At 43.4% G+C, this 72,089-nt stretch overlaps 2 protein-coding genes across 2 annotated transcripts; one reads left to right on the top strand and one right to left on the bottom strand.

Moving 5' to 3' along the window:
- Positions 1-20,556: 20,556 nt before the first annotated feature.
- Positions 20,557-25,768, top strand: LOC139233622 (cytochrome c oxidase subunit NDUFA4-like). The gene is made up of 4 exons (XM_070864029.1): positions 20,557-20,683; positions 24,065-24,153; positions 24,806-24,866; positions 25,511-25,768. Exons 1-4 carry the CDS (start codon positions 20,642-20,644, stop codon positions 25,565-25,567), a joined length of 249 nt encoding a protein of 82 aa, XP_070720130.1. The 5' UTR covers positions 20,557-20,641; the 3' UTR covers positions 25,568-25,768.
- A 16,834-nt stretch (positions 25,769-42,602) lies between these two features.
- Positions 42,603-62,794, bottom strand: slc35b1 (solute carrier family 35 member B1). Its single transcript, XM_070864470.1, has 9 exons — positions 62,602-62,794; positions 60,383-60,480; positions 56,985-57,115; positions 55,335-55,365; positions 53,689-53,849; positions 50,765-50,891; positions 46,323-46,429; positions 44,840-44,993; positions 42,603-44,173 (listed from the first exon to the last, which is right to left on the bottom strand). The coding sequence occupies exons 1-9, from the start codon at positions 62,778-62,780 to the stop codon at positions 44,127-44,129; spliced, it is 1,035 nt and encodes a 344-aa protein (XP_070720571.1). The 5' UTR covers positions 62,781-62,794; the 3' UTR covers positions 42,603-44,126.
- Positions 62,795-72,089: the final 9,295 nt, after the last annotated feature.

Genomic DNA, 72,089 nt, shown 5'->3' with positions numbered 1-72,089 from the left:
AAATAATTAACCATGGCTCTTACTCATAATTCTGACCTCTGCTGCAGAAGAATGCATGTAGCTGTCAGGTGAGGTCAGGATTAGGATTGACTCTGAGACCACTCCTCACCAAGCCAAAAATATCACCGAAATTCCAAAGGCAGGTGATTGGCCTTTTGACGTTATCTTCAAAAGGAATTTACAATTGTAAGGGATATGCTAGAAAGCTATCTTGCCTTGGCTTGTGGAAACCACAAGGGAGACTACCTATGCCGTACCTAGTAGTAGTGTGTCTACTACAGTACCTGGAACGAGGGTTCTTCAAAAATACCTTTGCCTATTTGTTGTGGCTTCAAGTCCCATTCCAGGCACTTGAGCACAAAAATCTAAGCTGACACTCCAGTGAGGTACCAAGGGAGTGCTGCACTGTTGGGGGTGCCGTCTTTTGGATGAGATGTTAAACTGAGACCCCATCTGCTCTCTCAGATGGACATAAAAGTACTATGGCATTATTTCGAAGAAGAGCAGGAGAGTTATCCCCTGTGCCCTAGCTAATATTTATCCCTCAATCAACATCACTAAAAACAACAGATTATCTAGTCATGATCACATTGCTGTTTGTGGGAGCTTGCTGTACGCAAATTGGCTCCCGCGTTTCCTACATTACAACAGTAACTACATTTCAAAAGTGAAGTACTTCATTGGCTGTAAAGTGCTTTGGGAAGTTCTGAGGTTGTGAAAGGTGCTATATAAATGCAAGTCTTTTATTTGAGGAAGCCAGTGGGAGGCTGACTCCCAGCTCTGTAAAAAGTGCCTGTTCTCTGGTTTTCTGGCTAGCAGACAACCCCATGTTCAAATGCCTGTTGGTGCTGAATTAACCCATCTCAGCTGGAGCAGCAGTGAGGACTGCTATTCCATTACTCCTGCTGGAAAGTGCATTTGTCTCACTTGGCTGTCATGCCAATGCCCTTCCCCACCAGTTAAATAACCTGTCTGAATTCATACATGAAGAGTGGATATTTGGGTAAGCCACCCGAGGGCTAGTGGTAGAATTGAACTATACGCCAGCAGCAGTCAACACCATCAAATATAGAAGGGAGAAGATTAACGCAAAAAAATTGATTCAATATTTGTGAGGGACTGGAGGGAAATTACTATCATTGCCATGGATCTGCAGGGTAACTCCACTTTTCCAAGGGGTCTATATTCCACCAAATGTCTTCTCCTCACTCCTGACACCACTGACTCCTTACTGGAGCTTAGTTCAACTGAGACAGGTTATTCCCCACCCCACCCTGACTCCATTACTTTTCCCAAGTGCCCATTATTCATATGTGAATAATGAATAATGTTGGCAGGCTATTCAACCATGCTGGGGAAGAGGGTGGGGGTGGGGGGCAGCAGGAAATGACAGCTAATCCAAACTAACTCAGCACAGGCTGGGGATTGAGGTAGGACCTCCACCTGTATAGCTGAGCGATTCGCTGGAGGGACTTGCTGAGAAAACAAGGGAGATCAGCGCGAGTCCGGGGTCGGAGGCCTATAAAAGGCCCAGCGGGAGAGTGAAGGGGCGGCAGTTGGAGCAGCGCGAGTCCGGGGTCGGAGGCCGATAAAAGGCGTGGCTTGTGCAGCTACAGGGAGAAGGCAAAAAAGAAATAAAAAGAAACAGAAAGGTGACATCATAGCCAAAGGGGTTAATTGATTGGCTGGTGATTGGTGAGTAGTTTTTCTTTCTTCTCTTTAACAGTGAGTAAACTTTAACATTATTGTTGCCTATCGAAAGGTTAAGTCATGGCAGAAGAGCTCGGTCGCGTGTTATGCTCCTCCTGTGGGAACTCAGGAACGACTCCAGTGTCCCTGACGACTACGTGTGCAGGAAGTGTATCCACCTCCAGCTCCTGACGGTCCGCGTTGCAGAGTTGGAGCTGAGGGTGGATTCACTCTGGAGCATCCACGATGCTGAGAATGACGTGAGTAGCACGTGTAACGAGTTGGTCATACCACAAGAGAAGGGTCCACAGCCAGATAGGGAACGGAAGACCAGCAGGAAGAGCAGTGCAAAGAAGGTAGTGCAAGGGTCCCCTGTGGTCATCCCCCTGCAAAACAGATACACTGCTTTGAGTACTGTTGAGGGAGATGACTCATCAGGGGAGGGCAGCAGCAGCCAAGTTCATGGCACCGTGGCTGGCTCTGTTGCACAGGAGTGGAGGAAAAAGAGTGGGAGAGCGATAGTGATGGGGGATTCAATTGTTAGGGGAATAGATAGGCGCTTCTGCGGCCGCAACCGAGACTCCAGGATAGTATGTTGCCTCCCTGGTGCAAGGTTCAAGGATGTCTCGGAGCGGGTGCAGCACATTCTAAAAAGGGAGGGAGAACAGCCAGTTGTCGTGGTGCACATTGGTACCAACGACATAGGTAAAAAAAGGGATAAGGTCCTACGAAACGAATTTAAGGAGCTAGGAGCTAAATTAAAAAGTAGGACCTCAAAAGTAGTAATCTCGGGATTGCTATCAGTACCACGTGCTAGTATAGATTGGGCTAACCAAACTGGAAGCAATACGGTGGAGAGGATTTCCTGGAGTGCATAAGGGATGGTTTTCTAGACCAATATGTCGAGGAACCAACCAGGGGAGAGGCCATCTTAGACTGGGTGTTGTGTAATGAGAGAGGATTAATTAGCAATCTCGTTGTGCGAGGCCCCTTGGGGAAGAGTGACCATAATATGGTGGAATTCTGCATTAGGATGGAGAATGAAACAGTTAATTCAGAGACCATGGTCCAGAGCTTAAAGAAGGGTAACTTTGAAGGTATGAGGCGTGAATTGGCTAGGATTGATTGGCGAATGATACTTGAGGGGTTGACTGTGGATGGGCAATGGCAGACATTTAGAGACCGCATGGATGAACTACAACAATTGTACATTCCTGTCTGGCATAAAAATTAAAAAGCGAAGGTGGCTCAACCGTGGCTATCAAGGGAAATCAGGGATAGTAGTAAAGCCAAAGAAGTATCATACAAATTGGCCAGAAATAGTAGCGAACCCGGAGACTGGGAGAAATTTAGAACTCAGCAGAAGAGGATAAAGGGTTTGATTAGGGCAGGGAAAATGGAGTACGAGAAGAAGCTTGCAGGGAACATTAAGACGGATTGCAAAAGTTTCTATAGATATGTAAAGAGAAAAAGGTTAGTAAAGACAAATGTAGGTCCCCTGCAGTCAGAATCAGGGGAAGTCATAACGGGGAACAAAGAAATGGCGGACCAATTGAACAAGTACTTTGGTTCGGTATTCACTAAGGAGGACATTAACAACATTCCGGATATAAGAAGGGTCAGAGGGTCTAGTAAGGAGGAGGAACTGAGGGAAATCCTTATTAGTCGGGAAATTGTGTTGGGGAAATTGATGGGATTGAAGGCCGATAATCCTCTGGGATGGGCTGCATCCCAGAGTACTTAAGGAGGTGGCCTTGGAAATAACGGATGCATTGACAGTCATTTTCCAACATTCCATTGACTCTGGATCAGTTCCTATCGAGTGGAGGGTAGCCAATGTAACCCCACTTTTTAAAAAAGGAGGGAGAGAAAACAGGGAAATATAGACCGGTCAGCCTGACATCGGTAGTGGGTAAGATGATGGAATCAATTATTAAGGATGTCATAGCAGCGCATTTAGAAAGAGGTGACATGATAGGTCCAAGTCAGCATGGATTTGTGAAAGGGAAATCATGCTTGACAAATCTTCTGGAATTTTTTGAGGATGTTTCCAGTAGAGTGGACAAGGGAGAACCAGTTGATGTGGTATATTTGGACTTTCAGAAGGCTTTCGACAAGGTTCCACACAAGAGATTAATGTGTAAAGTTAAAGCACATGGGATTGGGGGTAGTGTGCTGACATGGATTGAGAAATGGTTGTCAGACAGGAAGCAAAGAGTAGGAGTAAATGGGTACTTTTCAGAATGGCAGGCGGTGACTAGTGGGGTACCGCAAGGTTCTGTGCTGGGGCCCCAGCTGTTTACACTGTATATTAATGATTTAGACAAGGGGATTAAATGTAGTATCTCCAAATTTGCGGATGACACTAAGTTAGGTGGCAGTGTGAGCTGCGAGGAGGATGCTATGAGGCTGCAGAGCGACTTGGATAGGTTAGGTGAAAGGGCAAATGCATGGCAGATGAAGTATGATGTGGATAAATGTGAGGTTGTCCACTTTGGTGGTAAAAACAGAGAGACAGACTATTATCTGAATGGTGACAGATTAGGAAAAGGGGAGGTGCAACGAGACCTGGGTGTCATGGTACATCAGTCATTGAAGGTTGGCATGCAGGTACAGCAGGCAGTTAAGAAAGCAAATGGCATGTTGGCCTTCATAGCGAGGGGATTTGAGTACAGGGGCAGGGAGGTGTTGCTACAGTTGTACAGGGCCTTGGTGAGGCCACACCTGGAGTATTGTGTACAGTTTTGGTCTCCTAACTTGAGGAAGGACATTCTTGTTATTGAGGGAGTGCAGCGAAGGTTCACCAGACTGATTCCCGGGATGGCGGGACTGACCTATCAAGAAAGACTGAATCAACTGGGCTTGTATTCACTGGAGTTCAGAAGAATGAGAGGGGACCTTATAGAAACGTTTAAAATTCTGATGGGTTTAGACAGGTTAGATGCAGGAAGAATGTTCCCAATGTTGGGGAAGTCCAGAACCAGGGGTCACAGTCTGAGGATAAGGGGTAAGCCATTTAGGACCGAGATGAGGAGAAATTTCTTCACCCATAGAGTGGTGAACCTGTGGAATTCTCTACCACAGAAAGTTGTTGAGGCCAATTATCTAAATATATTCAAAAAGGAGTTAGATGTAGTCCTTACTACTAAGGGGATCAAGGGGTATGGCAAGAAAGCAGGAATGGGGTACTGAAGTTGCATGTTCAGCCATGAACTCATTGAATGGCGGTGCAGGCTAGAAGGGCCGAATGGCCTACTCCTGCACCTATTTTCTATGTTTCTATGTATCACTGCAAAGGGTCTTGAGAGAATCCATTGCCTGTAATATGGAATTCTCATTTTTCCTACCATGATGTGGAAGGAAGCTGCAACTTTGCCAGAGACCCCGAGGAGAGCTAGTAATGCTCTGATGGTCAAGAGAGCAGTTACCACCTCTGAGGCAGGCCTGGAGGTAAGCTTTGAATTGGGAAACTAAAAGCCTTGCTGTCTATACTGTGCGCAAAGTAACTGTGTAAAATTGTGATGTTGGCTTGTTTTTTAATTTTAATATAGTTGCTTTTAGTGCCTTATGCTTGTTTGATTTGAAGTTTCTTGGTGATAGGCAGAAATGGTTCCAGTTTATCAGATGTTGCCAATTTTGGTCCACTATTGTGTCAGTTGTTGTGTATCTGTAAAGCATGCACTCCCATGTTCCACTACCAGGGAGTGCATCCCCTGAAGTCCCAAGGAATCCTGGCCCCTAAGGCCTGTTCCTCACTCTGGAGTATCTTAATAAAGACTGAGGTCAGTGTTACTTTAACCTCCCTGTGTGCAGTCTCATCTGTGTTAGAAACACAATAACTGGCGACAAGTATACGAATCCAACGCAAACTGCGGGCAGCCTGGAGAAGTTCTCAGAGGGTGAGGACTGGGAAGCCTATGTTGGACGGCTAGACCAGTACTTTGTAGCCAACGAGCTGGACGGAGAAGGAAGCGCTGCAAAAATAGAGCGGTCCTCCTCACGGTCTGCGGGGTACCGACTACAGCCTCATGAAGAATCTTTTGGCTCCGGTGAAACCCACAGATAAGTCATATGAGGAGCTGTGTACACTGGTTCGGGAGCATCTTAACCCGAGGGAGAGCATGCTGATGGCGAGGTATCGGTTCTACACGTGCCAGCGATCTGAAGGTCAGGAAGTGGCGAGCTATGTCACCGAGCTAAGGCAACTTGCAGGACAATGTGAATTTTATGGCTACCTGGAAAAAATGCTCAGAGACTTTTGTGTACTGGGCATTGGCCACGAGACCATCCGACGAAAACTTTTGACTGTAGAAACACTGACCCTCAGTAAGGCCATTGCGATAGCACAGTCCACCAGTGATAACACCAAACAAATCTCTCAGCACACAAGTGCTAGCAATCTTCATAAATTAACTGGAACTGTGTTTGCGAGCAGAAATGTACAGGGCAGAAATCACGAGTCTGCAACTTCCAGCAGGCCTCAGGTGACCCAGATGACTCAGAGTCTGCAACAAAGGATGAATGCAAGGCAATTCATACCTTGTTGGCGTTGTGGAGGCTTCCATTCAGCCTATTCATGCCGCTTCAAAGGGTATGTTTGCATGAGCTGTGGAACAATGGGGCACCTCTAATGAGCTTGCAGATGAGCTACAAGCTCAGCAAAATATGCTAACCACCACGTGGCAGAGGAAGATCAGTCCATGGTGGATCAAAGCAATTTCGAGCCTCAGAGAGAGGAGGCAGATGCTGAAGTACACGGGGTGCACACATTTTCGACGAAATGTCCACCTATAATGCTAAATGTAAAATTGAATGGCTTACCCGTAGCCATGAAACTGGACACTGGCGCTAGCCAATCCATCTGAGTAAAAAGATTTTTGAGAGACTGTGGTGCAACAAGGCACTCAGACCAGCCCTGAGCCTCATCCACACGAAACTGAGAACGTACACCAAAGAGCTTATCACTGTCCTGGGCAGCGCCATGGTCAAGGTCACATACGAGGGCACGGTTCACGAATTGCCACTCTGGATTGTCCCGGGCGATGGCCCCACACTGCTTGGAAGGAACTGGCTGGGCAAAATCCGCGGGAACTGGAATGACATCCGAGTGCTATCACATGTCGATGAGGCCTCATGTACCCAGGTTCTTAACAAATTTCCTTCCCTTTTTGAGCCAGGCATTGGAAACTTTTCCGGGGCGAATGTGCAGATCCACTTGGTCCCAGAGGCACGACCCATTCACCACAAGGCACGAGCGGTACCTCACATGATGAGGGAGAGAGTGGAAATTGAGCTGGACAGGCTGCAATGCGAGGGCATCATCTCCCCAGTGGAATTCAGCAAGCGGGCCAGCCCGATTGTTCCAGTACTCAAAAGTGATGGCACGGTCAGGATTTGCGGCGATTATAAAGTAACTATTAATCGTTTCTCGCTACAGGACCAATACCGCTACGTAAGGCAGACGACCTATTTGCAACGCTGCCAGGAGGCAAAACGTTCACCAAGCTCGACCTGACTTCGGCCTACATGACGTAGGAACTGGAGGAGTCTTCAAAGGGCCTCACCTGCATCAACACACACAAGGGACTGTTCATCTACAACAGATGCCCGTTTGGAATTTGGTCGGCTGCAGCGATCTTCCAGAGAAGCACGGAGAGCCTACTCAGGTCGGTACCACGCACAGTGGTTTTTTAGGACGACATATTGGTCACGGGTCGGGACACCGTCGAGCACCTACAAAACCTGGAGGAGGTCCTCCAGCGACTGGATCACGTAGGGTTGCGGCTGAAGAGGTCGAAATGCCTCTTCATGGCAACAGAAGTGGAGTTTTTTGGGGAGAAAGATCGCGGCAGACGGCCTTCGGCCCACAGACGCCAAGACAGAGGCTATCAGGAACACGCCCAGGCCACATAACGTCACGGAGCTGCGGTCGTTCCTGGGACTCCTCAACTATTTTTGTAACTTCCTACTGGGGTTAAGCACCCTCTTAGACCCCCTACATGTGTTATTGTGTAAAGGTGAGAATTGGGTATGGGGAAAAAACCAAGTAATTGCTTTTGAGAAAGCCAGAAATATTTTATGCTCCAACAAGCTGCTTGTATTGTAACCCATGTAAAAGACTTGTGCTAGCATGTGATGCAACGTTGTACGGAGTCGGGTGTGTATTACAACAAGCTAACATTGCGGGGAAGTTGCAACCTGTCGCCTATGCCTCAAGGTGATGGTCTAAGGCCGAGAGGGCCTACAGCATGATTGAGAAAGAGGCATTAGCGGGTGTGTTAGGGGTAAAGAAAATGCAGCAGTACCTATTTGGCCTCAAATTTGAGCTGGAAACTGATCACAGGCCCCTCATATCCCTGTTCACTGAAAACAAGGGGATAAATACCAATGCCTCAGCTCGCATACAAAGGTGGGCACTCACGCTATCAGCGTATAACTATACCATCCCCCACAGGCCAAGCACCGAGAACTGTGCGGATGCTCTCAGTCGGCTACCATTGCCCACCACGAGGGTGGAAATGGCACAGCCTGCAGACTTGTTGATGGTCATGGAAGTGTTTGAAAATGATAAATCACCTGTCACGGCCCGCCAGATTAGGACTTGGACCAGCCAAGATCCTCTGCTGTCCCTAGTAAAAAACTGTGTGCTGCATGGAAGCTGGGCCAGCATCCCCGTTGAAATGCAAGAGCTAATCAAGCCATTCCAGCGGCGAAAGGACGAGCTGTCCATTCAGGCAGACTGCCTGTTGTGGGGTAACTGCTTAATGCTAACAAAAAAGGGCAGGGAGACGTTCATCTCGGATCTCCACAGCACACACCCGGGTATAGCCAGATCCCACGTGTGGTGGCCCGGTATCGACTCTGACTTAGAGTCCTGTGTTCGGCAATGCCGCGTGTGTGCTCAGTTGAGCAACGCGCCCAGAGAGGCACCACTAAGTTTGTGGTCCTGGCCCTCCAGACCATGGTCGAGGATCCATGTCGACTATGCAGGCCCGTTTCTCGGTAAAATGTTCTGGTGGTGGTGGATGATTTTTCAAAATGGATTCAATGTGAAATAATGTCGGGAAGCACCGCCACCGCCACCATTGAAAGCCTGAGGGCCATGTTTGCCACCCACGGCTGCTTGACATACTGGTCAGTGACAACGGGCCATATTTCACCAGTGCCGAATTTAAAGAATTCTTGACCCGCAATGGGATCAAACATGTCACCTCGGCCCCATTTAAACCAGCCTCCAATGGGCAGGCAGAGCGGGCAGTACAAACATTCAAACAGAGCCTTAAACGAGTCACAGAAGGCTCACTCCAAACCCACCTGTCCCGAGTACTGCTCAGCTACCGCATGAGACCCCACTCGCTCACAGGGGTGTCCCCGGCTGAGCTACTCATGAAAAGGACACTTAAAACCAGAGTCTCGCTGGTTCACCCCAACCTGTATGATCAGGTAGAGAGCAGGCGGCAGCAACAAAATGTAAACGATGGTCGCGCCACTGTGTCACAGGAAATTGATCTGAATGATCCTGTGTATGTGCTAAACTATGGACATGGTCCCAAGTGGATCGCGGGCACGGTGATAGCTAAAGAAGGGAGTAGGGTGTTTGTAGTCAAACTAGACAATGGACAAATTTACAAAAAGCACCTGGACCAAACGAGGCTGCGGTTCACAGACTGCCCTGAACAACCCACAGCAGACACCACATCTTTCGAGCCCACAACACACACCCAAAGGATCAAAGACACAACCCCGGACCAGGAAATCGAACCCATCACACCCAACAGCCCAGCAAGGCCAGGCTCACCCAGCAGCCCTGCAGGGCCAACAACACGCCAGCCCAACGAGGGCACAGCCAACACACCAGGACAGACATTTGTACCGAGGCGGTCCACCAGGGAAAGAAAGGCTCCCGACCACCTCACCTTGTAAATAGTTTTCACTTTTACTTTGGGGGGGGGGGGGGGGGGAGTGATGTTGTGTATCTGTAAAGCATGCACTCCCATGTTCCACCACCAGGGAATGCATCCCCTGAAGTCCCAAGGGATCCCAGCATCCCTTGGGAGCACTGTATATAAGCCGGCCCCTAAGGCCTGTTCCTCACTCTGGAGTGTCTTATTAAAGACTGAGGTCACTGTTACTTTAACCTCCCTGTGTGCAGTCTCATCTGTATTAGGAACACAATATCAGTGATGGAGGAACAGCAGTAGGGCAAGAAGAGCCGAATGGGCAGAAGTGGCTGTCTTCATAGGTCTGTGCAAGAAAGTAACAGATAGACAAGGGAAGGGAAGAATACTTGGTATGTTTTCATTTTAAAGTTAGATTTAACAAAATTGTACTTATTAAGAATGAAGGGTTGTTGATTTCTGGATTCTTTTCCCTCGATCTGGTTCAGTGAAATCACTGAGTCGAATACCGATTGTGCTTTAAACAAAGCAAGCTTTTATTTAAAAAGCAAATCCCGATCGGGGACTTTATCAGACAGAAGGAATGCACTGTGATAGATTGCATTCACTTCCTACGGACAAAGTGACGTTACATTGTAAAGGGACGACGGTTATACATTTTCGGTAAAAGATAACAAGATACAATTAGAGTGACATCCTAGTTCAGCCTATCCTCTTTGATCCCTCTTTCCCTTTTTCCACTTATAAGCCGACCTAAGTATGGTCTGATTTTAAACAAAGACCTTCTGTTAATGTTTCAGGTTAATAACATGATCTAATAAGACCTTGAGGTTTTTTGCAAGCTGTGGTTTTTTTTTTTCAAGCTGTGTTAGGATTGTAATATTTTGCAGTCTCGAGTCTGAGATTTTCATGGCTATTCCTCCATGAATTCTTTGTTAGCTTATACTGTCCATATATAATTCCCACGTTCTCAACTTCAATGTCTCTATACATTTTCAAACATTCACAGGGTTATATATAAAGAGAAAGAAAGAAAGACTTGCATTGATGTAGCACCTTTCACGACCACCAGGCATCTCAAAGTGCTTTACAGCTAATGAAGTACTTTTGTAGTGTAGTCACTGTTGTGATAGAAACATAGAAACATAGAAAATAGGTGCAGGAGTAGGCCATTCGGCCCTTCAAGCCTGCACCACCATTCAATATGATCATGGCTGATCATGCAACTTCAGTACCCCATTCCTGCTTTCTCTCCTTACCCCTTGATCCCTTTAACCGTAAGGGCCACATCTAACTCCCTTTTGAATATATCTCTCAAACTGGCCTCAACGACTTTCTGTGATAGAGAATGCCACAGGTTCACAATTCTCTCACTGGAGAAGTTTCTCCTCATCTCGGTCCTAAATGGCTTACCCCTTATCCTTAGACTGTGACGGGTTCTGGACTTCCTCAACATCGGGAACATTCTTCCTGATCTAACCTGTCCAATCCTGTCAGAATTTTATATGTTTCTATGAGATTCCCTCTCATTCTTCTAAATTTCAGTGAATATAAGCCTAGTCGATCCAATCTTTCTTCATATGTCAGTCCTGCTATCCCAGGAATCAGTCTGGTGAACCTTCACTGCACTCCCTCTGTTATGTCTGTAATGCACTTATGAATGACTCCACGAGGCAGTGTGTTGTACTCAAACTGTAGTAACCTTGGTCCTTTATTCGTAACTCTAGAGTGAGGCACAAGCATGATGGGCAGCCTTTTATACTGGGCCTTGCACACCTATGCAGGTGACCCTCAGGTCCCCCACCATAGTGCCCTCTGGTGGACAGCCCCTGCCACAGGGGTAGGAAACCCCAGTCTCCACCAGTTGAACCCTCTAGTGGTGCCAGCATAGTATATACACAGTGTAAACCTTATTGATAGTACATCAGGTAACAAGTCTCCATCTTATGCAACTATACAGTGACTACACAGAGAGTAGTCTACATATATAACACCTCAATTGCAAGAATGTCCTTCCTCAGATTAGGAGACTAAAACTGTACACAATATTCAAGGTGTGGCCTCACTAAGGCCCTGTACAACTGCAATAAGACCTCCCTGCTCCTATACACAAATTCTCTCGCTATGAAGGCCAACATGCCATTTGCCTTCTTCACCGCCTGTTGTACCTGCATGCCAACTTTCAATGACTGATGTACCATGACACCCAGGTCTCATTGCACCTCCCCTTTTCCTAATCTGTCACCATTCAGACAGTATTCTGCCTTCCTGTTTTTGCCACCAAAGTGGATAACCTCACATTTATCTACATTATACTGCATCTGCCATGCATTTGCCCACTCACCTAACCTGTCCAAGTCACCCTGCAGCCTCTTAACATCCTCCTCACAGCTCACACCGCCACCCAGCTTTGTGTCATCTAATATAATATAACACGCACCAAGCCCCATTCACCTATCACCCCTGTGCTCGCTGACTTACATTGACTTTAGGTCTGGCAATACTTGGATTTTAACATTCTCATCCTTGTTTTCAAATCCCTCTGTGACCTTGCCCCTCCCTATCTATGTAACTTCCTACAGCTGTACATATAGAATATATATATATATATATATATATTGATATATAAGAATATATTGCTACAGTTGTATTAATTGGTCCTGGGTTAAGTGAAGCATAGGCCCGATATATTATAAAACTCTTTCTATACTGGAACAAAAAAGTACACAAGAGAACATTTCTTACTTTATTAGTGTGATATTTCCATTTCCCACATCAGCTCCATATGTAGCCTGTCCGATGCTGCCAACTAATTTCCAGATTGTGCACAGCTTTGGACTGTGGTCTTGTGCCCACTAGGAATTCCATTGGACTTATTTCACACAGGGCCTTTACAACCACCAGGAGAGAAGACTTTCTTTTGATCTATCTGTGGTTGGTTGAATATTGGTTTCAGAGCATGAACAGACAGAGGTTTAACCCGATATGCTACGTCAGATTGACAAGGAATGCAACGCCTGATGTGGTACTAAGTCATACAGACCAGTGAGGTCCCAGGCTCAGTTGTTACTAATTGATCTCATTCAACATGGCAGTGGGAAAATTAAAACTGGCCTCAGCACCCCATCCTGGAATGAGGTGGGGGAGGGAGGGAGAGATAGAATGGGGAAATATAAAGGAAATCAGAAAGGATTCTCAGTATCAAGAGACCTGGCTGAAAGTGCAAACTCAGGTTACACATGAAGAATGGCTGCTTGGGGAAAAGTACTGGATGGGAACATAAGAAATAGGAGCAGGAGTAAGCCATGTGGCCCCTCGAGCCTGCTCTGCCATTTAATAAGATCATGGCTGATCTGATCATGGACTCAGCTCCACTTCTCTGCCCACTTCCTATAACCCTTTATTCCCTTATCGCTCAAAAATCTGTCCATCTCCGCCTGAAATAAATGACCCAGTCTCCACAGCTCTCTGGGGCACAGAATTCCATAGATTTACAACCCTCTGAGAGAAGAAATTCCTCCTCATCTCAGTTTTAAATGGGCGGCCCCTTATTCTGAGACCATGGGCTAGAACCTCCACTTTTTTTGCATGCTTAACGCCCACTTAACGCCCATTTTACCGCTGAAATTACATATAACGCCCATATATTGTCCATTTTGGCACAAAATGGAAACTGGCAGGCATTTTTCGGAAACTTATCGCCGAGCGTTACTTTCCCCATGTGCTTAACGCCGGGAAAAAATATTACCACCCGCCCACTATTTTGGTGCGGAATCAGCAGAATGGGTGAAATTAACGCCCATAATACTGCCCAGCGTTAATTTTCGCACGGATTTAATGCCGGGATTCAATATTAACGCCCATCCACTTTTTTTTGTCGTAAAGAGCATATTTACCGAAACTAGCGGCCATGAGATCGCCCAGCGTCACTTTCACCACCTCGCACACATATCGTCCACAATATCACTCGCCCAAAAAAACGCCCAGAAAAAGTGGAAATAACCGGAACTAATCACAGCGTTATGGACGCCATCTTCTAGATCACATGTCACGTCCTATAACAGGCTGCTGTGCTTCAACCTCGGCAGAGTTCGGATGTACTCTGCAGGTCGTTGGAGTTGATGTGAACATCTGTAAAAACATCTTGACCATACTGTGACTGATTGGAATTGAAGAGGTGTGTTCATCGGGACTTTCCTTGTTTGTGATCAATCGGTGGAAAACAGAGAGCTACTGCAATGGGGACTGTCCTTTCTCACCCTCTCTTGGTGACCAATTACATGCAGCAGACTCGACATTGCCGAAGGAACTCTCCACTGCATTATGTGCCCAATGTAAGATGTGACAGACAGATGAGGAAGACCAGACGTTACACACCCCACAAGTACAAGGAGAAGCATTCTTACCTCGACTTGCCCGACACCACCTGCCTTTGGAGACTGCGCTTCCACAAAGAGGTTATCATTGAGGTGTGCCAGCTAATAAGGGCAGATCTGCAGCCTGCCAGCATCATCAGTACTGCACTGTCTGTCGAGGTCAAAGTCACCACGTCACTGTCGTTCTACGTCTCGGGTTCTTTTCAGGCCACAGCTGGAAACATTTGCAGACTTTCTCAGCATGCCACATATTGCTGCATTAGACAGGTCACTGAAGCCCTGTACACATGCAAGAGGGACGTGATCAGCTTCCCTATCACCAGGGAGGCATAGAGTGAGAGGGCTCTAGGATTCTCCAGAATTGCAAACTTCCCCAAGGTGCAGGGAGCAATAAACTGTACGCACATCGCGATGCGGGCACCTTTTCAGGATGCTGAGGTTTTCCGGAACCGCAAGCGATTCCACTCCCTGAATGTCCAACTAGTTGTCGACCACCAGCAAATTATACTGGCAGTGAATGCTCAATTTCCGGGCAGCATCCATGATGCTCACATCCTGCGTGGGAGCACTGTATCTGACTTGTTTAACAATGAGCCACAAGGTCAATGCTGGATGCTTGGTGACAAAGGATATGGCCTCACCACCTGGCTGATGACCCCCCCTGCGTGACACTCACACTGAGGTCAAGAGGCGATACAACAAGAGCTACAGAGCAACTCGCACTAACGTGGAAAAAACCATTGGAGTGCTGAAGCAGCACTTTAGATGCCTGGACCACTCAGGAGGCGAGCACCAATACCACCCTGAGCAGGTAGCTCAATTCGTGGTGGTGTGCTCCATGCTGCACAACTTGGCTATCAGGAGGGGACAAGAATTGCCTGATGAGTCTGACAGTCCACCTCACCAGAGAGAGGACGAGGAGGCGGATGCTGACATCGGCCCAGACAATCAGGTTGAAGCTGAATCCATGCCCCGCCCCCCCTGTAGACCTCATGAAAGGGCCCATGGTGGCATGATAGCTGCAAGAGCCTTATGTCAGGAGCTCATCAATTATTGCTTTGCCTGAAAGAACATTGGTGTTATTTACAAGGCTGAAACACTGCTGGGTGTGCAGGACATACATCAATGGTGGGCATCACCTTGGTGACAGTTAAAGTTTAAGTTGACTGAAGTTAAGTGTGATTATACCCTTTGATGTAAAGGAATCACCAGCATGTAATGGTGCAGCTATCTGAGCCAATGTTGTACAAGGTTTTGTTAAATAAAAAACATTTAAACCAAACATTAGTCTGAAATCAGCAGTATTTTTGTACAAACCAACCCTTTCCCTCCTCTTCTCCGCCGCCCCCCCTTCTCCTCCCCACCTCTAACCCTTCCCCTTCCCTTCCCCTCCTGACTCCAAGCCGCCTGGCTGAGGAGGTCCTCAGATGATGCTTCATTGGGGGTGGGGTGGAGCAGGTGGTGACAGCCAAAGCGCTGCTTGGACGGATATGGGAGAGGACGGTCCTGAGATGGGAACGTGCTCTGAGCCAGCTGGCTCTCGTGTGGCTGGTAATGGGGGTGCGGCACCTTGGGGTGCAGTGCCCCGCTCTGAAACCACTGGGAACCCTCTGCCACCAGTGTTCCTGGCTACCAGCTCCAGGGCCTCCACCATCCCTTCCATGTTATATCTTATTTGTTGGACAAAAACTCAGTGCCAATTATGTTCTTGGTGCTCAGTAGGCTTTTTGCTGCTGGTGAATCTCCCTCGTGCCTCCCACAATAGCCAAACAAGCACACACCACAGCCACACACGCTTTCAGTGCCTCTGACTCCCTCTCTCTCTGTCTCCTCTTCTGCGCATGTCATGATAACCCTTGACCTCCTGAATCGCGGGAATCGAGCGTTGCCATGCCGTTGCTAAGGACGGCCACACTTTATGGCAGAAGGTCAAAAAAATTTAACGCTACCGCCCATTTGATATCGCTCGCGAAAACCCCATTTTCAAAAATGGAAACTAGGTGTTTTGAGAATGGGCGAGAAGCCGGCGATCTGAAAACCCTTTTTTAATGCCCACGCCGGAAATAACGCCCATTTTTGGGCGATAAGCACAAAAGTGGGAGGTTCTAGCCCCATGTCCCCTAGTTTTAGTTTCCCCGATGAGTGGAAATATCCTCTCTGCATCCACCTTGTCGAGCCCCCTCATTATCTTATATGTTTCAATAAGATCACCTCTCATTCTTCTGAACTCCAATGAGTATAAGCCCAACCTGCTCAACCTATTCTCATAAGTCAACCCCCTCATCTCCGGAATCAACCTAGTGAACCCTCTCTGAACAGATTCCAATGCAAGTATACCCTTCCTTAAATACGGAGACCAAAACTGTATGCAGTACTCTAGGTGTGGCCTCACCAATACTCTGTACAGTTGTAGCAGGACTTACTGGGTTTTATACTCTCCTCCTTGCAATAAAGGCCAACATTCTATTTGCCTTCCTGATTACTTGTTGTATCTGCATACTAACTTTTTGTGTTTCATGCACAAGGACCTCAAGGTCCCTCTGTACTGCAGCACTTTGCAAATTTTCTCCATTTAAATTATAATTTACTTTTCTATTTCTTCTGGCAAAGTGGTTAACACATTATACAAAGTGGATATCACAGTTTCCCACATTATACTCCATCTGCTAAATTTTTGCCCACTCACTTAGCCTGTCTATATTCCTTTGCAGATTTCTTGTGTCCTCCTCACAATTTGCTATCCCACCCATCTTTGTATCATCAGCAAACTTGGCTACATTATACTCGGTCCCTTCATCCAAATCATTAATATAGATTGTAAATAGTTGAGGCCCCAGCACCGATCCCTGCGGCACCTCACTAGTTACTGTTTGCCCACCGGAAAATTAACCATTTATCTCGACTCTCTGTTTTCTGTTAGTTAGCCAATCCTCCATCCATGCTAATATATTACCCCCAACCACGTGAACTATGGGGGAACCATACTGCAGTATGAATTACCCATTCCAGAAAGAAAAGGTTAGGAAAGAAATGCAGTGAGAAAATTGAAGACAAGCAAGCGAGTAAAACAGTTTGTGTTTCTTTTTCCACTTCTACTTCCACCTTTGTTCCATCAACCGACTCCGACTCCACCCCAACTCTTCTGCTGCTGGAACCCTCATCCATGCCTTTGTTACCTCTAGACTTGACTATTCCAATACTTTTCTAGCTGGCCTCCCTCCTTCCATCCTCCATAAATTTGAGGTCATCCAAACCTCTGCTGCCCATGACCTAACGCGCACCAAGCCCTGTTCACCCATCACCCCTGTGCTCGCTGATCTACATTGGCTTCCGGTCCAGCAACACCTCAATTTTAAAATTCTCATCCTTGTTTTCAAATCCCTCCATGGCTTTGTCCCTCCCTATCTCTGTATTCTGCTCCAGCTATAAAACCCTCTGAGATCTCTGCGCTCCTCCAGTTCTGTTCTCTTACTGCCCAGGCCCTAAGCTCTGGAATGACCCCCCTAAACTTCTCTGCCTCTCTCTCCTCCTTTAAGACACTCCTTAAAAGCTACCTCTATGACCAAGCTTTAGGTCACCTGTCTGAATATCTCCTTATGTGGTTTGGTGTCAAATTTTGTTTTAAATTCTCATCCTTATTTTCAAATCCCTCCATGGCCTCGCCCCTCCCTATCTTTGTAATCTCCTCAGCCCCAGACTCCCTCCCCCACCCCCCAGGATGTATATACTCCTCTAATTCTGCCCTCTTGAGCAACCCTGATTATAATCGCTCAACCATTGGTGGCTGTGCCTTCTGTTGCCTGGGCCCGAAGCTCTGGAACTCCCTGCCTAAACCTCTTTGCCTCTCTACCTCTCTTTCTTCCTTCAAGACGCCCCTCAAAACATGTCTCTTTGACCAAGCCTACTTGTGCAGCTCGGTGTCAAAATTTTTATCTCATAATACTCCTGTGAACACTTTGGGACATGTCACTGCGTTAAAGGCGCTATATAAATGCAAGTTGTTGTTGTTATAACAATTCTGTAAAGTACCGTGGGACATTTTACTATGTTAAAGGTGCTATATAAATGCAGGTTGTTGTTGTAGATGTCTGTTCCTTTAAAGGGTGCTAACTGGATGCTGTAGAAATTCCACTTTGTCGTGTTTTGTTTACAGAGACTTGTAAAGTTTGTTTAGAACTAAGACCTTGCGCATAAATCTCACCAGTAATAATTCACACAATATGATTTTATAATGAGGAACAATTAGTTTCTTTATGCAGCAATCTGCTGCTCATTAAAACAAAACAAACTCATAAACAACAAGATGTCATTTGTTTAATAGGCACTATGTTAATATCTCTTTGTTGTCTCTGTCACAAACTCTGGCTCACCACACCAACCATTCCATCCAATGACAGTAACAAAACTAGAAAATATATTAACTTTTGAAACATTCACTGTGCATTATCGTGTCAGCCATAAGTCAGTGGGTAGCACCCTCACCTCTGAGTCAGAAGGTTGTGGGTTCAAGTCCCACTCCAGAGACTTGAGCATAAAAATCTAGGCTGACACTCCAGTCCAGTGCAGAGGAAATGCTGCATTGTCGGAGGTGCCGTCTTTCGGATGAGACGTTAAACCGAGGCCCGTCTGCTCTCAGGTGGATGTGAAAGATCCCATGGCAGTATTTCGAAGTAGGACAGTGTCCTGGCCAATATTTATCTTTCAATCAACAACACTAAAAAAAAACTGATTATCTGTTGCTGTTTGTGGGAGCTTCCTGTGCGCAAATTGGTTGATGTGTTCCGTACATTACAACAGTGACTACACTTCGAAAGTACTTCACTGAAGTCCCATTTGATCTCTCAAGTGGATGTAAAAGATCCCATGACACTATTTCAAAGAAGAGCAAGGGAGTTATCCCCAGTGTCCTGGCCAATATTCATCCCTCAATCAACATCACTAAAAACATATTATCTGATCATTGTCACGTTGCTGCTTGCTGTGCACAAATTGGCTGCCGTGTTTCCGACATTACAACAGTGACCACACTCGGAAAAAGTACTTCATTGGCTGCAAAGCGCTTTGAGACGTCCGGTGGTTGTGAAAGTCGCTATAAAAATCCGTTCTTTCTTTTAATTGGCACCGCAGCGTTTTTGGGACGTCTTGATGTGGCGAAAGGCGCTACACAAATGCAACTCATTATTTTTATTCCCTACACACAACAGAGAAATAGCTGCAAGGAAGTTTAAGGCTGTCATCGCTGTAAACGTTAGCCATGTAAACCAATGCACTGGTGGACTGACACGTGGTCACTGGCCGATGTTGCAGGTGCCGAATGGCTCAGGTCACGTGCCCACTTGTTGATGTTCCCGGTATTCGGAGACTGAACTCCAGGATATAGTCAGAATATTCACCGAGGCATATGAAAGCATAGGCCTTACGCTTAACATCCGTAAGACAAAGGTCCTACACCAACCTGTCCTCCCCGCAAAGCACTGCCCCCCGTCATCAAGATTCACGGCGCGGCCTTCGACAACGTGGACCACTTCCCATACTTCGGGAGGCTCTTGTCAACAAAGGCAGACATTGATGTGGAAATTCAACATCGCCTCCAGTGCGCCAGTGCAGCCTTCGGCCGCCTGAGGAAAAGAGTGTTCGAAGACCAAGCCCTCAAACCTACCACCAAGCTCATGGTCTACAGGGCTGTAGTAATACCCGCCCTCCTGTATGGGTCAGAGACATGGACGACTCAGAGAAGACACATCAAGTCGCTGGAGATATATCACCAACGATGTCGCCGCAAGATCCTGCACATCCCCTGGGAGGACAGACGCACCAACATTAGTGTCCTCACCCAGGCTAACATCCCCCAGCATTGAAGCACTGACCATGCTAGATCAGCTTCTTTGGCCAGGCCACTTAGTTCACCTGCCAGACACGAGACTCCCTAAACAACTGCTATATGCGGAGCTCCTTCACGGCAAACGAGCCAAAGGTGGGCAGCAGAAACGTTACAAGGACACCCTCAAAGCCTCCCTGGTGAAGTGCGACATCACCAATAACACATGGGTGACCCTGGCCGAAGACCGCCCTAGGTGGAGAAAGTGCATCCGGGAGGGCGTTGAGCTCTTCGAATCTCAACGCTGCGAGCGTGAAGAGGTCAGGCGCAGGCAGCGGAAGGAGCGTGCGGCAAATCAGTCCCACCCCGCCCCCTGCCCCCGACGAATTTCTGTCCCACCTGTGACAGGGTCTGTGGCTCTCGTGTCGAACTGTTCAGCCACCAAAGAACTCACTTTCGGAGTGGAAGCAAGCCTTCCTGGATTCTGAGGGACTGCCTATGTTGATGGCTCAGGTCACGTGGCTTGTGTGGGCAAGCCTGAGATGATGGGGAAGTGGGGGGGGGGGGGGCTTTCTCTGCCAGCATTTAGGTGGCGGAATTCCATGCCGGATTAGAATGGAAAAAAAAGTTTCGATTTCATTATTGCTCATTTACAATTTATTAATTTTTTTTTTAATAAATAAATGAAATGTGACTGTCGCTGTACGAGACCAAAACAAATGTGAAAGGGTTTTTTTTGGGGTGGGGTTTATTGTTGAGGAATGTGCGCGGCCCCCTCGATCCGGCAAGCCCCTGAGGTGACTTTGGCGGGCGCGGCGCGGACCGAGTAGAGAGTATTGAACAACGAGCGAGCCGGCGCCATGTTGGGATCAATGCTCCGACAGCTCAAGACCCACCCGAGCGTGAGTACCGAGCGGGGCGCGGAGGGGAGGGTCGGTGCTATTAAACGTGGCGGCTTCTCTCTCTCTCTCTTCCCCCCTCTCCCCCTGCTTCCTCCACACCCCGCGGCCCCGGCACCGCCCGACCTTCCCGCTCCACTTCCCCTCAGCACCCTGACCGGCCCCTGGAGCTGCTGCAATACGCTGCTCCCGCCTGCAGCAACCTGCGCCTTGCCTCACTTTGTTTTACTTTTTAAAAATGAGAAATTATTCGAATTAATTTAATCTGCGCTTTTTAAAAAACAAAAATGTAAAGTTCTGTTGACGCCGAAAGGTTTGCGCAATCTGTCTTGCACTATTTTAAAGAAGAGTTATCCCCGGTGTCCCGGCCAATATTTGTCCTTCAACCCACATTATTTTTAAAAAACACGTTATCTGCCCCCCCCCCCCCCCTCCCTGTCAGCGGTGGATCTCGCATCTGAGTGAAAAGGTTGTGGGTTCAAGTCCCACTCCAGGGGCTTGGCCACAAAAATCTCGGCTGGCACTCCCAGTGCAGTGCCGAGGCAGTGCTGCATTGTCGGAGGTGCCCATCACGGGCAGTCCCTCGGAATTGAGGAAGGCTTGTTTCCACTTTTACTGTGGGTGGGATGGCTTGACCCATCAACCTCCACGGAGGTGTGTGGGGGACCTGACCCATCCACCTCCATGGCACGAACCTGGTATTGCAGTACTTCCAGGAACGGTGCAGTGGCTCTAGGCCTTTTGGCTAAGAGCATTGGCGCAGAGTGATCCTTGACTGGTGCAGGGTGACCTCTGGTGTTTGTGACTTGACAAAGAATTGGAAACGATTGGCTACGAATTTATAAAAAAAAAAAAAGTGAGTTCTTTGGTGGCTGAACAGTCCAACATGAGAGCCACAGACCCTGTCACAGGTGGGACAGATATTCGTCGGGGGGCTCCTTCCGCTGCCTGCGCCTGACCTCTTCACGCTCGTGGTGTTGAGATTCGAAGAGCTCAACGCCCTCCCGGGTGCATTTTCTCCACCTAAGGTGGTCTTTGGCCAGGGTCTCCCAGGTATCAGTGGTGGTGTCGCACTTTAGGGAGGCTTTGAGGGCGTCCTTGTAACGTTTCCGCTGCCCACCTTTGGCTCGTTTGCCATGAAGGTGCTCGAGGTGCTATCTTTCAGATGGGATGTTAAACTGAGGCCCCGTCTGCACGCTCAGGTGGACAGAAAAGATCCCATGGCACTATTTTGAAGAAGAGCAGGGGAGTTACCCCCGGTGTTCTGGCCAATATTTGTGTCTCATCCCATATCACTAAAAAAGCATTATCTGGTCATTATCAAATTGCTGTTTGTGGGAGCTTGCTGTGTGCAAATTGGCTGCCCCGTTTTGTACATTACAACAGTGACCAGACTTCATAAAGTATTTCACTGGCTGTAAAGTGCTTTGGTACATCTGGTAGTCGTGATAGAGTTGCCAGTCTTTTTCTTTCAATTTGACCAGATCAGGGATCACACTGCACAGTCAGACCTTTGCTGTTCTTCTGAAAACACAGGAAGTGACTGATCATAACCTGACAACAGCTAGATTTGCCTTTTCCTGTTTTTATAACTGAAGCTTAATTGTCTTACTTTGTATGCTAGAATTCAATAGATTTGAAGGGAAGGAAGATTTTGGGGTATTTTTTAAGATCCCCCTTTTTTTTTATATACTTAAATTTTCCCTGCTAGAGACATGCAAGTTTGAGTTTTAATTTCAGTGATGGAAAAGGGCTGTCTGAATCCTGAAGCGACTCCATTCATTTCAATGGGGGCTGCTGCAACTTTGGATTTTGGAGCCATTCTGGAGATTCCCAGTCCTGGAGAAACCACAGTTGGCTGGGTGCTGCTGCATGCTGTTCAGAATGAGAACTGCAGTGATGACAGCCTCTGTTTCCAATCTGTTATTTTGGCATGAGTTCTAACTCCTATTAGTGCAGCTTTCATTTTATTCTGTACAAATCAGTGAGTGATATCTTGATAGGTTCAAATGCCTATTGGCCTCTTGAGATTTGTGTGCACTAGTGTTTATCTACATTGAAGCTGACATTCATTTGGCCAAGTTTTCCCTAACTGACCTCTAACTAATGGTAAATGTGCTAACTTTGACTAAGAGCTCAGTTGAACAAGAGTTTTGCAAAGCATCTAAATTTTACAATACAGATTATACTGATTGAAATATTAAACTAAAAATGTATTAAATGGGGCAATTTTTCTATCTCGGCCTTTTCATACTCTTAAGATAATCTTCAGCCTGGGTGAATATATTTTCTCTTTCCTTCCCGATAGCATAGCTGAAAGTAGAGACCAATTTGGGAAGCCATGGGTGTGAATGTACATCTGACTCTAATGTTTATTTGCCTTGAGATTTCTGTTGGCCATCATCAATTCTAGCAAAAATATTTTTGCATGTTATCTTGGGAGGTGTGACTGTGAAATGCTTGGATGTGGATAAACCGGTCAGACAGGGATGCCTTGTTGCATAATTCTGCTTTGCTGATATAAATGCACCATTTGAGGGGAGGGGAGGTGGTGGTTGGGTGGGGAAGGAAAGGAAAGGAGAGACTCCACAGAATCCATTTGTACTAAAATGTTGGCTTTTGAATTTGTCAAGCATGTGACAATACCATCGGGACAGACAGGCTTGACTCTTTAATGCTAAATGCAGTCTCAATGTCACTGTTTTGAACTGTGTGTAAGAGACAATTTCCTCCCCTCTGGTGTGGTTTGCCATGCATTTGCTTATTCAGATATTAAGGATGTTTGTACAGAATGTTAACATTTCTGTTTCCTTTATTTAACTTTCATGGAACAAGTTAATTGTCCAAATTGTTATCCATTAGGTAGGAATGAAATGAGCAACATTTGACTCCTGCACTAAGCTTTGCTTAAAATGGGCATAATAAAGAGAGTTCATAATTGTAATATAGTAAATTTTAGCATAGCCTGTCCTGGTACACCTCTTATTTTTTTAAATTAGCATTAAAGCATGTTAACATTGAAGCAGCTTTCAGTGACCTTGTCCTGACAACTTGGAGGTTATTTCAAATGTAGTCACTTGCTATAGTGTGAATATTCGAGCATTATTTAGTTAAGCAGCTAATTTGTTTTTGATGGATTCCTGGAGAATGAAAGCATTCGATAATCTTGCAGTTACAAGTAAGCTAGCTGCAGATAGAAGCCGCAGTAAATGAACTTGGAAAAACATCTGCAGGAATTTGCTGTTGACCATGACTAGTTTTATAGTGAGTCTAAACCTTTTAACATGAATGAATTTTACAGTCCAAAGTTTTGTTTTGACATTTATATTGGTTCTATTTGAGAATGTATTGCTGCATATAATCCATTTTTCTTCTTCTTACTAGTTAATTCCATTGTTAGTCTTCATTGGAGTTGGAAGTTTTGGAGCAAGCCTGTATCTCTTGCGGCTTGCTGTCCGCAACCCTGATGTTAGGTAGGCGACAATTGTGCTGTAATGTTTTAGTCTACTTATGGTTAGGCACAAACCTGCCCTTAACCTGTATATTTATCATGTTAAATGCTGTCATGTGATGGTGAGACTAGTTAAGACACAATAGATGTGGCTCTTAAGGAGTCTTATTTAGAATGTAATACAATACACTACTATTAAATTGTATGTCATAACTTGTTTTTTTAATGAACTTAAATTACAGGTATATACTTGATACTGAGTCACTTGTGTATTAACAGCTCTAATTCGCATCCACATTTTCCAGTGTGGGGTCCAAGCAGCACTAAAATAAATATTTTTTAGTTTTAAGTTTAGGTGAGGATGTATTGGTGAGAAATGAGGTAGAAGTGCTTTTGAGTTTTCTTTTAAATATAATGTTTTATAGCCAACAGTGTTAATCTGGATCTGTTCTTGACCACTTGCTTTAGGAAGGGTGTAAAGATGTTTCATTTGAATACATTCTTATCAAACTTTTGTTTCCAGCAGAAGTATTGAAAGGCAAGATGTTGGGTTTAATGGTCAACTTTTTAACCAGGAATTTGCAAAAGCATAACTTTTATTTCATGAACCCTCAATTAAAGTGGCATGTTTTCCTTTGATCACTAACTGTACAATCCCCCTTTTGCCCATGTAGCTGGAATCGCAAGAACAACCCTGAGCCATGGAATAATATGGCACCCACTGAGCAGTACAAGGTAACGTACAATTGTCATGCATGATTACAGTAGGAGAACTGATTTGATCACGAAGAGAGTTTCAGTTATTTAGTTTTTCACCCTTAATTCAAGAAATATGCGTACCCCGATTACATTTTGGAACAAGTTAGCCAGTGAGCTGCGACAGGCACTGAAACCAAGCTGTTGCCATAGTATAAAACTGGACACGTAGCCGTATGGAATCAATTTGCATAATCTCGTGCATTGTATTATACCAATAAACACTTTACAAGCATGATTGAAATAACATGCTGGGATAAAATTCACTGCCCGCCCCCTCCTCCCCATTTCTTCCTTATTCCCAAAGGCAGTGATTAATGGTAAGTTTGTATCGTTCCACGGGGGCTTGAGAAATAATTGCGGCAACGTTCAGTATCCAGATTTTAAAAACACTGCCCACTCATTCAATTTTGGTACATACTGTCGATTTCACTGGAATAACACTGCTTTAAATATGTATTTTTTTATGTAACATATTATGTAACGTATTTTGTGTGCAATAAAATTAAGTTGGGAAAAACTCTCCTTTTAAACAACCTCCAGTATTGGAAATGTTTTACACTTTAAGTGGAATTTTTGGTGTAAAGGTCCTTTTTTTTGATTTTTTTTTTTGTTTTAATTAGTTCTTTACTGTGAACATGGACTACAGTAAGCTGAAGAAGGATCGCCCAGATTTCTAAATGTTGAAGACCAAGCATCCTGTCCAGATGACTTTGGGCCATGAAGCTCTCTGCACAATGTTCCAACTGTTTCCTCTGAGTTTCTAGTGCACTATTCCGGAATCATGTGTTTTTGTTCATTATTCAGGAGTCAAATATACTGCTGTACTTAATTTGTGTATATGGAATATTAATGTAAATAAATCTGGAGTGTACAACCTATTTCACTTGTCTGCCTGTTGTATGTAGGTAGTATCTGCAGTTAGCAACAATGCAAGTTCATCTTGACACTGATCATGTGATATACTAAACAATTTTTTTTAAAATCACACTTGCAAGTTTTTCTACCCAAGGTGATAAAAGAACAAATGCCAGTACTATTCAGAAGCAAATAGAGATAGTTGATGTACCTCTACAAGGACATACACTGTTACATCTACAGTGAGCAAAGCAAATCAGCTATTTTTTTTTTTTATTCGTTCCTGGGATGTGGCCGTCGCTGGCAAGGCCAGCATTTATTGCCCATCCCGAATTGCTCAAGACGGTGGTGAACCACTTTCTTGAACTGTTGCAGTCCTCGTGGTGAAGTACTCCCACAGTGACTTTGTCGTAGCAGTTTGGTACAACCAAATGGCTTGTGAGGCCATTTCAGAGGGCAGTTAAGAGTCAACCACACTGCCTCTGGAGTCACATATAGGCCAGACCGGGTACGGATGGCAGATTTCTTTCCCTAAAGGATTATCGGCCCGAAGTTGGTGGCCTTACCACCCACTGCCGCCAAGGTTTTTGGGCGGTCTTCCCATGATGATAGATTCCTCTAGGCCGCCGGTGGGAGGGGAGTACCGCAGGGAACCGCCCGATGGCAAGAGCAAGTCGCGTAGTGACCTCTCGCCCGCCGAGCTGCTGTATTGGTGCGGGTGGGAGTCGGCGGCAGCAGGGGGAGGACCTGCTGCGTGAAGGCAGGTCGAACCCCAACAGGAAGTAAAACCATCTGCAAAAAAAGATTAGTGAATTAATGATTTTTTTTCTCCAGCGATTTTAGGATTATGGGGTCCCCTGAAGGTGTTCCAGTCGTTTTTTTAAATGTTGTGAATTTTTATTTTTGTGTGTGTGTCCCACTCCATCATCGCCGGCACTTTGGCAAGAATTGCATTTGCCGCCGAGATTGGGAGCTCCCGCCCAGATTGACGACGTAAGTAGTTGTTTTGCCACTGGGCGGTACTGCATTATTTGTAAAATTATTTTATCCACAATCTTGTTGTTTTTGCTCTTTTGGGTGCTGTCAAATCAGCATTACAAAAATCATTGTGTAGATACATGTTGAAATATTTTGTATTGCAGTGCATGTACTGCAGATCCTTCCAAAGCACATTGCAGTTGCTGTATCCTGTTTGATATAATCAGATAAAAATTATGTTTTTTTTTTTAAAAGCAGAAAACGAAGGAAATGCACACCAGGTCTGCGTGTGAAAGAGAAAGATAGATTAACATTTCATCAGAATTATATTAAGTTCTTGAACTGTTATCTTTCAATTTTGAGTGCTGATTGAACTGCTACACATTATCTGTATTTTCTGTTTTTCTTGTTCAGGTTTACTAGGGCTCTCGATAGCTTAGCAAGTGAGTAGCCTGGATAATAGAGACCAGGAAGGACCCATGTTCAATCCTGTGCTGGGTTAGTTGGTCCTAGCTGGGACAGTTGTAAGTGTGCTACAATTGGACTCCGCTCCCTGGTTTAGGGATGGGAAATTGGTCAGGATCCAGTAACGATTACTGGAAATGAAGATTAGATGAGGACAGGATGTGGATGGGATGTGATTTTCCCTGCAGTCCAATTGCCTGCTGACACTATTGAGCGTGACTGAAGTCCATGGAATGATATGCCAACTATTAGCATCGTCAGGATATGAAGGGAGGGGAGAACATTAGTTCAAAATATTATACGTTAAACTTAATTCCGTCAGCATAGCTCAGTTGGTAGTACAGTACCCTCGCCTCGGAGTCAGAAGGTTGTGGGTTCAAGTTCCATTCCAGAGACTTGAGTACAAAAATCTAGGCTGACACGCCAGTGCAGTGCTGAGAGAGTGCTGCACGGTCGGAGGTGCGGTATTTCGGATGAGACGTTAAACAGAGGTCCCGTCTGCCTCCTCCAGGTGGGTGTAAAAGATCCCATGGCACTATTTCAAAGAAAATCAGGATTTATCCCTGATGGCCTGGCCAAAAATTTATTGCTCAATCAGCATCACTAAAATAGTATCTGGTCATTATATAGCTATTTGTGGGAGCTTGCTGTGTGCAAATTGGCTGCTGTGTTCCTACATTATAACACTACACTTTTTTTTTTTTAAAGTACTTCAGTGGCAGTAAAGTGCTCTGCTCTGGTGGTCGTGAAAGGTGCTATAGAAATGCAAGTTTTTTTTTCTTATTTAAAAAAAAAAAAAATTATTTCTGGATTTTCTCTCCCCCACCTTTTGGATTTTTTTTAATACTCCACTCCAGCCCCATTTTAAATTTTTTTTTTTTTACTATTTTTGAAAACATTTTCTAAACTGCACTATTTTCTAGCCAAAACGGGACCAGCAACTTGCTCCTGTGCATTGGCAGTCTTGAGACACCTTCCAGCAACCTCACCAAGTTTAGCCAAGAACTCACCATGTGGGGAGTCAAAACACAAATCTGAATTCTGCCAATCCACTGAAAATACATTTACACATCAATATTGACAACTGAAACAAAAATATAGAGCAAAGGAACTTGAATGAATCAATACCAAATAAAGATTTTAAATTTCATAAAACACACAATTTGCCATTTTGACGGTTTTGCTTTAAAACACAATTCTGTGTGCCAATTAATTGTGAACGATGATATCTCTTTTTTTTTAATGATCCGGTGTGGCATTATTGGCAAAGGAGAACTGAATGAACTTCATGCATAACTTGCATGAAATCAGCCTTAAAAAGGCAACGGAGGAAGTTGCTAGTCTGCAGGGAGATAACAGTCCCATCTGTTGAGTTTAGAAGCCAATGTGCAAACAGATGGGACACACAGTACATCTGTCTGAATGTGCTTTAATGTGCAAAGTTTGATCTTCTGAGAATTTCAGTGTCTGACTTAAAAGAGATCCTATTAATTAAAATATTCTGTGGCTCTAAGAAGTAAAGCATTCTTCAGCGAGAAACATAGAATTCATAAAAATGAACAAACAAATTAATAACGCTATTAGAATTGAAAAACAGGCTTCAAACAAATATTGATAGTTTTTAGCCTTTTGCAGCATATTAAGTTTCTACTTGCAACATTTACTGAGTGGCAAGATAAGAAATGTTTTTTGTTTCTGTATTCGGCTGAGAAAGATGAAACAGAAGTTACACACAATACTCATTCGAATAAAATGAAAACATTCTAATGTGCAAATTTCAATAACTTTCTGCTCTGCATTGAACACAAGGGTTTACGCATGAATGCTTATTTATTTTTTGATGTACAGATTTTGATGACTCAAGCATAGTTTATGCAACCAAATGTAAAATCTCTAAGTGCTACATCTTACAAAGCTAAATACATTCTAAAGAAAATAAACAAACTAAAATAAAAACAGAAATGATAACAGCTCCATTAGCGTTCTTAAGAAGAAAAGATAAGTTAATGTTACATCTAGATCCTTCTTCAGTACAAAAAAAACTTACATTTGCTGCTGTTCCTTCCAAACAGCTCATTATAAAAAGTGATTTCTTATAAAATACTTGATATTTGCACCCCCAAAAACATTATGGTTCATCATTCTCAAAATACATTAATTGCATTTATTAAAAATATCATTCAATGATCTATGTAGTCTTAAGACTCTCAATAAAGCTTTACTCTGTGATGGAAGACTTAATTAGGTTGAGAATGCAGTATTTGGTTAATTCCAATAACCAGGGGCTGAATGGCCTGCTCCTGTGTTTCAATAAAGGACTCAAAGTGCAGTATGAGCATAAATGTTAGCAAATTTTAAAATTAGTTCACGGGATGTGGGTGTCGCTGGCAAGATTTCCCTAGAGAAGAAGGTGCGAAGCCACCATTTCCGAGGGCAGTTTGAGTCAACCACATTGCTGTGGATCTGAAGTCACACATAGTCCAGACCGGGTAAGGACAGCAGATTTCCTTCCCTAAAGGACATTAGTGGACCAGATGGGATTTTACAACAATCTAGTAGTTTCACAGTCACTTACTGATACGAGCTTTTTTAATTTTATTAACTGAATTTATATTCCCCAGTTGCCGTGGTGGGATTTGAACTCGTGTCTCTGGATCGTTAGTCCAGGCCCCTGGATTACGAGTAGAGTAACATAACCACTATGCTACCGTACCCAATATAAATTATGAGGTCCCATTTCTATGAGAGTTTGAAGCGATATTTAATTTGCTTCATTTTGCTTCCTGTTGTTACACAACAGCATTTCTGGGAAGTGTTTTGATTCAGAACTATTGCATAATTCACATACTTGGATTATGCCAATGCTATTGCAACAGCCTGCATTCCAGTAATCTGTTTAAGAATGGGTTTCTTGGACTGCTTTAACACTGCAGGTAATTGTTATCAAAGGATTCAACTAAAAATGCTTTTTACAGAACATTTTTTCATTATTTTTGTACTTTTCTCTTGTTCATGGACATGTTAGTGATGGGATGTCAGATGTGACGGGTTCGGGGTAGTTCTTTGCAAGCTTCATAGCTGGGGTAGCAGTATGTTGTGAGGTGACTGTTTGCTTAGTATAAGTATATTTTCCTTTCAGTGAGCATCCTTGATTCAAGTCTATCTTGGGAATCTTCCTCAGTCTGAGAATTTGCACATTGGCTTCCATAACCTCCTGGACATGACAGATTTGAAGTGACACAAAAGCAAAATACTGCAGATGCTGGAAATCTGAAATAAAAACAAAATGCTGGAAATACTCAGCGGGTTAGGCAGCATCTATGGAGAGAGAAACAGAGTTAATGTTTTAGGTCGATGATAAAGTTCTGACTAAAGGTCATCAACCTGAAATGTTAAATCTGTTTTTCCACAGATGCTGCCTAACCTGCAGAGTATTTCCAGCGGGGATTGATTTGACTCTTGTTTGTTAACTCTTACTATTCCTGCCTTACAGTGATTCAATAATAAGTGCTCCCTTAGGCCCAAAAATACCAACTTTCCTCATTGTCACCACCTCGAGCAGGACCTCCAAGCTTACTTCAGTGAAGAGGCACTTCTTGGTACTCCTCCAGCCATCTTTAGTATGAGCAGGAAAAAAACACATTCTATTTCATTTTAAGTGCTGCAGCCCTTTAAAAGCTGCTGCGCTCAGGATTCCATGCCTGGCTCCCTCCCAGATATAATAGTGGCCCCTGCGTACAGTGAAAATGCACTGGGGGCATATTCCAATGATTTAACTGACCTGACCTTGCTGAATCTGGTCGGGTTGCCATGCCACTAGTGTGGATGTGTTGAAGGGCACAGTTCGCACAGACTGTTTCCCTCACGTCTCTGGTCAGTGAATTAGCCTGTTGATCATTCTTTTTAAAAGATTTAATTTTCCCTTAAAAATCAGAGCAAAAAGCCACCGTGGTAACTATGATAACCCCTAGAGGTTAATGAAAATATGAACCAAAATGGAAACATAGAATTTAAAATGTAATTAAAAAATAGTGCCTCCCGTCTGTGATACATCCCAGCTGATCAGCTGGACAACAATCTGCTACCACACCTCAATGCCAGCCAAGGATTCTGGAGCAGTGTTGTCCAATAGAAATTGCACACTAGCCACAAGTGTAGCCACAGTAATAGTGTTTTATCCACATGCACTAATGTTTGTAGAAAATGCCTTGCACACACACACACACACACAATACAGGTAAATGTACTTCACGTGTATATTAACAAACATCTACCACCATTAACCAAGGCAGTAAAACGCTCATAACAATCAAAAACACTCACAGGCTCTGCTTTTCATCTTACTATTTTATCAACAAATGTACAAAAAGGTTAAAGTACACATGCATACGCTGTGCGAATATTCAGATCACATGCCCAATGATTGTGTCTCTCATTCATCTTTTTACTTGCTAATCAGAAATTCAATTAGCCACATCTGGAGTTCCCATTATCCACATGTGGACATCACTTCCCCGATGGAGTGCACTCTACGCGGGAGTCCTCCCACTATTTATCGGGGACTTGGCCTGGAGGGTGGTGCACGGAGCAGTCCTGTGCCATAAATTTTTAAGTCGGTTCACGGGCTCCCAGGCTGCCTGCAATTTCTGCGGTCTGGAAGAGTCCGTGTTCCACATTTTTATCGAATGTACAAGGTTGCAGCCCCTGTTCCATTATTTAAAGGGGCTGCTCCTCAATTTCTGGTTGCACTTCAGTCCCACACTCCTGATCTTTGGGCACCCTGTGCGGAGGGGAGCGGGTAAGTCCGAGGGCCTCCTCGTAGGACTGCTCCTGGGCACGGCCAAGGGTGCCATCAGCCAGTCCAGGCAGCGGGCGGTCGAGGGGGTCGTTCAGCCTGACTGCCTGCCTCTCTTCCATGCCTACATCCAGGCCAGGGTGTCCTTAGAGATGGAGCACGCGGTGTCCACCAGTACGCTTGCGGCCTTCCGCGAGAGGTGGGCACCGGAGGGACTGGAGTGCATTGTCACCCCCGGCAACCAAATTTTAATTTGATTTTATATGTTTTAAAGTTTAATTTATTTTAATTGCTGGGTTTTTAGTGTTCCTCCTCCCCTTTTATGGGGGCACTTGTAAATTATGGTTTTAGAGCCCCCAAAAAAAACACACAAAAAAACTACAAAAAAAAAGGGCCTTGGGAAATGTTTGGAGTGTCCCCGAAATCGGGGGGCACGATTTAATGTTTAATATTGTTTATTCCAAAAGAGTTGTGGACATCACTGTTCTAGGAGGTGAGCAAGTTGACTGCATGTTCTGCCTGTGATTGCATCTCCAACTCAGCCCAAATGGAGTTTGGAGGTCACCGTATGAGATGTGCTACCTTCTGACAGTGTATTAACATATTGCAATACTAGGGTAACTGAAGCAAATCCTAGTGGGAAACTTAATGCATAATTGGCAGTGGAAGAGGTTAAGGGATTGAGAGTGTATTGGTGCCTCGCTGCTAAATTCAGTTGCATTGTATTTTACCTTCATACATTGACTGAAACTTCATTGGATTCACAGAACTCAGCATAGAGCTGCTATCTTCACCTACAGCACCAGAAAATTCAAATTCAAAGGTGTTTCTTGCAGAAGACTAGAATGTTGAGAATTGCACAGAAGGGATCTATTTTGCACTATTTTGAATTCCTGCCAAATTAAATACTCTCCTTATATTTAATCCTGGTCTTGTAATTATTTATAGGTGTGATAAATGGATAGATGCAGGTGAAGTTTAAGCATTCCAAATGAGAAGTCTCGTCAAGATCGTACAGCTTTTTCAATTAGGCTTGAATGGTTATTATTGTATGTGCTCCTGATTGTTCTGAACTGATTACACATCAGTTCTTTGACATCTCCCCCAACCCATCTGTGCATTGGTTTCCTCTTGACAGCTTCCATTTAAGTTCTCATCACAACCACTAATGAAAAGTGTCGCTTTTAATAAATTGGGGGAGGGGGGATGTCATTAGGTATTTATTGAACAAAAGCCGTTTGTCTTTAAATTGCTGTGTTAGGTTGTTTATTGATGCAAGGTTGGAGACCGCCAACCTACAGTTGTCAGTCGTCAGTTGGATTAACTTGCCAACATCAATTCATTCTCAGCCAAAGCAACGGCCAAGACAATGGGAATAACAAGGTGCCATCATAGATATCGCAATCGTCTCTTAATATTCACCAGAGAAAAATATTTTTTCCCCTGCCAACTTTCCTTATTTATCTCATTAATACAGTTATGGTTGTACTTATCCATAAACCTTTTGCCTCATAACTCAGATAATAGGTCATAAATAAATAGTGCAGCAGCAGCAGTAAGTTTATAGAGTGAGATTGCCACAGACACAGCATATTCGCAGGAGTTTCTGACACTGGACCATTGAGTAAAAGATTATTGCAGTTCAATAGTCCGGCAGTAAATCAGGTCAATGCTTAACCAAATATGAATTTTACTTTCCCTCCCCCAGTCTAATATCTTGTTCACACACAGGTTATCCAATCCTAATACTGGAGCCGTGCCACAGCTCACGAAACGACCAAATATTGTTATTTATTATCAATCAGTATTTTATAAAAATGCTCAATAAGTATGTGGCCAAATTAAGTCTGTGGTCTGTGCTGAATTAACTAATCTCAGCACGGATTCTACAATTGACCTCAGCATCGCTAGGCGAGGAGAAGGTGCCCACCCCAGATTGCTATCCCAAGAATCATATTATAGACAGTTATGCGTTTGACAAGAGTGGTTCAAGATAGGATCAGGCACTGCTGTAATTCCCACACTCCCCTCCCATCTGCCAACAGTACAAAATAGCTTGCAGACACTTGCTTGCACTTGTGGAAAGTACCAGCGGCAATGCACCGAAAAGTGAGTTAGCACATCCAGCTGTATGAGAGGAAAAGTGGAAATAAGTTCTTTTTAATTGCCAGAAACATAGAAAATAGGTGCAGGAGTAGGCCATTCGGCCCTTCGAGCCTGCTCCAACATTCAATATGATCATGTCTGATCATGCAACTTCAGTACCCTATTCCTGCTTTCTCTCCATACCCCTTGATCCCTTTAGCCGTAAGGGCCACATCTAACTCCCTTTTGAATATATCTAACGAACTGGCCTCAACAACTTTCTGTTGTAGAGAATTTTACAGATTCACAATTCTCTGGGTGAAGAAGTTTCTCCTCATCTTGGTCCTAAATGGCATACCCCTTATCCTTCGACTGTGACCCCTGGTCCTGGACTTCCCCCAACATCGGGAACATCCTTCCTGCATCTAACCTGTCCAATCCCGTCAGAAACTTAACTGTAAGCGTAATTCTTTGGCGCAATGTTTTGGAGACACATGTTGACAAGGGAAAGAAGAATAATTGAAAACTTTTTAAAATTTATTAATTCAGAGGATGTGGACCTCACTGGCAAGGCCAGCGTTTATTGCCCACCCCTAATTGCCCTCGAGAAGGTGATGATGAGCTGCCTTCTTGAACCACTGCAGTCCGTGTGGTGAAGGTGCTCCTATAGTGCTGTTAGGGAGGGAGTTCCAGGATTTTGACCCAGCGACAATGAAGGAACAGTGATATCTTTCCAAGTCAGGATGGTGTGGCTTGAAGGGGAACTTGGAGGTGGGGGTGTTCCCATGCACCTGCTGCCCTTGTCCTTCTCGCTGATAGAGGTCGCGGATTTGGGAGGTGCTGTGGAAGAAGTCGTGGTGAGTTGCTGCATTGCATCTTGTAGGTGGTACACACTGCAGCCATTGTGTCGCTGGGTCAAAATCCTGGAACTTCCCACATTCTATGTATATCTATGTAAGTTCATTACATTGTAGGCTATAAGATATGGCTCGGAGTCAATTGCACAAGCCTCAATGCTACTTACTGGAGGGATCAGCTTAGCCTCCAGTAAATGCAAGTCTAAATAACGTACAATAAAAGATGTACTTTTATGTTTTGTGATTCAGGCAATGAGTGGTCAAATCAAAAGTATTTTCAGGGATTTCATTTCAGAATGAACATTTTAAAAATAGCACTTAATTTTTTCACCACAAATTTCTTTTGAAAGGTTACTGCCCTAATAATCTAACTTGAACATGAAATATTTGATAGAAAATTGCACAAATGATGAACGTTTGTTCACTATTCCCCTTCCTCTGTCAGTTTTTAGTGCTGCAAAAAAAGTAGAGAGCAGCACATTAGGCAGATTAATTGACATTCAAAAGACTTTGAATGAAATATATCAAAACTGAAGTCTTTTAAAATTGACTAGGCAAGAAATGATAAGGTCACTCAATGCTGCAGAATACTAAGTAGCTACAGTGGCAATCCTAGCTGGCTGAATACATTCATGATTACATACAGTAAGAACATCTTTTCAATCCATGTTAAATAAAAATTAAAATTGGTGGATTAAAATTGTTCCGTTCAATTTTACACTCTCCTTTCCTGATGCCACTGACTTTTGCAAGAGTACAGTTCCAGGGGCACTAACGACCTCATACCTCACCCAAAGCCAACTTTAATGTAGAAGTGCACTGATTTCCCGCAACGTTTTCAACTAGCCCACACTTCCTCCGAGGTTACCCCCTGCCCCAGTGCTGTACTAGCATCTTTCTCCAATTTCTCTCCGATCTCCCCTCATTCCCTCTCCAAACTCAACTTGTCCAAGAGGCCCACTTCCTGCTCCCTCGACTCTATTTTTACTAAACTGCTGACCACCCAACTTCCTTTTCTGGCTCCCATGTTAGCTGATATTGTTAATGGTTCCCTCTCCTCCGGTATTGTCCTTCCAATTTGCCGTCAACATCCTTCTCAAAAAAACAACCCTTGACCCCTCCGTCCTTACAAACTACCACCTCTCTCCAAAGTCCTTGAACATGTTATCGCTTCCCAAATCCGTGCCCATCTTTCCTGCAACTCCATGTTTGAATCCCCCCAATCAGGCTTGCCCACTGCCATAGTACCTAAACATAGAACATAGAAAATAGGTGCAGGAGTAGGCCATTCGGCCCTTCGAGCCTGCACCGCCATTCAATAAGATCATGGCTGATCATTCCCTCAGTAATGGCTCTTATCAGTCATAAATGACATCCTTTGTGACTGTGACAAATGTAAACTATCCCTCCTCGTGCTTCTTGACTGGTCTGCAGCCTTTGACACGGTTGCCCACACCATCCTTCTCCAACGCCTCTCCACCGTCGTCCAGCTGGGTGGGACTGCACTCGCCTGGTTCCATTATTATCTATCTAATCGTAGCCAGAGAATCACCTGCAATGGCTTCTCTTTCTGCTCTCACATTACTCGGGTGTCTCCCAAGGATCTATACTTTGTCCCCTCCTATTTCTCATCTACATGTTGCCCCTTGGCGACGTCATCTGAAAACACAGCATCAGTTTCCACATATACGCTTATGACACCCTGCTCTCCCTCACCACCACTTCTCTCAACTCCTCCACAGTCTCTAAATTGTCCGACATCCAGTACTGGATGAGCAGAAATTTCCTCTAACTAAATATTGGGAAGACCAAAGCAGTTATTTTCAACTCCCGCAACTCTTGTTTCCTAGCTACTGACTCCATCTCTCTCCCTAGCATCTGTCTGAGGCTGAACCAAACTGTTCACAACCTTGGTGTCATACTTGACCCCGAAATGAGCTTACGACCATATATCTGCGTCATAACTAAGACCGACTATTTCCACCTCCATAACATCACCCGGCTCTGCCCCTGCCTCATCTCATCTGCTACTGAAACCCTCATCCATGCCTTTGCCACCTCCAGACTGGACTATTCCAACGCACACCTGGCTACTCGCTTGTTCTATCCTACGTAAACTTGAGGTTATCCAAATCTCTACTGCCCATGTCCTAACTCACACCATTCACCCATCACCCCTGTACTCACTATCTACATTGACTCCCGATTAAATGACGCCTCAATTTTAAAATTCTCACCCTTGTTTTCAAATCCCTCCCTAGCTCTGTAATCTCCTCCAGCACCGAGATATCTGCACTCCTCTACATCTGGCCTCTTATGCATCCCTGATTTTAATTACTCAACCATCGGTGGCCATGCCTTTAGCTGCCGAGGCCCTAAGCTCTGGAATACCCTCCCTAAACCTCTCCGCCTCTCTTTCCTCCTTTAAGACGCTTCTTAAAATCTACCTCTTTGACCAAGCTTTTGGTCATCTGCACTAATTTCTCCTTATGTGACTCAGTGACAAATTTTGTTTTATGACACTCCTTTGAAGTGCCTTGGGATGTTTTACTCCGTTAAAGGCACTATATAAATACAAGTTGTTGTTGTTGAATACATCACAGCTGAGCCCAATTTTGTGCTTAACAAAAATGTACATACATGTTCCAGGAGGGACTGGTAATGACCACAAGGAAGAACAATGGTTGGTTTTGCATCCTCCTAACCCAGGGACACCGAGACCAATGCTAGCACTCCAAATGCTGTCCGGACTAAGAAAAGTTAACTTAGCTATTACCATGCATCTAAAAATCATTACATGGAGATCAAAAGACAATTTTAGAAGCATCCTTAGCCGAATTGCAAAGAATTTCCATCTTTTAGCTAATTGGCCTGATAGGTAGCAGATGCAGTTCAATGTACACTTGGGTTCCCAATACCCCTGCTTTAGGCAGGAGTCTACAAGAATGGTTGTTTGCCATTGGCTTCCTTCCTTAGTTCCAGGGTTTCCAGTTCCAATTCCATACATGGAAGTTTTCTTATAGAATCATAGAAATTTACAGCACGGAAGAAGTCCATTTCGGCTCATCATGTCCGCGCTGGCCAACCAAGAGCTACCCAGCCGAATCCCACTTTCCAGCTCTTGGTCCATAGCCCTGTAGGCTATGGCACTTTAAGTGCACATCCAAGTACTTTTTTTAATGTGGTGAGGCTTTCTGCCTCTACCACCCTTTCAGGCAGTGAATTCCAGACCCCCACCACCCTCATATCTCCTCTATACATCCCCCCAATTACTTTAAATCTATGCCCCTGGTTGTTGACCCCTCTGTTAAGGGAAATAGGTCCTTCCTATCCATTCTATCCAGGCCCCTCACAATGTTATACACCTTAATCAGGTCTCCCCTCAGCCTCCTCTGTTCCAAACAAAACAGACCCAGCATCTCCAGTCTATCCTCATAGCCAAAATTCTCCAGTCCGGCCAACATTCTTGTAAATCTCCTCTGCACCCTTTCCAATGGTAGCCAGAACTACACTTAGTAGTCTAGCTGCGGCCTAAACAGTGTTTTATACAGTTCAAGCATAATATCCTCGCTCTTGTATTTCATGCCTCGACTAATAAAAGGCAAGTATTCCATATGGCTTCTTAACCACCTTATCTACCTGGCTTGCTACCTTTAGGGATCTGTGGACCTGCACCCCAAAGTCCCTTTGTTCGTCACACTTTTCAGTGCCATATTACTTAATGTGTATTCCCTTGCTTTGTTAGACCTCCCCAAATGCATTACCTCACACTTTTCCGGACAGTCCATTGATATCTTCCTGCAGTCGGCAGCTTTCTTCTTCATTATCAACCACACAGCCTATTTTAGTGTCATCTGCAAACTTCTTAATCATACCCCAACATTCAAGTCCAAATCATTGATATATACCACAAAAAGCAAGGGACCCAGCACTGAGCCCTGTGGAACCCCGCTGGATACAGCCTTCCAGTCACAAAAACACCCATCAACCATTACCTTATCTCTGATTCTTTCCTTTAAATACAGCTCAGGAATTGATATACACTCTTACCTAACAAAAACCAATGGATCTCAGTTTTGAAACTTCCAATTATCCTAGCATTCACAGATTTCTCTCATTCTGATGAAATGTCATCGACCTGAAACATTAACTTTGTTTCGATGCCCACAGTCTGTTGAGAATTTGTAGACGCCTCAATACCATTGGGTAGTGGAATAGCATAGATTCTCTTCTCAGGATGGCAGTCGGTAAGGGTACCTCATTGGGGCAGCCTTGGAAGAGGAAATCTGAAAGCATCCGGGCAGAGAGCGAGTCTGGAAGAAGCGGCAGGCAGAGAGAAAACCTCTATGTGCCTGACCTGAGTATTTCCAGCATTTTCTGTTTTTACCCCAAATTTGTGATCCAAATCAAGGGGACTAAAACAAATGACCACATAGAGGTTTTCTCTCTGCCTTGCCGCTTCTTCCAGACTCGCTCTCTGCCCGGATGCTTTCAGATTTCCTCTTCCAAGGCTGCCCCAATGAGGTACCCTTACCGACTGCCATCCTGAGAAGAGAATCTATGCTATTCCACTACCCAATGGTATTGAGGCGTCTACAAATTCTCAACAGACTGTGAGGCCTGAGCCAATCATAAGTATTTTTATAAAGCCTTGGTTTATGCCTGGAACTTATTAGGACAAAGAGCCCAATCAATAGAATCACATAGCACAGGAGGGAGGCCTTTTGGACCATCATGGCTGTGCCGGCACTCTGACAGAATTACCTAGTTAGTCCCAGTCATGTGCTCTTTCCCCACAGCTGTGAAAATATTCCTTTTTCATATATCCAATTCCCTTTTCAAAGTTACTATTAAACCTGCTTCCACCACCCTTTCAGGCAGTGCATTCCACTCCACATAACTCACCACATTAAAAAAACATTCTAATCTCTTTCTTGGCTCTTTTGCCAATGATCTTAAATCTGTGTCCTCTGGTTATCGACCCTACTGCCAGTGCAGTTTCTCCCCATCTACTCCTATCAAAACTGTTTATAATTTTGAACACCTTTATTAACTCTTCCCTTTACCTTCTCTGATCTAAGAAGAACAATCTCAGTTTCTCAAATCTCTTAACATGACTAGTCACTCATCCCTGGTATCATTTTCATAACTATCCTCTGCACCCTCTCTCCAAGGCCTTAACAACTTTCCAATGTATGGTGCCCAGAATTTAGCCTAATACTCTAGCTGAGGAATAACTAGCGATTTGTAAATGCTTAGCATGATTTCCTTGCTTTTGTACTTTATGCCTGCATTTATAAACCCAAGGATCCTATATGTTTTCTTTAACAGCCTTATCAACTTGCCCTGTCACCTTAAAGGTCTGTATACTTGTCATTTATCCCAGGTGCTGTTTGTAGGATTTTGCTGTGTGCAAATTGGTAATCACAATTGCCTACAAAACAGTAGCTATAATTATCATTTATTCTCTTGGCACATTCTAAGGACATGAAAGATGGTATATAAAAGTTCCTTTGAATAGCTAAGATTACATAAAAAGGCATGGTGGATAACAAGTTAATATACAGACATTTACACAATTCCTATTAAATGGGATACTATGTTGCAAATTAAAATAGTGGCGTTTTCACACTGTATCCATGAAGCACAACCTATCAATACAGATTGAAACAATGCATTTGGGGACTGGTTAGTGCTCGAGATCTCTAAAAGAGAAACAACTCATTTCAAATTACAGGTGCTATGTGTATGTGACCTCACTCCCAGCTTAGTTTGGTTTTGGGCTAGTCAGAAACTGAAATTATTTTTTTGTCTGTGCTGCAAGGTTTCAATTCCTCACATCCTAATTATATAGCACACTGCAACTCAGCAATTGTTATACAGACCAGAATTACTCAAGAATAGGACTTGGTTAAGTAGTTTTTACCAGTAAATATAGGTACTCTGAATCTCAAGGACCTATATCTTTTGAATTACAGATGGCTTAAGAGCCAGATGTTGCACATGTACAAGTTGACAGCAGAGAATTAGATAGAAGCAGTACACTGCAATGCGATTAGACAGTAATGATTATCACACTAAATATTATTGTGACAGGCTGTGTAATCACCAGCATGGTTCATCAGAATTTGATGAGCTACTGATTTGCACAATGGTATTGGGACTATGGATCCTTTGTGACAGTGTCGTGACGTCCTTGTGCAACAGACTAAAGGACATCCTGTACTACAGAAGCCAGTTATCTAAAGAAATTTTTATTTGTTGGACTTTGAGACCCAAAAACATGAAATGCCATTGTATTTTGATTTTAATCATAGTGTATATTAATTGGATCAAATACAGCTCATGTCACATTAAAACAAAAAAGATCAATGCAGCCGTACCCCAGTCAGACTCACATTCTTAACACATAACCCAAAAGTGCCTTAAATGTTGTTTCCATCATTTTTTCAGTGTTCATGACAGTTAAAAATACAGCACTGCACTCCTCACTCAGTAGAAACCTGGAGAACTGTGGATTGCTGAGGCAAGTGCTGACACAAAGCAAACAATGCCGCTGGGAACAGAAACTGCACCTCGTTCTCTGGTGTTCCTTCTGCCAAAGACTATAGTACTGCCCGAGATTATAAAATGCACGTGAATCCAGACCAGCTGTTTTCTACTGTGCTTTTCACGAATAGTGCTCATTTTTTATTTATCTGTGGCTCCAGGAAGAGGGACATGAAAGAGGGTGAGCGAGAAATGCATCTTCAACATCAGGCAAAGTGGCTTCTATTTCACACCCACAATCGGACAAATCCCACTTACTGATTATGAAGATCTGGCATTCTGCTACAAAAAGTTGAGCACCTCTCTTCATCTTTCTTAAGCAGTCCCCCAGAGTCTGGGTTCTAAGGTGACTGATAAGCACCTCTGGACAAACCACTGTCACCAGATCACACTCCCGCAGTCATTTAACAACTTCCCATAAAATCTCTGCCATCTTATTTTATAGACCACTTACCAAGTGAGAAAGCAACCAGATGACCTTCTATAGATGTAGACAAGATTTCTCTTCCCCTTCAACCTCACAAATAAATACAAACCAATTGAAATCAAAACTTACCATACAGGTATTTATATGATTAACCTGCAAAGTATTGCACTATACAACCACATCATTTTCTTGCCTTCAACTTAGTAGCTGGCCGCACTCTATTTACATGTAATCCTAACATAGAAAGAGGCCATTGGCTCAACCAGTCCACATTGGTATTCATCCTCCTAATCCCATGTGCCTTTATTTCCACTTTCTTTCAAAACTACCTATCTGACCCATTCTTACATGTTGGCATGGTTTCTGATTCAATTACTGACTCCAGTGGTGCATTCCACAGCCTCAAAACCATGTGTAAAAAGGTTTCTCCTACTCCCCGTCCTAAATCTCTTCCATTTAATCTCGTATCTATATCCTTTTTCTGGACCCCATGGCCACTGAAAAGGTCTGTTTCTGTCTACTCTGTCCCCTCCCTCCATAATTTTAAATGTCTTTATCAAATAAATACTTAATCTTCTCTGCTCTAATGAGAGCTATTTTGGTGGCCAGTTAATTATTTATCTTCAATGATACAGGCAGCAATATTGATGACTTTTATAAAAATGTACAAAATATATTACAATAAAGACACTGTTTAAAACTTTTATTTTGAAAAAAGATGTCGATTTATTCTTGGAAAACTTCCACAACTGGTAAAAGACATACTGTGAACCATGTGGAGCAATGGGTAAAGAACAGACGGCTCATTGACATGAGCTGTCCAGAATAAAACATAAATGAAATCAGACTATGGTGGGTTCATTTCTCAACATGTAATGTGCATTTTCTTCTTCCATCCCCAGTAGTTCAGCTTCAGACAAAAGTAACCACGGTTAGTGGCAAATAGGAACTGATGACAACGCTCACTTCAGAGGGCAGAAAAAAGAAAAGACTTGCATTTATATTGCACCTTTCACAACCATCGGACGTCTCAAAGCGCTTTACAGCCAATTAAGTACTTTTTGAAGTGTAGTTACTGTTGTAATGTGGGAAATGCATTAGCCAGCTTGAGCACTGCAAACCCCCACAAACAGCAATGTGATAATGACCAGATAGTCTGTTTTTGTTATGTTGATTGAGGGATAAATATTGGCCAGGACACCGGGGAAATAGTGCCACAGGATCTTTTACATCTACTTGAGAGCGCAGACAGGGCCTTGGTTTAATGTCTCATCTGAAAGGCAGCACCTCCCACAGTGCAGCACTCCCTCAGCATTGCACTGGAATGTCAGTCTAGACTTGTCGGACTTGAATCCACAACCTTCTGGCACAGAGGCGAGTGTGCTACCCACTGAGCCAAGACTGACACAAAGGCTGATGAAATAACGTAAGACAGCACGGTGGGAAAATGTACATCAAGTTAAAAATAATTGACAAGTTAATGCTTTTTTACAAATCTTAATTGTTGTTGCCCCTTATTACATCCTGGGAGGTTTTTGTTGACGTTGAAACAATTAAACTACTTGAGTAGTTGGGTTGGGTTGAAGTAAACACCTTTGAGGTGTTTCAAACTGGGACCTGTAGATTATCAAATAATGCAACGTTACACTATGATTATATAAATCATATCAGCATACACATTGCAGAGAATCGCTGACCTTTTGTATGGAACTACGTGCAATGTCATTTTGAAACCCGAGAACAGCAAACTTCTGGAATTTTTAATAAAAATTAAAAATACTGATGCAAATTATGAAAAAACTTTTAAGTAAGCAAAATGTTTGAGAAGGAACTACACACATACACAATACAACAAAATTAATTGGAAAAATTTCATCTTTTAGAAATTCAGTATTTTCATGTAACAATCCATGCCAAATTTCAAGAACCATAATCAGTTCTAGAACTGTAGTGATAGTACTTACAAGTCAAGTCTTATACAAGGCATTACTTAATAGACAAGTCCATCATAATAAGTTAAGTATTGCACAAAGTGTGGGTGTAAAACCTTGAAGTACTCACATGGACAGAACATTTTTGGAAAAAAATATTAAAACAAAACATTCCCAACATTTAAACCACGTAACAGCCAGAGAGCAAAGAATTTAAAATCAATGAATCAGGTTCGGACAGTGATATTGATGATGAAAATCTTCTGACTAAACAATTACTTCAGTGATTATTGATCATTTATTCTTGGCTGTCTTTCCATATTTGGCATCTAAACCAAGTCCTGAAGAGAGGGAAAAAAAGGAAAATAAAAACATGTATTTCATAAAACATGAAAAGGGTTCTTGCAATTGCCTTTATGCATTGTTGGTTTAATATAAAAGGCATTTTAAACTAGATTCTCCTAATCTTAAATCAATCTGCCATATAAATAGAAGAGATTACTATTTTTACCCATGTATTTAGAGGATTAAAGGAGCAATAGATGGCAGGGATTTCCAAAACGGACAAGTACAGGGTCATTCATATACAGGGCATGTGGCTGAAGATTCAGAAGCACCATTCGTGTTACATAAATAAAAACAGACGTTTGAGGTAAAACAGTATTACAACTCTACAACACTAGAACAAGTTCAGTGAATGCCTCAATCGTTGGGGACTTCCATAAAATACAGATGGTATGAAGAAGATTTGAACCCTGAAAACATCTTGAAGATATTCACATCTATTAACAAAAGGTTCTTGTGGGGACCAAGCTTTTGTTCAGTATTTTTCCATTGCAATACAGGGGCTCAGCAGTGTAATGACCCAGTCTGTGAGTTGCTATTACCACCTAATTGCCAATGAGCCAAACATCTGAATTACTGCACTTGAGTACTACCCTAATTAAATTGGTGCTTTAAATTATTTTTTATGCAGGCTTTTGACATGAAAAGTTGACATCACTTACCGAGGAAAACCAAGACAGTGCCTACCCACTGCAAGCCACTGATCGGATTACCAAAAATAAGCACAGAACCGAGGATAGTAAAGAACTTTCTGGTTGTAGTAATGATTGAACAGGTCAAAGGTCCAAAGTAAACAACAGTCATAAAGATGAAACTCTGGAGAAGAAAAAAAGGAATAAAAACTGCATTTCTATTTTCCCCGTTGCATCCATCTATTCCACATATAATGGCTTCTTTGGTGCCAATATTAGATTGAATACGGAGATTCTCATCTAAGATTTTTAAATGAGTCTTTCTACCTGCAGCTCATTTTCTACCTCGTACATCTGGCATTTTTCCCAGAGTATCTCAGATATAAGCATTATAAGAAGTACAGTTCCAATGATGCGGATAGCCCTCTGTTACCCAAAGTAATTCCAGACTATTCAACTGTGGCATCCATCACAACCAAGTCTGATATTATGTACAGTCTGTGGAAAAAACTGACTTGATTTTTTTTTTTTTAAATCACATACTTTATATTCTTATATCCAACTTCATTCCAGTCCCATACATATGTAGAATGGACAACAATCCGGATTGATTGATTTTCCCCCACTTCACCTGGGAAATGCTACCATGCAATTGCCATACCCTCCCCTGCTCCCCGGCCCTTCCACCTGCCACCAATATGAGATCAGTTAACTCAGCACAGACCAGAGATCAACTTCAGACTTTGTCTGCACAACTCAGTACTACTACGCACTCACATTCACTAAGCCATTAGGACAACCATTTTAACATGATTTTGCTCATTCCAGAATTGAAGCTTTGGTACTGGCTTCCAAATCGTATCTCATTCACAAGTTCTGAATCCACAAGAAATCAAAACTTTAGGTATGGAATACATATACAGAGCAAGATGATGGATTGTTAAAGATCACAAACCCAGCATCATGGAATACTGTAAATCAGTTTAAACAGATAAACTGAAGTTGAATCATCACTCAGCACCGAATGTTCAGCAAATATGAGCTTATAATCCCCAAAATAGACCCAAAAATATAAATAGTAGTAAAAGACTGGTTACGTCTTCCTAAACGTTTGTACTACAGCACAGACACACTTTATTTTCCATTTGTAGCCAGAGGGATTTTAAATCGCTCAACCATTGGTGGCCATACCTTCAGCTACCAAGGCCCTAAACTCTGGAATTTCCTCCCAAAACCTCTCTGCCTCTCTTTCCTTCTTTAAGATGCTCCTTAAAACCTACCCCTTTGGCCAAGCATTTGGTCATCTGGCCCAATGTCAAATTTTGTTTTACGACACTCCTGTGAAGCACCTTGGGATGTTTTACTATGTTAAAAGCGCTATATAAATACAAGTTGTTGTTGGGATTAAGCAAAAAAGCTGGCAGTTTACACGATTAAATAAGCGTTTACTTGAAATTTTTCTCAATTTGAATTCTGGGATCCCTTGATGCACAGTAATGCAAATAATACTGACCTGGCCTAGGGCACTAGTTAAACTGAACAGAAATATCTTGTATAGAATACTGGGGTGGCGCTCCGTGAAATTCAGAAATTCCCAGAATTCTCCAGTAAACAGGACACCTAAAAGAAAAGCAGGAAATATTAATGGAGGGCTCATTTGAAATTTCAAGTAGAGCATGAAAAGTGAAAGGTTAAACAATGCTGCATGAACAGTTTAGATATGCAATCTATACAATGTACCCAAATACATTTTTGATAGCAAGGAAGGGAAATCAAAACTCAGTGGGTCCGAAGTGAATAGAAAGCACCATTGAATTTTTAACATGCAATTTCTTTTGGACAAATTCACTCCAGATGAAAATTCACAGCAGCAAAAAATAACACTAAAAACAATAAAATAATTGAATATATAGGTATTCAAAGATTAAAAAAAATTAATAACCCTCCAAGTAGCTTCATATTTTTAGCCCTTAATCTGAAACAATTCTTCAGAAAGAATGCCGTATCAAAGTAATAAGAATTTTTTAATACTAAATAATGTTAAAAAAAAACTTCCAAAAAGTAACACTGCATCTGAAGCAGTAAATGTTTAATTGTGAGGAGTCAGGCCCCTTTCTCTCCAGCTCTGCCACCTGAACTTCTAATATCCAATACCAATCCGAAAGTCTGCACTTTTGAAGATCCTTCCCCGTTTTCTTTATACGCTGAGCTGCCTTCATCACCTCATGCTAGATAAAATTCTGATTAGTTTCTACTTTAAAAAAAAATTTACAAAAAACAAATATCCAAGTGCAAGTTGGTGAAACGCCAAAATATAGCATAGCTTGAGCAGAAAACTACATTAATGCCATTCAAGATAAACAGATTTAGTAAAAGAAGAAAAGCATGTTTCCACATAATTTAGATGATAGCACACACAAAGCTTTGTGCCAGAAATACCAGACTGCCTTTCATGGATCCAAGATACCAGTAAAACCTAGCACTAACCTTTTCACGTAATTAGCTATCGAAGACAATGGTATTGGAGTAATCACCACACATTGAACAGCAAAATCTGTCAAGTATTAGGAGGAAGAAAAACGATTCTACAGGGCTGGGAACAGTGCAAATATATTGGCATCAATTCTGAGAAAAGTGCATGCTCCAAGGGGATCTTACTGACAGATGCCACTGGACTTCATGTGGGAAATAAGACATTTTCTGTGAACTTATGTTGGAGCCCCACAGTTGTTCTAAATATATTCAGATAAAAAGCTGTCACATTTAAGAGAATGTATTTTATCTTCGAAGAGTTTACTGGTACGGTCTACATAAATGGAACTATTCCATAACAAAGAAAAAATTCCATTAGCAATTGGAACACATGTTCTACATTTCAGGCCATTGTGAATTCTCAACTCTCTTCCACCCTCCCCATAACAGAAAATTTTTTTGATTTTTTTTTTTAAGAACGACAACTGAAAAGAGCAACCTTGAGTGCCGAGTGTTTTGAGGTTATCACACTTTGGATTCCAGAGAGAAGTGGGCCAAGTCCAGCCATCAAAGGCTATGCAATGCTCCCCCCTGCCATTTGGCACATTTATTAGATGAAATGTAAAGCATTTCCATGCCAAATTATGTATGGCTGCTGCTCCAGGGGAGTTGACCACAGATCTATCCATGGTTAAAGAAGTGTTCAGCATGGCTGAATTGCTTTCAAAACTACTAAAGTCAATGACAGCAAAAGCCTAGAGAGAGATGAGACTGTGCCACAGAGCAATGCCCGAATGCCCGCTTCGAACAGTAGCTCCACTGGTCTTGTACAGACTCTAGATTCCTATTTCCACGTCACAAATCTTTACCTTAAGCACCACTAATCTGTGTACTCAACAAAGAGTCATAGACCGCACATCATGACCTCAGGGTGTTCCCAACGCACTTTAAAGCTAGTGAAGTACTTTTTGGAACTGTTGGTCACCGTTGTAATGTAGGAAACGCAGCAGCCAACTTGTGCAGACCAAGGTCCCACAAGCAGCAATGAGATAAATGACCAGATCATTTGTTTTAGTGATGCTGGTTGAGATAAATATTGACCAGGACACTGGGGAGAACTCCCCTGCTCTTCAAAAAGTGCCTGGGATCTTTTCCGTCCACCAGACATGGCCTCAGTTTAACGTCCCATCCAAAGGATGCCACCTACGATAGTGCAGCACTCCCTCAGCACTGCACTGGAGTGCCACTCTTGACTGCAAGCTCAAGTCCATGGAGTGGGACTTAAACCCATGACCTTCTGATTTAGAGGCGAGCGTGCCAACACCTGAGCCGCAGCTGACACATCAGTACTGTGCTTTAGGCCTTTTCATAAACAGTCAAGTGCATTACTTGCTGAGGCACAACTCTATTTCGGTTCAAATTTCAAGCTATATTACAAATCTCAGAATTCAGATGTTCTTACTTGAGCACCCTCTTGTGGATTAGAGGAGCATACATATTTAACATAATTTTCAAAATTTTGAACTGAAAATAAAACCTATTCAAACTCTGCTGCCAAGTACAATTAATTTCTCAGGATGTAAAACATTTTGATGGGGATATAATATAATATATAAACAAAATGATACAGTTCCATTAACCTGTCAATTACTGCTGTGAATTACTACACAATGCACCCTGCTGTGATTTAGAAAATGTATACAGGGTACCATGTTCCATCTCCCCACCCAAAATTTGCATTTCTAAAACTTAGCAATAAGCAAAGCATTTAATCTTGAATTTAATTATAGCAGCCGGTCATTACATTCCAACTTTCAGGTTTCCAACGTATATTGACAAGAAATAACTGTCATTTGGGAGTTAAATCCTAAATCTGACCTGAGTGCACTGAAGCGAGGAGGTACAAGACCATCTCTCGGAGCTGGTCTCTCACCACTTGATACATCATGCCGAGAGCAGTATGATCCCAACCCAATGCAAAACTACATTTTTAAAATCAAATACTTTCTACTCTTTTTAATGCTGCAAGTGCTGCCGCTCTCTCAACATTAAAAATTAGTCGTCAAGGAAGCAGAGCCATGCATATGCATCCAAGCGACGATCACGCAAGGCCAGTAGCTGTAGTACAATGGCAACCTGCATAATATCATAACAAGGGACAGTAACAGTGTGGCAGAGGAGCGGAGAGAGATCGTGGCGGAGGAGCGGCAAAGCGGCGAGAGATCGTGGCGGAGGTGCGGCAAATGAAGAGCCGAGGGCCCGGGGCAGCACACATTGTGATATATGTGTGCATTAGGTCCATGCAGCAGAGCAGGTCTCCAGTGATCCTGGTTAACCCTTGCCACTGGATAAAGGCCTAGCTCTGTCAAGCCCGTGTGGTGGCTGGTGTGCAATGGTCACCACGCAAGAAAAATCCACGCACAGGCATCTTCCACCCTTTCAACTGGAGTTCAGGACTGGTATATCAGGTCCTTCATTGAAACATCTGTGAATTCATGTGGAAGCAAGTAATCCTCGTTCAAGGGACTGCCTTATGATAATGACGATATCATGAAATAGGTGTTACAGCTATCTATTACAAGCTTAATAAATCATACACTTAACGATGTTTAACTAATCTCGGGTAAGTCACCGAACAGTAGAAAAGAGCGATAGTACTGGATGTATGCTTTATCCCTAGTATCCAGCAACAGTAGAATACTGCCGCCAACAGGAGAAAAAGTGATACAGCATGCAAGACAAGGAAGTAGGCTCAATGATAGCAGGAGGAAGTCACATGGCTCACAGCAAGTCTTTAAAGGGACAGCATCCCATTCTAGCTGTGTAGGGCTGGTCTATTTATACGCGGAGGGTGAACAATGAATAAAATGACCCTCAAAGGCATTGCTGTAGCTGAGTCCCTGGCAGATGTTGAGAAGTACAAAATGACAAAAAAAGATTAATCTGAAGTTGTTGTGAAGAGAAGAAAATCATATGGGGTTTATCTTTGAGCTGTTAACACCTGCCAGCCCATAGTTACAGAAATGAATGCAACCAAAGGACATGATTATTTGAAAAAGGTTACCATTTATCATTCTGAAAATCCAGTTGAATGCATAGCAGAAATCTAAATGGAAGAGTTTAACTTTCACTTTACTGCTGTGCATTCAGCCAGGGCAGTCGTGTGTGTGTGTGGGGGGGGGGGGGGGGGGGCTATAGGGATCCTTTGAATGCTGACAGAGAATGCAACAGTTCTTTCAGAAAAGCATCAGTTCAGTAACTTGTTCAAGGCACTGCAATCAATACAAAATAAAATTGAAGGAGTATTGCCCAAGGTATTAACTGGGAGATCCATCACAGCTAACTGCCTACCTATCCCACCCCAACACACTTCATCTATTACATTTTCTATTCTGTATGTAGTTTCAAGTTACTGAAAGATACTTTTCACCATGAAATTTTTAACAAAATACCAAGATATGTTTACAGCATTTTTGTTTTTACCTATTCCCAGGAAAAAACTGGACCAAACATTTATATTCAGCATCATCTGGTTTGAACCAGTCTTGAAATTAGCTCTCATATGATCTTGCGCTACTCCAGTCAATCCATCCAAGGTCAAGGAGACTAACTGTAAAAGAAAATGGACTCAAAGTCTGCCATGTATACAAAGTACAAAGTGATAAGACACAGGGTAGGTATGTAACAAATGATCAGCAGTGCAAAACGTTAATATTGGGAAATTCTAATGAGAAAGAGTATACAGCACACTAGGTCTACGAATGGCTTTCCAAGGAGTAGATTTGCTAGAATCATTAGTATTGTACTGGAACTAATGAATGGACAGAAATGTCATTTTGGCCTCACAGTAACATTTCAGGCAATTGAGTTAAGCATAACAGTTATACAAAAGACTGCGATACCTTAAATTAAGTTGGCAAATCAAAATGGAAAAAAGCAGAAATCAAGAAAGCACGGTACTCAAATGTGTTACAAGACGGGGTCTGGTGATCTGTAACAGATTGTAAAATAGCCCACTGAAAGAGAGACCATCATCTATTGCATGAAAACGGCTCATTCAACATGTCATTAAGAAAAGGTCAAGGGTATTAGACAAAGCGAAGACTTTGAGCCCTGACAAGACCCCAGCTGTAGTGCTGAAAACCTGCGCACACCCGAGCAAAGCTGTTCCAGTGTAGCTATTGACACTAGCCTCCACCTAACAAATGTGGAAAACTTCCCAGGTATGTGCTACGTACAACAAAGGACAAATCTAACCTGGCTAATCACTCCCCTATGAGCTTCCTCTCAATGAGGAGCAAAGTGATGCTCATCAATAACGCCATCAAGCAGCAACTACTCACTAACACGCAGTTCAGGTGCTGCCAAATCCACTAAGCTAACCAAAGCCTTGATCCAGACATGGATCGAAGATTTGAATGCCAGAGGAGAGGCGAGAACAGCATTCAACCAAGTATAGCATAAAGCAGCTCCAACAAATCGGAGATCAATGTGGGTCAAAGGGAAAATTCTCCAGCGGCTGGAGTCACATCTAACACAAATAAAATGATCATATTCATAGGTCAGCTGCCCGAGTTCCTCAGATCAGCATTCTCAGCCCAACCATTTTCAACTGTTTCACCTTCCCTCAGTCCAAAGGAATAGGGTTGTTTACTGATAATTGGAAAAGTGTCCATCTCCATTTAGAACTCCTCTTGTATATCAGCCTGCTAAATTCAGACAGAGAATCAAACCTGGGACTTTCTGTTCGATATGATACACCAAGTAATTACTTTATCCACTGAACCATTGGGGAATCAGCAAATTCTGTTTTTGTACTATATGCCATAATTCAGAGTATTTTTGAAGAAATCTGATACAAAAGCGAGCATCTTTTGAAACTGCTCATCTTGGAATGGTTTCTTCCCCGCCCCCAACCCCCCTCAACCTCTTAGGGCCACAATGGCACTCATCTTTTATAGTACAAGAGAACAGAAACCTATTTGTAGGGCTGTGCTGCTGCCCTTTATTTTTTGAATCACACCCCTAATACAGAAATACCTTGTCTCAACCAAGCACTTGTCTCTTCCCCCCCTCAATAGTATGGCACAGAACTTGCGTTTTTAAAAAGTTATAGGTATGAATCTACATCTTATAATTAGAATTGGTACCCGACACATTGCACCAGTACAACAGAGCATCACAATTACCTTGCAACATCTCTGGAAGTCGAGCAGTTTCATTGTTACTTGTTACGCCTAGTATTTCCACTGTGGCGATCTGATGGGAGATCACCGGAATCCCCAGAGAAAAGGCTAGAAATGGCCACTTCTCTGGGGGTTCCACCGAAGCTACAGGAGATCAGGAGAACTGTGCAGATATTCAGGGCCTTAGTGTTTAATGCATAACTAACCAATACCCTGTAATTAATGTTGTTATTTTTAATTGACTGTCGATTATTAATTTAGGCTCTAGCCACCACAAAGTACAGTCATTCAGCAGAGCCCTTTGTACACTTGAGCCGCAACTACCCATCTTCACATTCCGGACTTTCCTTTCGCTTGTTAAAAGTTTTAAAACTGGTTTTGAACCAGTGGAACTACAGCTTCCTACCTCCAAAATGGACAGTGGAAGACGGGAGAAGGAAGAGATCAGAAACACTTTAACATCTGCTTTGTTAAGAAAATAAATGTGAAGAAAAAGAAAAAGAAGAAGAAGAAGAAAAAGAAGAAGAAAAAGAAAAAGAAAAAAAGAAAACGAAGAAGAAAAAGAAGAAAAAGAAAAAGAAAAAAGAAAAAAGAAAAAAGAGAAAAAAAAGAGAAAAAGAAAAAGAGAAAAAGAAAAAGAGAAAAAAAAAGAAAAAAGAAGAAAAAGAAGAAAAAGAGAAAAAGAAAAAGAAAAAGAAAAAGAAAAAAGAAAGAGAAAAAGAAAAAAGAAAGAGAAAAAGAAAAAAGAAAGAGAAAAAGAAAAAAGAAAGAGGAAAAGAAAAAAGAAAGAGAAAAAGAAAGAGAGAAAAAGAAAGAGAGAAAAAGAGAGAAAAAGAAAGAGAGAAAAAGAAAGAGAGAAAAAGAAAGAGAGAAAAAGAAAGAGAGAAAAAGAAAGAGAGAAAAAGAAAGAGAGAAAAAGAAAGAGAAAAAGAAAGAGAGAAAAAGAAAGAGAGAAAAAGAAAGAGAGAAAAAGAGAGAAAAAGAAAGAGAAAAAGAAGAAGAAAAAGAAGAAAAAGAAAAAGGAGAAGGGGGGGGGGCACGGGTAAATAGTTTACAAAAAGACAAAAATTAAAACCAGACAAGTGGATTTAAAGCACAAACTGAAAACTTACAAGGGTGGCTGACTCGAGACAGGCATATCCCTAGATCTGCCAACTCCAAAGGTTAATGCATAATGAAAAACAAGTATTTGACAAATAATACTAGAAGCCATATACTTACCAATAGTATTTCCCCAAATCCAAAAATGTGGTCATCTGCATCGCCAGTCCTTTTTTTGGGTTTGTACATAAATAATGCCACTCCTAGAACTATAAGCAGCACACAAAGATACTTGGCTAATGGGTACCTTTTCCTTCCAATAATGACTCCTAAAAACATTACTGAAATACAAATCAAAATAACCAATTACAAAAATTGGGAGTATAAGTCAAAGTTTAAAAAAATATATATACTGGAGTAATTGCAATGAAGTAATGCAACATTATAATCAAGGAGTCAAAAGTCAGCAGCTTTATGACATTTTACCCCTAAATAGTATGTCGTATTCGCTAGATATGCAGATGACATCTAGTGGGAGAACAGTCACAGATTCTTTCTTTAGGGTATTACCAAAATGTCCATTTGACATATGGCAAAATTGAACACTACCTAATATTTCAACTTATGTTTAATAACATTACTTTCAGATTATGATAAACTGAGGAGTCATTGGTCTGGTCGGTGGTTCCAGTGGATGTAAATGATTCTGTTGCATTATTTATAGAAGAAGAGATTCTCCTGGTGTGCTGGCCAACATTCCTCTCATAACCACCAAAAGTAGGCTAACTGGTTATTCATCTCATTTTGTAATTTATGTGACGATAGAAATTAGCTGCTGCATTTACCCACATAACGACAGTGACTGCACTTCAAAATGTGATTGAGGGATGTAAAATATTTTGGGACATCCTGACAGTAAAACATTGGGAAGACCAAAGCTTTTGCCTTCAGCCCATGCCATAAACTCTGTACCCTGGCCACCGACAGCTTCTTGCATGGCCACTGTCTTAGGCTCAGCCAGAATTACTGTGTTGAGCTTCTGACTTCATATCCTCCGTCACAAAGACTACGTCCACCTCCGTAACACTGCCCAGCTGCCGCTGAAACCCTCATTCATGTTTTTGGCATCACCAGATGCAAGGACTCCAATGATCTCCTGGGCCAGCCTCCCATTCTCCTTCCTCTAAAGCCAAGAATGTTTCAATTCTTATCCGCGTGTTTAAATCTCTCCACTGCCTCATCCCTTCCCATCTCTGAAACCTCCTCCAGCCCTACAATGCTCCCTTCCCTAGACCTCCGCCCCTCTGAATCTAGCATTCCCCCCCCCACCACCTTCCTTTTGCCCCACCATTGGCAACCATGCCTTCCTTGGTCCTACGGTATTCCGTCTCTAAACCCCTCCGTATCCCACTCTTTATCGTAGAATCATAGAATGGTTACAGCACTGGAGGCCATTCAGCCCGTTGAGCCCATGCTGGCTCTCTGCAACTAGTCCCACTTCCCAACCCTTTCCATGTAGCCCTGCAAATTTTTTTGGAGCAGTGTTTTATAAAGGTTAATCATAACTTCCTTGCTTTTGTAATCTATGTCTCTATTTATGGCATACGGCTCCCGTATGCTTTTTTAACCGCTATCTCAACTTGCCTTGCCACCTTCAAAGATTTTTTTATGACCCTCCCTTAAAACCCACCTCTCAACCAAGCTTTTAGTTCAGCGTTCATTTTCCTTATGCCTCATTGACGTGGCATATACATACAAGTTGTTGTTGAGATGCAGTAAGATGCTATACCAATTCAATTCTTGCCGTTTATATCTTTTTAACCTACCTGGAATAGGTTTGCATGATTTTCCCAGTACCTGAAATGGAAGGAATACCCATTAATTGGTAACAAAACTTGAATACATGGCTGCCAGTGGAATGCTGTATTTTTTTTTAAATTAGTGAAACATAATTTACTCATGAATCCCCAACACAATGTGTTCTTTTTGTACATTTAGAGGGGACCATCAATGTGCAGAATGCTCCCCATCAATGTAATACATAAAAAAGCTGCTTCAAGCTAGTGGAAGGTGCCCAACCAAGGGGAAATTATTAATGGCTGGAGAAAAAGCAGCAGTGAGATTTTCCTTTCTATAGTGTTACATAGATCAGAAGGGGGAAGGGAGATAAAGAAAAAAGTGCTTTCAACACAGAATTACTCTATTGCTTATCCACTCAATTCCTTCAAGGATAATTGCTCAAGGCGGCACAGTATGTTCAAACCTGGTGACCCCATTTTTTCTGTACACTATCTCACGAAATGGCTCAGTAACAAAGGCTTTGTGTTGGAACAGGATATTGTATATTTAATTTTGAGACATTTAAGTTCTGCTTCTAAAAATCCTTACTCTCTACTTAAATTGAATGAATAAAATATCTGTGCAGGAACCAAATGGTAACTTACCCCATTAAACACACGTACATGTGTACGTGTTTGGAATGCATAATGCTTGGACAGCAATTTATTGCAATAATCAGAATGAACAAATATTTACACATAATTAGGACATTACAGTAATATCTTGGAGGTCATGTAATTTTTATAAACCAGTTTTCTAGACCTATCAAATATATTCCACTACACTGTAAATTCACATACCAGTTTATGGATCATGCTTAAAATATATTTTTCCCTCAAGCGTATGCCAGGTACTCGTATCTTTTAAGCTTTCAGATTTCTTCAGCACTTCTAAATACAAGTGGTTTCTATCATTGAACATCTATAAAAATGTTATTCAGGGATATCCTAATATTCAATAGATTGGGATGATGGGGAGAGGAGAGATTTGAATGAATGCAACACCATTTCTTTAAATAAAGTCAGAACAATTACAGGGGTTAGATAAAGTTACACATGAATTATTTATTGCAAAATAATGTTTGGTGCAAAATATTACTATAATAAACATGTACCCACAAATTTCAAATACCAGTATTTAAAAAAAGAACAATTCAGTGAGAAAACATTATTTTAGCAATGCCTTCTCAGGACTTGAACATTATAAAAAGTACTGGCAGAGACTGGCAAAACATTCGTGGTCAAATTAGTATCTTTATTGCAACAGTACTTACGTAGACTGTTAGCATCATCTTCATCTATAGAATTAACGCTGATGTCCTGCCTCCCAGCCCTCCCCCACCACCCCCCTCCTCTCGGCTCCGCAGCAACGCCTGGGGAGGCCCCACTCTCCATGACATTGGCCCCGCTGCATCCTCAATGGAGCAGACCCAGCGTCAATCAAACGTTAAAAATTTGCACCATCGCTCCCCCGCCAATTGGTTGCGAGGCCGGGTGGGCCCTGATCGCCCATTGGTTGTGCAACTGTCACTCAATCCAGACCACATGCTCCCAGCTCCACCCATGGACAGACAAAAACTGACTATTATTATTATAGATTCTCTTTGAAAAAAAGTGTGTGTAACATCCAATACCAACCTGTGTCGGATAATTGACATACTGGAGTGCGGAATTACTAGAGACCATGGCTCCTAGATAAGACATCGAACAAACTGCGTACAGCCAGTGTGGCGTTTGTTCAGGTGAAGGCTTTTCAAAGAATTGTATAACTGGAACAAGACACATGCAAAATATTTTAGCTGATGCAAGTCAGACGTTAGGGCAAACAAGTTTGTCTTTCTGAATACCACATTCCACTACCTAAATACTGTGCAAAAAGCATTATTTAGATATATAAATATGCACAGCTAGAGATACAGACTTGACAGTCAAGAGCAACCTGTCCCCATTCACACTATCCAAATGGACCATCTCAACAATTTATATTTTCATATAAAATCTTCTATAAAAAGACATTTAAATTGCATCAGTAAATTGCCCATTGCGAACTAATTGTCGGGTGCCCTAATGGCTACATGTGTGCAGTCTATGACATCCTGAACCCATAGGGTGCTACTGCAGCAAATCCCACAGCCCTTTCATTTTGTCTGCTGACATCTATTGGGAAACTGGTGAAGTCATTGGCCCTGGCAAAGAGGGCATTAGTGAAATTGTTTATGCATTTATGGACTGCGACATAGAGAAAGCCCGAGGCAACGGCGGTTGTGACTTTCAAATGTGACAGCCTATCTGGAGAGGCAGAGTCTCCTCCTGCACTGCTCGTCAGACAATTTCAGAAAGTGACTCTGGGCTGGGTAGGGCTTTCTTCAAGCAGCCTTGCAGTTGATCAGCCTACGGTCGCTGCTGTAACTCCTCTTCATGTAACCAACCTAAAGTGCCAAGAATAACACCCACCAAAAGCCCCGATACTTATTGGCCCCAAGTTTCCACACGCGGCAAAACAGGCGCCCCTCCGAGCTGGGCGCCCGTTTTTCGCGCCGAAAATGGTTCCTGAAAAAAAAAACGCGCTATTCTCGAGCGCTTTGCAGTTCGATGTCTGCTTGGCGCGGCGCACAGGGGACGGAGCCTACCACTCGCGCCGATTTTGTAAGCAGGAGGGGGCGGGTACAAATTAAATGAGTTTTTTTCGTGCCGGTAAACCTGCGCGTGCGCGTTGGAGCGTTCGCGCACGCGCAGTCTGAAGTAAACATTGGCACTCGGCCATTTTAAAAAGTGCTGCAGAAAAGTTAATATTTGTTTATTGAACCCTTGGCTTGTATTTTAATTTTCTTGATATTTCTGTGTGTGAGGGTGAGGGAGTGCATTCTGTAATTAAAGATAGACTGTGATAAACGGGACACATGCACTTGTTTGAGACTATTCAAATTCTTTGTAGCTGTTCAATTTTTAACATATTTTAATAAAACTACATTGCCCTTCCATGATCAGCACTGAGGCTTCTTGCAGCTTTCTCCCCCTGCCGTCTGTCGGTCCCGACGGCAAACCGCTGCCTGAAGCACTTTCACACAGGTAGGAACATGGTTTATTTAATCTTTTCTTTGCTTATAAATTTTTATTCAGGTTGGATTTATTTGTATAATATTTGTATAAGTATAACTAAGGATTTATTGTAGAATTTAATGACTTCCCTTCCCCCCCTCCCCCCCCCCACCTCGTTCCCGACGCCTAATTTGTAACCTGCGCCTGATTTTTTAATGTGTAGACAAGGTTTTTTCAAGCCGACAAAAATCTTCACTTGCTCCATTCTAAGTTAGTTTGGAGTACATTTTCACTGTGGAAACTTTCAAATCAGGCGTCAGTGGCCGGACACGCCCCCTTTTGAAAAAAAATTCTGTTCAAAAGTGAAACTGTTCTACCTGACTAGAACTGCAGAAAACTTAAATGTGGAGAATTCCGATTTCTAAGATACTCCGTTCTCCACCAGTTGCTCCTAAAAATCAGGAGCAAATCATGTGGAAACTTGGGGCCATTGTGTCTGGATGCAGAATAAATGTAGAAAAAGCAATCTTCAAGGAAATCCACAAAACGCAACAGCAAACAGATAGCAATGATGCAGCTGCTTGTTGGTGTTCCAATTGCCGTTTCAGAACAAATCCCAACTGATTTTACTCAATGGGCTCAGCGCGCAGCAGAAATTCCATTTTTACATGTTAATCACTTAAGACTTAATCACTAAATAAAGCATCTCAAGACTTTTATATGGACTAATTTACCTTTACAGCATGGATTAAAATTGCACAGGACATCACAGGACTCTGATTTGAATATATTAATGAGGCTTCAGACAGGCACCACGGCCGCCTAAGAAATCCCCAGGGTCAAGATGCCTGCAGGCGGGATGCGTGCAGAAACGGGGGCAGCAAGCACTCTGTTGCAATTCTAACTCAGCTATTGTTCCGTTTGCACTAGACTAGAGGAGTTAAAGTTGCCCCTCTTGATACAGCATACACTGATCAGGAACTGCACAAATACTCCTCGCAGCCTTTTTAAATTAGTCAGCATTACAGAAACGGACACAGACATCGGACACTATATATGGTCAACGATGGGAGCTTGCTGTATATTTCCAGCCAATTTTGGTTCTTCCCCTCCCACCCGTAGCGTTATTAGTTACTGCTGTCAGAGTTCTTTAGATGCCTGCTAAATTTCCACTCCTCCTGACCATTAGTACATTCTTGCACTTAGACAAAGGTACAATTTTCATAATTTTTTTCCCTCCACAAGAAACAGTTAAATTAGGATCTTTCTTTGTCCCAGCTGCTACAACCATCCAATTCAGATGCGACAATAAATATGACAGTCTACGACATGTATCACTGCTCAGGACGACCCAAAGAAGTAATAGGACCCAAGGGCAAAGAGGAAGATTCAGAAGTAGTTTTCTCAGTGCAGGTAGATTCAAAATGTAGCTGTTGTGCGATGCAATACTTCATCACAAAAAGTTATCATTTTCAATTTACAAAATCTCAGTAATAGCAGTTTCTCAGATATTGCCAATGAAGGCATACCACTGCTTCAAGCCTTGCTTTCACAATATGTTTTAGCCAAAGAACTTTCAAAATGAAGTTTTTAATCTGGTTAGTCAGATCCATTCTTAAATAAAATGCATGTGGATCTGACTATATGAAGGCTAGACTATCTACCGTAGTGGATAGCTCATTGTGAACCATTGTAAAGTGTTAAAAGTTCTCTGAGAGTGATGCACCTCTCGAAAATGTTCTTCTTCAATTGAAATTGATCCTGGCGATCACCATGTAATATCTTGTTCCTGTACAGACAAGTTCCTGTTATACGATACAAAAATATCCCTTCCCAGTCTCTGATCCTATCTAAAGTTAAAGTTCCAATTGCTTTCTCATCCCTCATTAAAAGCTGAAGCACATCACAAATTCTCCACTAGAGCAAGTTTGGAAACAAAAAATATTAGGATAGTTCTAGTATATTAAAAATAACATTACCATACACCAGTTACTTACTTAGTTTGGCAAAGATAGCATTAATAATACACTGGACGAACACAAGCGATTTTGCATATATGAAGGATTCTTGCTGCTCTCCATATTTCCCTCTGGTTCTGTAACAGAACATACATATGTCATGAGAGCTGAAGGTGAACAAGTGCCACAATAATTGATTTTAGCAAAAACCAATGATTAATTCTAGCAATCAGTTTGATATCGTATGTCAACTACGTGCCATGTATAGAGAACAGATTGTGACCATGGACTCAAATCCCCATTGATCCAAACAGGTCAGCTCCAACACAAAGCAAATTTATTTACATTCTTTGTACCTGTACTTCACATAAACCAAGCATTAGAAAAGTATTCAGAATTCTTACTAAAGACACTGGACTAAACATTGCTTTGTGATGAGTAAGCTCAGAAGTGATACCACTGGGATACTGTTCTGACACAATATGGTCATTGACTTCAATCTCTTAGGGTGCCGCTGTACAACGATACTGCTTTCAGACATAATGGTCTGAAGCTGACAAAGCTAAGCTGTCACCACATCACTCCGTCGCCAGAGTTCTACTCCTTGCACGGATATAAATGTTGATGTCAGAACTGCAGTTATTATAAGAGAATCCTGTAATTTAATACCATATTCTATTACTCACCTGATCAAGGGAACCTTGTAGTACCAAAAACTAATGCCTACATCTTCTGATCTAATATCATCAGCATTACCATCTGTTGCTGTCCCAAGTTAGGCAGTAACAGCGCACAGTACAGGTTGCAATACTATTGCTATTAAGGAGAGTCCTACTACCGCGCCCCCCGCCTCTGCCAAAATCAGGAAAATCACTTCCATCTTCTCAAGAGCAATAAATAAGGAAAGTGGAGTTGAGGCCAAGATCAGATCAGCCATGATCTTATTGAATGGCAGAGCAGGCTCGAGGGGCCAAATGGCTTACTCCTGCTCCTATTTCTTATGTAAATGCTGGCCTTGCCAGCGAAGCCCACATCCCAGGAACGAATAAATATCAGCTAGCATGGGAGCCAGGAAGAGAAGTTGGGTGGCAATAAGGTTTTTGGAGTCGGAGGTGGGTCTCATGGATAAGATGAGCTCGGAATGAGGGAATGAGGAGAGATAGAAGGGAAACCAAAGTTGCACGTTCAGGGCTAGGGCAGGGGGAACCTATCATAGAATCATACAGCACAGGTGACCATTCCGCCCATTGTGCCTGTGCCAACTCTTTGGGCTAGCCTATTAGATTCACTACGCTGCTCTTTCCCCATAGCCCTGCAAATATTTCCTTTTCAAATGTATATCCAATTCCCTTTTGAAAGTTTCTTTGCAAAATCTATCCAGCTGCACTTACCAATACATTCAATTCAACAAAATTAAATGAACATTACCAGATAATGGCCTATTACCCTTCCCCCCAAAAAAACGGGTCACTTTTCCAAAGCTGAAAACCTCATCGAAAATAGAAATGTGTTTTGTTTCCAAGGTCATTATACATTTTGGGATAAGTGATGATAAGGTAAAAATTATTTAAACAGCAGAATTAGAGTTCTTTGAATGAAACAACCCTACATCCTTAAACTGGATTTCAATGGATTATAAAGGACCCGTTTCTCAACAGCTCTGCAATTAGAATAACCCAAACTGCCACGTGTCTACACTGTGCATTATTGCATTTGATTAAATAGTTTTCAAAGAGGCAAGAGGCCGACAAGCACAGGTTTTCTCTCAGTGGGCCATCTTGCAGGGGGGGGGGGGGAAGATGGGGAAGGGGGGGGGGGGGAAGATGGGGAAGGGGGGGGGGAAGATGGGGGGGGAGGAAGATGGGGAGGGGGGGAGGAAGATGGGGAAGGGGGGGGGGGAAGATGGGGAAGGGGGGGGGGGGAAGATGGGGAAGGGGGGGGGGAAGATGGGGAAGGGGGGGGGGGAAGATGGGGAAGGGGGGGGGGAAGATGGGGAAGGGGGGGGGGAAGATGGGGAAGGGGGGGGGGAAGATGGGGAAGGGGGGGGGGAAGATGGGGAAGGGGAGAGAGAAGGCAGCCAGCCCCCCCGCAAGGTTTGAACGGGCTTGTGATGGAGCTCAGCACAACTCTCCCCGGCCTGAGCAACTGCTACCGAGCTGACGGGCCGGGGTCTCCCAATGAAGGCCGCCATTTGGGGAAACTTCTCTCTCCCTCACTCCCTCTGTCGGGGCGCAGGGTGTGAAGCCTCCGGTACTTACATGGTCTCCTGCAAAATCCCGTAGTAAAAATAACAGACAAACACCCCCAGGAAGCAGAGCAGCAGCCGCAGTCGCTCGCTCTCGATTCGCTCCATGTAAGGCTTGGCGGCCCGCCGCTCGATCACCCCGGGCGCGCGCTGGTCAGCGGGCGGCGGCGGCGGCTCGGCGGCAGCTCCCATCAGCCCCCGCGCCGGCCGGCCCGCACCTCCCATCGGCCCCCGCGCCGGCCGGCCGGCCAGCTGCTCCGGGCCACCCGCCAGGACCCGGCTCCCCCCAGCCGCCTCAACAAAAAAAACACCACACAGGGCTCGCGCATCCTTCAACCGCGATGGAGTTAAAATTATATCATCAATTAAATATAAGTTTCCCCAAGTGCATTTATTCGAAAGAGAGAGAGAGAGAGAGAGAATGACATTAAACCGGCGCTGTGGAGGGATGAGCGAAAGGGGTCCTTGCCGCTTGAGCCTCTCTCGCCAAGCGGCTCGTGTGTTTTGCTGATTGGGCGCGTGCGCGAGGAGGAGGCGGGACCGGCGTGCGTCAGGGGGCGGGACCGCATGCGCGAGGAGGAGGTGGGGCCAATGGCTCGAGGAGACAGCGCGAGGAGCAGGCGGGACCGGCGTGCGCTAGGAGGCGGGGCTATTGGCGCGCGGAGGCAGGACCGCATGCGCGAGGAGGAGGCGGGGCCAACAGTCGGACTGCCACCAACGGCCAGTGTGCAGGGAGGGCGGGAGAGAGGCTGAGATGTGTTTTCCCAAGTGGGCCTGCCTTTTTTTTTGCTTTGTTATTGAGCTATTTGCAATCCTCCCCAAAGGGTTGTGTTTGGTCCCTCATATTACCAGGTCCCTCCAGGGTACTGTTTGTGCAGCCGGGTTATGTTTCCGCCATGGCTGCGGCCACTACTTCAATTCGAAGGGAAAAAAGAAAGAACTTGCCTTTATTTATAGTGCCTCCCTCACCGGCACACCGTCTACAGGATGCACGGCAGCAACTCGCCACAGCTTCTTCGGCAGCACCTCCCAAACCCGCGACCTCTACCACCCAGAAGGACAAGGGCAGCATACATATAAGAACATAGAACATAAGAAATAGGAGCAGAAGTAGGCCATACGGCCCCTCGAGCCTGCTCCGCCATTTAATACGATCATGGCTGATCCAATCATGGACTCGGGTCCACTTCCCTGCCCGCTCTCACCACCCCGACTTAGAAATATGTCGCCATTCCTTCATCGTCGCTGGGTCAAAATCCTGGAACTCCCTCCCTGACGACACTGGAAGCACCTTCACCACGCGAACTGCGGAGGTTCAAGAAGGCATCTCACATCCCAGGAACAAATAAGAAAACATCCGGATGCTGCGTAACAGCCGATTAATTACTTTTGAAGTATAGTCACTTTGTGATGTACGGAGAGAATTTCAAATACTCCGGACATAACACCATTTTTGGAGTACCATCACCACAAGGACTGCAGCAGTTCAAAATGGCAGCTCTCCATCTTCTTGGGAACTAAGGATGAACAATAAATACAGCTTTGCCAACATCTTGTGAAAGAAAAAAAAGACTAGCATTTGTAAAGCTCCATTCGTGACCTCAGTAGACGTCCCAAAGTGTTTACTTGCCACTGAAGTATTTTCGAATTATAGTCACTGTTGTAATGTAGGAAATGTGCCAGCTATTTTGTGCACAGCAAGCTTCCAGAAACAGCAATATGCTAATGATCAGATAATCTTTTTTAAAGAGATGTTGATTGAGGGATAAAGTTTCTCCACTGAGATATCTCCTCTGCTTTCCTCCCTCAGCCTCCGCACCGCGAGACTTCTCATTCTTGGTGATTTCAACCTTCATGTCAACTCTTGCGCTCTTCTGAGTTTATTGCCCTCCTTTCCTCCCTCAATCTCTCCCTCCATATACACGACTATCCTCTTGATCTTGCCATCTGACACGACCTCACTGCTCCCGTCGGAACTATCACTGATAAGTCAATTTCAGATCATTGTCTTGCATCACTCTTCTACCCATATTCTACTCCCCCTCCCAACCCCAATCGTTTCTGTGTCTGACTCTGGAAAAAAGCTCCCTGAAGTCACTTACCACTGCATTTTCAAATTCCCAACGTCTAGCCTTTGGCCTACAATTCATCATGGCATTTCTGCACCACTGATTTGCTAAATCACACCCACTTCGCCACCTTTGATGCCCTTGTCCCCATTAAAACTATTAGTCTCTCTCACCCGAGTAACCCCTATCATATACACCTTATATCTGCTCCCTTAAGTCCAAGGGATGCAGATTTGAACGTCTGGTGGATAACTGGTTTAACCATCCATCACCAGATTTGACTGGACCACATAAGGCATTATCGGGTCCTGCTCTCCATTGCTAAAACTACTTAGTATTCAAAGATCATCCAGGAATGCAAAAATAACCCATGGCTTTTCTTCATCACATACTGTAAATTCCCGGATTCTTTTACTTCAATCTGGTTCAGTAAAATTACTGAGTCGAATACCTCTTGTGCTTTGAACAAAGCAGTCTTTATTTTACCGGCCAGTGAGACCTATCAGACAGAAGATATACTCTCTGGATAGCTCCGCAAAGCATGATTGGAATTCAGCTAGTCAAGTTAGCTGAATTGCTGGATAACTGCTGACCTTGTTGTGCCTGGTACCAGGAATGTCTCTAATTAACAACTTCAGACAAGATACCCTAGCAGAACACTGCGGTGCCTGGTACCAGGAATGTCTCTAAGATAGGGGGACCTGGAAAACATCACAAAGACCCTGAGCAACCCCGAGCTGAGCATGAAGTGATCACGCAGATACATGCTCACTAGGGGGGCAATTTGATTGGTCTAGGTAAACCTATATGTAATCTAGAATCAATGTGATTGGATATGTCCAACTGAAATGGGCTGCAGTAACTGTAATGAACTGTTGTAAAACATATAAATGTCGATGGATTTCTTTGTTCGGTGGAGTGAAGTGCCTGGAGTTTGACCAGATACTTCCTCCCCGCCTGCGTAATAAAGACCGTTTTGATGTATGGAACCGACCCAGAGTGTCGAGTGATTCTTCCGGGAAAACATTCGCGCTTACAGTGGCGTCACGAACAGGATATTGCAGAAGCCGTTGGGGACACCCCTGGAGAGTCCGGGTGAGTATAAGTCTGAGTAAAATAGCGGGGTGCTGGAGGTTAACGTACAGGTTGATCGACACGGATGGATGGTCCAGTATCTCACACACCTAGCCTGAGCCTGAACTAAGAGGACTTAGTCCCACGTGACGGCCAGGATCAAGTAGGCGTAGAGAACCCCCCGAGACCATAGGATCTTGAGACTGAGCGACACCTCCTGGACCCAGTAAGGGAATTGGCAGTCGATCCCAGGGGGAAAGGACCAGGTGGTGTCCAGAAGCCGACGCAATATCCAACCTGCGAGAAGGGTCGGACCAACAGGCAAAACGGTGGTAGGTAGTCGTTAAGGAGGCGTAAGGCTCTGCGGGAATTGCTTAAACGTGTTTTAAGATTTGTATAAGTTTGTGTAATAGGAGACTTGTGACCTGACAGTAGCTAGAGACGGTCTACTACATGTCTCGCTGAGTAAAAGCGGACCTCTGAGAGTAAGATTCCTAACGAGCTAATCATACCCGATATGGCCAATGTAACAACAAAACTCGAGTGGGGGCCCGAAGGGTCCCTTACCCACCACATGGTGGAGAAACAAAAGAAAGTAATAGAAAAGGCCTGGGTTCTGATTCTTCGAGCCCACGTAAAATTAACAGAGGAAGTAAATCAATCTGTAAGAAAAATTAAAAATCTGATAGTGATTATCTTAAGTGAAGTATGGCTCCAAGAATAGAGCCAGCCAAACAATAAACTGTTGAATGAAAAGAGACTTTTGTGAATGTCTGTCTAGGAATGAGATAAAGAATGGAGAAGGGAAGCTGTAATGCCTTTTTTTTAAAAAGCCTGTGTGGGTCTCTCGAGGCTGCAGGCTGGGGAAGTACGCTCCCATTTTTCCTTTGTGTAAAACCTTGACGCGAAAGCGTCTAGCTCAGTAAAGAGATTTTTAAATAAAAGATTGGCAGTACAATATTCAAATTGGGATTTTGAGATATTTCAGGTGATTCTCATTGATAAACATTTTGGTTGTATTGCAAAATCTTGGGTTTGGAAGCCTTTTTAATAAAAGTACACATATTGCGTCAGAAGCTGAAGCTTAAAAAAGATGTAATTTATGAGATACTCTATCACAAAATTGAAGTTACAGAGCAAAAGATTAAAGTTTTTGATCAGCTTCTAAAACAGAAGTTAGGCACAAAAAAACCCAGTATTTCCATATTTGACATTTTGCAATTCAACAATTCCCACCTCCCCTCGCCCTGAAGTCGCATCTTTCTGCAGTTTCTCTCTGATCTACCCTCAGGACCTCTCCACACTCATCTTGTCCGTGAGACCTACTTCCTGCTCCCTCGCCCCTATTCCCACTAAACTGCCGACCACCCAACTCCCTTTTCTGGCTCCCATATTAGCTGATATTGTTAACGGTTCTCCAAGGGCATTGTCCCCCTCTCCTTTAAATCTGCCGTCATCACCCCTCTCTTTAAAAAACAACCCTTGACCTGTCCATCCTTGCAAACTACCGCCCCTTATCCAACCTCCCTTTCCTCACCAAAGTCCTTGAACGTGCTGTCGCCTCCCTTGGACTGCACTTGCCTTGTTCGATTCTTATCTACCCAGTCAGTCAGAGAATCACCTGCAATAGTTTCTCTTCCTGCCCTGGCACTGTTACCTCTGATGTTTCCTCAAAGATCTATCGAAAGCCCCCTCCTATTTCTCATCTACATGCTGCCCCTCGGCGACATCATCTGAAAACACAGTGTCAGTTTCCACATGTGTGTTATTGACACCCAACTCTTCCTCCACACCACCTTTCTCGACCCCTCCAGTGTCTGCAAATTGTCATTGCTTGTCCGACATCCAGCACTCTTATGAGCAGAAATTTCCTCGAACTAAATATTGGGAAGAGTGAAGCCATTTTCTTCTCTGCCACAATCTCTAGCCACCGACTCCATCCCTCTCCTCAAAACTGTCTGAGACTGAATCAGACTGTTCGCAACCTTGGTCTCATATTTGACCCCGAGATGAGCTTCTGACCATGTATCTATGTCATCACTAAGATCGCCTCCATAACATCCCCTGACTCCTCCCCTGCCTCAGCTCATCCGCTGCGGAAACCCTCAACCATTGTTACCTCTGAATTTGACAATTCCAATGCACTCCTGGCCAGCCTCCTAAGTTCTATCCTCTGTAAATGTGTAACATTGTGGATATGTTACTGAACTAGTACTTTAGAAGCTTGTACTAATGATCCAGGGACACGAGTTCAAATCCTACCATGGCAGCGACAGAATTTAAATCCAGTAAATTAAATAAATCGGGAATAAAAAGCTATTATCAATATTTGTAACGAATTGTCAAAAAACCCATCTGGTTCGCTATATATCCTTTAGGTAAGGAAATCTGCTGTCCTTACCTGGTCTGGCTCCAGACCCACAGCAATGTGGTTGACTCTTAACTGCCCTCTAAAATGGCCTAGCAAGTCACGCAGTTTTATCAAACAAATATGAAAAACAATAAGAAGAATAAAACCGGATCGATCACCTGGCATCGACCTAGGCAACAGATTCGGACATGGGCAGTGGCACACCCAGCCCAGTTGACCCTGCAAAGTCCTCCTCACTAACATCTGGGGATTTGTGCCAAAATTGGAAGAGCTGTCTCACAAACAAGTCAATCAACATCCTTACATAGTCATACTCACAAAATCATAGCTTTAAGCCAACATCCCAGAATCTTCTATCACCATCCCTGGGAATATCCTGTCCCTGCTGCCCATATTCTAACTCGCACCAAGTCCCGCTCACCCATCACCCCTGTGCTCGCTGACCTACATTAGCTCCCGTTGAAGCAATGCCTCGATTTTAAAATTCTCATCCTTGTTTTCAAATCCTTCCATGGCCTTGTCCCTCCCTATTTCTGTAATCTCCTCCAGCACCATTACCACCCCCGAGATATCTGCGCTCCTCTAATTCTGGCTTCTTGAGCGTCCCTGATTATAATCGCTCCACTATTGGTGGCAGTGCCTTCAGCTGCCAAGGCTCTGAGCTTTGGAATTCCCTGCCTAAACCTCTCTGCCTCTCTAGCTCTCTTTCTTCCTTTAGAATGCTCCGTAAAACCTGCCTTTTCTGCCCTAATATCATCTTAGGCGGCTCGATGTCAAATTTTGTTTGGTAATGTTCCTGTGAAGCGCCTTGGGACATTTTGCTACGTTAAAGGCACTATATAAATAATTAAAAAGTTGATTTTGTTTTTATAAATAATTACCAGAAAATATTTGGGGGAGGGGTGTGAAGGTAGAAAACTAGCAGCATGAACATGGATGATACCAAAGGCCTCAAGGAAACAAATTCTATTAAGGTGCAAGTATTGTACTAACTGCTCCAATTAATTTATTTTAAATTTGAAACTGCCAGGTTCTCCTACCAAGGCTGGCCTCCCTTCCCCAGTAGCCGGAGCTCCACAATCAGACTAATAACTGATCAGCTCGCGTTCCTCTCAAAAATAAGTAGAATCTTAAAAGTTACAGCACAGAAAGAAGCCACCCATGTGCTTACTGCTAATTGTTCAACTTATTCTATCTACTCTCATCCCAATTCCCTGTATCCTTTTATATTTTTCCTTTTTCAAATACCTATCCAATGTTATAGGCACACCTTGATCGATCATCTGAATCACCTGAAAAAGTAATATTGCTGGTCTAGAGTTGGCCTATTGGCCCAGCAACTGACCAGCAATTGCCCACGTAAGTTTTATGGTAGATGCAAGTGGGCATAGGGTCTGCTTGCATCAGTGTAAAGGGTTAGCTAGGACTTAAATAAAAGATTTAAAAATCCAAAATTATGCACTTACACTTTATTATGAGTTTATGCAAATATTGTCCCGTATTGCAGTTGTGCTGTGTGAAATTATCAAAGAATTGAATTTTTATTGAGTTTGGTGGAATGAAGGAACTTTTGATTAAAATTAAAATTCTGTTCATTGTATAATTTTTACATTTCGGGATTCCATTGCATAACATTAGGGGATTCCCTTCGTAAATTATTGCAATGCAAACTTCTCTCATTGGAGTACGGGGCCCACGTGATCCCAGGTGTGCTTCCGAACCGCCAGTGTCCCTGGGATACGCTGCCTTCCGTCTCGAGGTCTGAGACCACAGCTCTTCGCAGCCTGCAGGTAATTTCGTTAATGTTTCGCGGGTCGGAGACGTACTCCGGGGGTATGCCTCCGACTGCAATTTCTAGGCCATTGTTTTTTTTTAATCTGTGTACATCTTCCTTGCCTTTCTATTGATGCTTGACTTTGCTTTGGCCAGAGGTTCCCAAAGTGGGCAGTGTGGACGCCTGCTGCAACTCACTAAAAGGTAATGGTTGCAATTTAATAATTTTCTCCAGTGGTGGCGCTGTTGCAGTTCCTTCAACTATTGTAAAGTAGAACATTAAATCAAGTGCCCCCTTTTGGTAACAGCATTAGAACCCACACATTTACAAATAAAACTTTAAAGGAAACTTAAATCAAATTAAAATTTGGTTGCCGGGGGTGATGATGCATTCCAGTCCCTCCGGTGCCCACCTCTCGCAAAGGGCCGCGAGCGTACCAGTGGACACCGCGTGCTCCATCTCCAGGGACACCCTGGCCCGGATGTAGCCACGGAAGAGAGGCAGGCAGTTGGGCTGAACGACCTCCTCGACCGCCCGCTGCCTGGACCAGCCAGGCCCAGGAGCATAGCAGTTCCTTCAACTCTCAGGCTGATGCCTGAATCTGCCCTCTTCAGCCATCCCCTGCAAACAGTTACAGCTTACAGATTTTTTCAGTACTTCCCAGTTTAAATCTGGGTTTTTTGTTACAGTTAACGAAAAGAAGTTGTTTGCCTTCTGGTCTCTACCTCTGTGTGGCATTATTTTCTTTTTTGAAGTGCTTCTGAGCCCTTGGGACCCCGCTGCAATAGATAAATAAATAAATAGCAGCAAGTCGGTACCCCCACCCCCCACTCCCCCCCCCCCCGCCTGCTCCCGAGTCTGCTTCAAAGATCTATTAAGAGGTTCATTGCTCCCAGTTCTGCAGCTCTGTGGAGTGTCTGAATTTTTTTTTGTCCCTGCATCAAAGTCTGCATGAGCCCCTGATGTTTAGAGGGAACAGATCAACAGACCTCCTCTGAAAACTTGTTTCAGTCTCAACGATTACTTTATTGCCCAGTGCTCTGCACCATTCTGGAATGTTTATTTTACCCTGCTTGGGTTTCATGTTGCTGATTGCTTTGTGACATCTTAAATCATGAAATAAATTAGTTATGGTATCTGTATTCATGTTTGCATTAAAAAAAATTAAACATATTTTACCTCTTCCAAAGCAACCAAACAATTCATTGACTATATTTAAGGTGGAGATAGACAGATTTTTGAAAGATAAGGAAGTCAAGGGTTATGGGGAACGGGCAGGAAAGTGGAGTTGAGGGCAAGATCAAATCAGCCATGATCTTATTGAATGGCGGAGCAGGCTCGAGGGGCCTAATGGCCTGCTCCTGCTCATTTTTCTTATGTTCTTATTGTTATATGTGTAAACCTGTAAATACCTTGTTTAACCACCAGAGGGCTCATCCCCTGGAGTCCCAAGGGATCCCACAATCCCTCGGGAGCACCTGTACATAAGGAGGCCTCACAGGCTGGAGAGGCACTCTGGAGACCTGCAATAAAGGACTACGGTCACACATTACTTTGAACTTACAGTATCTGGTCAGATTATTTATTCAAGACATAACACTTATATTATTGCCAGTTCCACCACCAAACAACCTGACCACAGACCCATTCTAGCTCCATCTAACGAGGATCTTTCATCCCGCACCTCGCTCACAACCCCAACCCGAGGAGAAGAGAGAGGACCGCGGTTTTCCTTTCAGTGAAGTTTCTTACACTGTCAGAGGCCGGGAAATTCCTTGGGATCTGCTCCCGGTTCGCTGGCGTTACTTCGGCAGAAGTGCGGTGGAAACCCCGCCAGTGAAGTGGGGGCAGATTCAAGGAATTTCCCCGCCAGTGAGTTCTAATGATCCAATTGGACTGCATCTTAAAACCCGAAAAGTGTAAAGGAGCAGAATTAAAACAGCTGGAGTGACAAAACTGCGGAGTTGTTTTGGGTTACGCTCGCGAACTTACATGAGAGGTGGACACCGGAGGGACTGAAGTGCATCATTTCAACAGGGAACAACATTTTAATTTAATTTGACTTGTCAAGGTTCCCTTTAATGTTTATTAGTTATTTTGTGGGTTTTTCTGCCCTTACAGAAAGGGGCACTTGAATTAATGTTCTACCAAAATAGTTCTGGTTTGGGTTACCAGCTATATCTACATGCACGGGCCTGCCCACACTGCGATAT

Source organism: Pristiophorus japonicus, chromosome 21, assembly GCF_044704955.1.
Source record: "Pristiophorus japonicus isolate sPriJap1 chromosome 21, sPriJap1.hap1, whole genome shotgun sequence".
Classification (NCBI taxonomy): domain Eukaryota; kingdom Metazoa; phylum Chordata; class Chondrichthyes; family Pristiophoridae; genus Pristiophorus; species Pristiophorus japonicus.
Note: the sequence above shows the minus strand (reverse complement) of the source record. Positions and strands in the feature narration are given on the sequence as shown.

Excerpts from the sequence above, each read along its gene's own strand:
- LOC139233622 (XM_070864029.1), top strand. The coding sequence starts at position 20,642 with ATGTTGGGATCAATGCTCCGACAGCTCAAGACCCACCCGAGC. Across the intron at positions 20,684-24,064 it reads AGCTCAAGACCCACCCGAGC|TTAATTCCATTGTTAGTCTT; the intron begins GTGAGTACCGAG and ends TCTTCTTACTAG. Across the intron at positions 24,154-24,805 it reads GTCCGCAACCCTGATGTTAG|CTGGAATCGCAAGAACAACC; the intron begins GTAGGCGACAAT and ends TTGCCCATGTAG.
- slc35b1 (XM_070864470.1), bottom strand. The coding sequence starts at position 62,780 with ATGGGAGCTGCCGCCGAGCCGCCGCCGCCGCCCGCTGACCAGCGCGCG. Across the intron at positions 50,892-53,688 it reads GATTTGGGGAAATACTATTG|TTAGTCTCCTTGACCTTGGA; the intron begins GTAAGTATATGG and ends TTTCTTTTACAG. Across the intron at positions 46,430-50,764 it reads CAGTTTTTTCCTGGGAATAG|GTGTCCTGTTTACTGGAGAA; the intron begins GTAAAAACAAAA and ends CTTTTCTTTTAG.